At 35.6% G+C, this 72,089-nt stretch overlaps 1 protein-coding gene across 1 annotated transcript; it reads right to left on the reverse strand.

Annotated features, from left to right (window-relative positions):
- Positions 1 to 21,861: 21,861 nt before the first annotated feature.
- Positions 21,862 to 49,260, reverse strand: LOC111023811 (protein LATE ELONGATED HYPOCOTYL). Its single transcript, XM_022301291.2, has 9 exons — positions 48,916 to 49,260; positions 48,540 to 48,565; positions 48,122 to 48,349; positions 47,895 to 48,006; positions 47,398 to 47,459; positions 24,258 to 24,470; positions 23,995 to 24,177; positions 22,719 to 23,906; positions 21,862 to 22,638 (listed from the first exon to the last, which is right to left on the reverse strand). The coding sequence occupies exons 3-9, from the start codon at positions 48,158 to 48,160 to the stop codon at positions 22,228 to 22,230; spliced, it is 2,208 nt and encodes a 735-aa protein (XP_022156983.1). The 5' UTR covers positions 48,161 to 48,349; positions 48,540 to 48,565; positions 48,916 to 49,260; the 3' UTR covers positions 21,862 to 22,227.
- Between the last annotated feature and the right edge of the window lie 22,829 nt (positions 49,261 to 72,089).

The raw sequence follows: 72,089 nt of genomic DNA on the forward strand, positions 1-72,089 counted from the left end.
CCCCAGTGAGGACACTATTTCCCTTAAATTTGGGGGGGGGGGGGTGTGTCTTTTTGTTTTAGAAACAAAATACTTTTTACATTTCGAAAAAAAGTCAGAAAGAACATGTAAGCAATAAAAAAGCGTCTTATTCAAAAAAGAGCCATATGCAATAAAAAAAATGAAAAAGAGTCCAAAAGAAAAAAAAATCAAGTTCAAATAAGAGTCTTGAGAGAAAATGGGGAAAGAAAAGAAAACAAAATAAAGTGAGAGAAAGACAAGAGTGGTAAAATAACCTAAGCGGCAAGAAAACGCACTTACTTTTTCGCGAGTCTCCAGTATAGACATTCATTTATCTTTAAATGGGTGGATTTAGCATCTTGAAAGGTAGTAGCCATTAAGGTGACTTCGTGAAATCCATTGTCGATATCATTTTATGTCGGGTTTCTACCTAAAAAGTTTCTATGAGTGGATGTGGTTGGAAACTGATGTTAGTGTATGGAAAACCTCAGGGGCTAGTAGTCAGTCCACGTGTCTTCTTGATGTAAACCTTTTTGAATCAAAACGGAAGTGTGCATATTCCTTGGTTATGTAAAAAGTTTTGTGTTTTGGAAAAGAAGAGGATTTAGAATCATTTTTATTTTCAAAACAAACGAAGGTTTATGATATATTGGGTTGAGATTAAAGTTAGGAAGTTAGGCTTGTGGAATCCTTCCTGAGACAATATGATGCGATAACTTAGAATCTTTGGATGGTTGATCATTCATCTTTCTAGCATGTTGATGGTTTTCTATTTGTTGTTGTTGTTGTTGTTTTTGCCTGAGTACAAGCAAATGGCTAAGTTTTGGAATGTATTAGGATTAACTTTTTACTGCAGAAATTTGTGTCGGTAGGCCTGTTTGACCACAAATTTGAATGCTTTCCCATCATTGTTAGCTAAAAAGCCTTACATATTCTTACAGTTGAACAGTCATAGAACATTTTTGGATAATTTGCAATATATGGTACTTTATGAAAAATATGAGAGAATGTGGTCGAAGTTGGAAGAAAATAACATAATTCTGTTTGCAGGAAAAAAGCGTCCGGCGCTTTTTTGGTCAACATTTCTTCAAAATATGCATTTCACTTAATGAAAGGCAGAGGTGTCATTTCCCACATGAAACCGTGAGTCCAAGTCAAGGAAGCTTTGTTGAGAGAATCTCAACCCATCTCCACCTAAAACTGTGGGAAGTTCAACCATCTTGAGGGCCTATAAAAGGAAGCCACTCCCCCAAGCAGCAAATCATTCATTCTCAGCTTGTTTTCATCTTCCTTTCTCCCATTCTTAGCTGTAGAGTTCATTCATAAGCTTTAGATTTACATTTTAGTTGCTCGTTTCTTGTATTTTCACTCTTTTACTTATCGTAGTGCCTTTAATTCAAGTTTGTACTTTCATTCTTCGTCTACTCCATTATTTTAAAATTCTTAAGCGAGTTTACACTCCCCTCACGCTCGAAAGAGATGAGAGTCAAGCTAGAACGCCTTGTACATTGTTATTTCTCATTTAAATTGAATCGAAATTATTTCTTTTATGTTCTTATGCATTTTCTTTCCTTTATTTATGCACTAAGTTATTTATCGACCTCTCTGTAGAATGCCTTAGTCAAATGATTTGATTTTCGGACATGGTCGGGATTTGACCAGATTGCTTCTGGCGCAATCTTGGGTTGGTTTCCAAAAACTTCTCTTCTACGTCTTTTTTCCATTTGGCCACTAAGAAATTGATTTATGCACTAAAGCCCAACTCTGAGAACGGTGAATTAGGTAAAATAATAGGAAACCAATATGGGATGTGACTTAGACATAAGCGCATAAAAGACAGTTCAAGACATAGGTCCTTTGACCCATAAATGAAAATGAGCTGATAATTACTTTCTAGGATTGTAATCACACATAGAAATATGATCGTAGGTTACCCTAGCCTCTGAAAAGCAGTTCGTGAAAGAGTAGAACTCATATGCCCAAGATTTAGCCAAATAGTGGTTGATGCTGATACGCGACAACACAAGCGTATTGGACTACTCGAGCCACAAGCCACTTGAATCCAATTGTATGAATGGTTTCAACCCAAAAGGCTAAGAGTTCGAGGGATTACCTTTGCAGTCGTTACCTTGAGCAGACAGATAACTCACTATACTCAAAGCCAGAAACACTCCACGAGTTTTGTGATCAGTCAAACAAGCATGCTCCGATTGTAAAAATATGGATTCCTAAGTTCAACCACACAAAAGAAAATGATATTTGGGGGGGGGGTGAGAGTAAACACTTAATTTTCTATTCAAAATGTTCAAATATGTCGATTACAAGGAGGAGCAAGCCTATTTATAGGCTAAGGTCCTTGGCCTTTTAAGGAAAATAACAAAATTAAAAAGAAAATTAAAAATGATAAATTCCTAAAAAGTAAGCAGTTTGCCTAAAAGTGATTTAAAATTGTTAAAAACAAAAAAAAAATAACCAAAATCAAATCCCTCAAAATATCTCAAAATGAAAAACGAAAACAATTCCTAAATTGTTTTGGAGTGGGCTGCAATACAAGCTAGGGGCTGGCGCTGGAGTGGGCGCGCGTGCATGGGCGGTAGGAGACATGCACGTGGGTGTTGGCGGATGAGGGACTTGCGGCAAGGTTGGGGCGCGCTGGGCGCTGGCTGATGAGGGGTTCACGGCATTAACGGTGTGCGGCATAAGGGGCGTGCGGTGTGGGCGGTAGGGCGCGCTTGCGAGGTTACCAAGGCGTATGTGTTGGCGTGTACGGAGGTGTTCGCGGCGTAGACGTGCAGACATGGGCGACTGGCAGCGCGCATGGGCGTGTGGGGCAGGCATGGGCATGTGGACGCAGCCTAGGCGCGCTGTGAGGTTAGCGCGACAGGGGTGCACGCTGCAGGGACGTGTTGGGAGGTTAGCGTGCTCTTGGCGTCGTGGCATGCATGCAGGTGGCCTCTCGATGGGCTTGTCCTGGATGTATGGCAACTCACTTGGCTTCTCCTCCATTCTTCACTTCCTCTTGACCGTAGTAGGTTCTTCATTGGCTTTCAAAATGGTCAAAATTTGTTGGGTCCAATGGAGTTTCCTTCGTTTTGTGGGCCTTTCTTTTAGCCTATCTTCTTTGTTGGTGTAGGTGGAGTCTTGGAGCTTTGGGTCCATTATGATCACATCAGATGTATTTTTCCCAAAGCGTGTATCTCCCATGTTTTTCATCAAAACTAAGGTAGGAAGCAGAGAGGTTGTGTTTTATTAAATTACTTGTTATTTGAAACCCCAAACAACAACATTTTATCACTATTTTCTTCGTAAGCCACAATTGCATCTTTGAACCATTCACTGCTTTAAATCCGTTTTGAAAAGCACAAGTCCCTAAGAATTCGACCTTGGATTACTCCCAAGTATTACTTGTGACCGTCTACACTTGCACGTGTCTCTTATCTTTTAAAGGTAGAGAAAGTCTCAATAGATACGTCAGCCAGATTGAGCTTCGTGTCTTAAATATTCGCCAGGATTTCGGAGATTGGGACGTTTAGTTGATAATATGAAAACAATAGCCAATTGGATCTAAGAACCCTTGTGGTTATGCAAACCCCTAGATCACAAATGCTAAAACCCCCAAATCGAGATGATGTCAACCCAAGGAAGAAGTTAGAACGGATTTACCTTGATGATCAATATCAATAGTAGAGAAAACTTGTTTCTAAACTCAAGATTCGAACCACTCCACAAGATAGCTTGATCAAGGCTACTTGAATGATTCTTGCATGCAATTCTAAAACACAAAAAATGCAAAGGAAAAGCTCATGGCTCAATAAGCTTAAATATCATTATCTCAAAACTCAAATCTCAAATCTGTTTTTCCAAGGGAACAAGCTAGGCTATTTATAGCCTCCAAAACAACCCTTCAAGTAACCTAAAATAATTGTAAAGGTTGTAACTTCCTACTACATTAATACCATAACAATCACTAAATCAAATGTAACTTAAAACACATAAATGAAATGTTTAAAACTGAAAATACAATTAAACATGTTTTAAATCCGAGAATGAAACTCCTCCACCATAAAACCAAGAAGTTGTAACCCTCCAAGAGTGAATGAACTGAATTTTGAACTACTTTGAAGTCTTGTTCATTTAATGCATCTTGAGTTCAACTTAGACTTCCATTAATGCAACTTGAGTTTGTAGTAAATGAAGTTGGACTTGTTCTTGACTTCATTCAATGCAGCTTGAGGTTGCCATAAATGACACTAGAGTGCATTTAATGCAACTCCAATTTGTTGTCAACTTGGACATAGGATTCTCCAACAACTTCCTTTAAATCTTGAGGACTAATACACTTTGGTTCATATCAAGTTGAGTAAACAAACTAAACTTCTGTGGCTTGTCAGATCGTTGGTCATCTCGCCTGCTATAGTTAGATCAACGCAAGGAGTTCAATCCAGTATCTTTCTTCTCCTTCTCCTTCTCCTTAGTCTTTGGAGGAGAGCTACGTTTGAAGTACTTGTCGTCATTAGACTGCATGTTGTCCTCGGATTTGATAATCTTTGTCGCTCAATCAACACAACCTTTCAAAGTCGACTCCAGCTTATTCACAAGTGACCGGCTCAACTTTTCATGGGTCACCTTGTTAGAGAAGGTGGAGCGAGCTAACAGGTCGGTACAATTCTCCACGCTAATTTGCTCATGATGAACCTCTTAATGTAATCTCAGATTGACTCTTTCGGTTTTTGGCGGATGGAGAAGAGGTAGGTGTTCGAGTGCTTCATATCCTTATAAGCTGTGAACTGAGCCACGAAAGTCTTTCTCAATTGTTTCCAGGTTGAGATGGATTAAAAGGCGAGCAGGCAGAACCACTTTCTTGCCGGTGATTGAAAAGGCCCTGCACTTCATCGCGTCGGAGTACGTGTGAAAGTCCATGATGGACTCGTCTGTCTCAGCATGATCAATCAGGTCGGTTGTGTCGTCATATTTGTCAAAAGTCGAAGACCCTTCTATAGGATTGGTGCATCAAGGATGGATTGGATGAATGGTGGTTTTCCAGGCATGTCGTCGTCAGAGGGCGACTTACCCGCTTTCTTCAGATCACCTTTCAACTCACATATCATATCACGCTTAAGCTGGTCAAACTGCATATGTAAACTAATGTTGCCTACACATTCTTCAGGATTGTCTCCATTGAGCTACGATCACTCGGAACTCGCTACCGAGTTTGCTCATCTCCCACTTGTGAAGGCTAGGAAGAGCGTTTAGGTCGGATATCCTAGTCAGGCCTAGGTCGGTCGTTACCACCCAGGACTAGCTTCTGCACCAGTTATTGAACTAGTCGCTTCATTGGGTTCTCGTCCACCTTTTGCTTTCTTTATTGGGATCGTGAGGGATCTCTTGCTCAAGCAGGTCGGGAAGTGGGACTCTGGTGTTTAGCAATGCCTATGCCATGGCATCCATTCAATCCTGCATCAATGCGATATGTGAGTGCAGCTAGGACGACGACTCCTCCACTGGCATAGATTTAGTCTTCCGAGCATCAGTTCAGGTTATGGGCTTCTTCGATCTTGGAGGTGGGTTGACTTCCTTCTCAGTCCTACCCTTGTTCGGTAGGTATGGATCTCCATTCTCGTGATTGCTTGTAGTTTGGGAACCGTCAGCCATTGCAAAATACAAAAAGCTTTCTTTACGCCGGCCCCCACAAACGATGATGCAGTATTCCGTTGAGCACCACAGGTTGGTCACGTGCTAACCAAAACGAGCTGCTGAGGTGCCACCTTCGAGATAGTGGGACCTGCACAAGGAACAAACACTCTGATGCGCCCACTTAATGTGAGCACGAGCTGTAGCAGTCGTTCTCGGAGTAGAATAGTGTTCCTGGAATATAGGGTGGAGTGTCCCTTTTCTAGGTAGGCTAGGGAACAATGTCATTGGAGCCATTTCGACCGACAGTTACGGTTGTCAGACATGAGGTAGGATTCCTTAAGTTGGTGAAGAACTCTTATCGTTCTCAGCTCGGTGGTTGATCAGGTTAGTGAGTATAGATGGTTTAATTTTCCCTTTTCGGTAACTCTGAACTATGTAGGAGTGTCCACATGTCAATGCTTCATTTGACCTCCAATAGCTTCCATTTCAAAATTGTGGTTTGAAAGAAACCAAATCATTTTTTAAGGAAAACGAAGATCCTCCACAGACCATTGTTTCAGCATCGCCAAGTTCAAAGCTTTGCAATGTTGTGCTCTTTTCGAATTATTCTCTAATTATTCACCTAGTTTGATTTTTATGAATTGGAAGGCTTTTATAACTCCTCGCTTACTATGTTTAGTTTATGCGCTTCTGTTTTGTTGCATTATGTATGAGCATTCAAAAAATGGGTTTGTATTTGTTTAAATTATATTGAAGCTTGAAACTGGTGTGACAAAGATTTATTTTGTTTTGACTTTTGTAGAACTATCTCAGACTAGTTGGAGGCCCTGGGGAAAAACAAAAGGTTAGATATTTATAGTGAAGATTTTCAATCTAGGTATCATCATTTATTTTTAGTCTTAAAAGTTAAGTTTTTCTTTTAAATAAAGATGTTATCTTATAGTTTAGTTTCGAGGGAATTAAATGTAACAACCGAATTATATATATATATAGATTGTTTTTAGTTGTTTTCTTTTGTTCTCTCAAAAGTTAAACCTTTTCTCTTTTAAAAATTCTTTTTAGAAGATAATTTATTTTTAGAATTAAAAAAAATATATATAAAAAGAAATAGTTTTATTAAATCTTATCTTTTTAGGTTATCCTTTTTAAAAAAGGATTCATTAGGGTTTGTTATAAAAGCTCTTAAACTCTAGGTTTTATTTTCTTAAACTGTTAGACCTGTTTTCTCTCTAAGAGAAAAAGAAAAGAAAATAAGAAGAGTTGGTATTTTCTCTCAAAGATCGATAAGTTTTTCTTCCTCGTTGTCTTAGTTTTATTTTTCTTGATCTGTAGTTCTTTAATTCAGTTTATTGGGAAAAGTTTTGAGGTCTTTGTTTTTATAATAAAAAGATTTTAAGGACATTTTATCATAAAAATTTTCTAGAATTTTTAGTTTGAATTTTGTCGTTTATGAGACTGTTTTTGGGCTATTTTTTGACTCTTTTTGCATAAAAAAAAGTTTACCTATTTGTATCCCATAAACTATAGTTTATTGTTATGATTTTTACATGAAAAGTTATATGTTTTACCAAGTTTTAAAGGTTTTTCTATACAGTTTTCAGATCTGATTTTTCTATAGAAATCAATAAATTGTTAATTGTTTATGGAAAATTCTTAGAAGTTTTATTTTATAAAACATAAAATTTTTCAGATTTAAAATCCCCAAATTTTCAATTGTTTAAAAGGTTTTTAAGCTTGTTTTGTTGAGAAACTTTTCGTAAATTTGATCTGTATTGATTTATACCGATTCTTACAATTTTAGAGTTTTTTATGGTTGAATTTAGAGGCTTTTTAACCCATTTTTTCAGATCTGGTCTTGTAGCCCTAAATCCATATTTTACTAATTGTTTGGCATAAAGAAGTGTTTTGAATGGGAAAATTGGTTAGATAAGATTTGCTTAGTAATTGGTTGAATTTTAAATCCTTACGTAGGATTTAAGGATTGATTTTGGATATTGATTGTTTCTAGGGCTCTAAGTTGAGAACTACCAAGGAATAAGTTAATTAGGTTTGTAGGATGTCTGAAAGAGGTAAGTGAATTTCCATATCCCTTCGAAAAGTGTTGTGTTGTAAGTGATTTATCATATCCCTTCAAAAAGTGTTGTAAGTAATTTGTCATATCTCTTCCAAAACTAAAATGTATTTTGGATTTGATATGAAGATTTGAAATTGATATCTTGCCTATGAAATTGAAGTTTTATTATGGATTTGAAAACTAATTTGATAATTGATATTATGTTTATTTATAAAGTATTTGAAGTATTATTATATGATTTGATAAAGTTTTGTTTAGATTTATTTAAAGGTTTGAAATTGATATTTTGTTAATTTGTGAAAATTTCGAAATCATGTTTTGGATGATTGATAAAGTTTGTTTGAAATTAGTTAAATGTTTTGAATTAATTTAATATTGAAAGTAAGTATTTGTTTTGCATTTTATTTGAAAGATATTTTGATTGATTTGATAGGGCTATCTGGATATGTTTTTAGAAACGTTTTGCTTATTTGGGGTAGTAGCCTAATTTTAAATTGATGGATTTCTGTTCTGGCTTTTTTCTGAGAGGGCACTTTTGTGGTTTGGCATTCCTTGGGAATGAAGATTCATGTGTGTGTTATTCACTCACATGACCTCACACTTAAGTAAACGTTTTGTTTGTTCTGGTCAATATTATTTCGACAACTCTGTTATGGTCGATTAAATTCGACAACTCTGATAGAAGCTTCTGATTGATTGGTGTTACCGACGGGTAACCACATATGTTCTGTAGGCTACCCAAATAATGCAACTTCCCACTCTGATTTTGAAAGTATGAATGAATGTAAGATTGTTTTGAATGTTTGAATGATTTAGTTTATTCGAAAGTTTGAAAGTTGTACTAAATGTTTTACGACTTTTAGAAGTTTTGATCTGTTCGTATTTTTGTTACGAATATTTTGAAAGGAAAAATGAATTTCAATGTTTGATATGGTAATTACTTATTGAGTATTTTTTTACTCATTTTTCCGTTTTCTAAATGTTTTCAGATAAAGGTTCGAGTGATTGCTTAGATAGTGATTGAGTAATAGCGCTCTGGCACGAGGAGTTGAAATCTTTAGTATTTTCATTGTTTTTTTTAGCTTATGAGAATTTATCTAGTTCTGGTAGTTATTCTTTGGCTTTATTATAGCGTAGGTTTTTGTTTCAAAGTTTGACTTGCCTTTATCTTTTGTCATAGTATCAAATTAAATAAAGAAGTTTTCCCATTAATATAGTGATTATTTGTTTACGCTTCCGCATTTTGTCAGAATGACCATATTAGAAATTAAGAGTTGTTAGATTAATACTTAACCCTAAGAACTTGACTTTGGCTATACAGAACTTCTCATTATTGTGTGGCCTTGAAAATTTGAATCCAGAGAAATCTTATTGAATAGGCCACCAATCTTGAAAATTTCTCCTTATATTCTTATTTAAATAGAATGTTTAATTAAATATTAATTCATATGAAAATTTACACTTTTTTTCTGCAAAAGAAAATTAAAATTAAAACGATTAGCTTGTGACATTTATATTTAATATTTTTATTAATATAAATAAATAAATTGAATAACTCCATTTTTGAGGGAGCGATTGAAGTGTTTTGTTTGTAGACTAATCAGGGTATCAAATATCGAGCACCACATCGACATGTCGCTCGACATGTCGACGTGTCAAGGAGCTCGACATCAACACGAGGGGGGAAAGTCGTTTTCCCCCATGTCGAGGAAATGTCGACATGTCAACTCAAATGTCGTTTTTTTTTCATTTTCTTCCTACTACAATCTATAATTTCTCACAACCTCGATGATTGTAATCTTAATATGTTCATGTGGGGCACTCAAGTAATCCAAGAATAAGTCATTTTTCATGTGAGGTTGAATTCGACCATGGATCTCAAGTGGGTGGTGAGGGGATTGATGCTATTGGTAAACCATTTTATAGAAATCAAGATGCAAGATCTTACCTGGATTAGTATGATGACAATTCATTCATCTTGAGTATATGAAAACAATGAGTATAAGTAGCAACAGTATAGAAGAACAAAGTTATGGTCAAGGAAGTTCTTATTACTCTAGGTATAGTCAAACTGATTACTCACCCTATGGCTATGATTATCACTCTCAACCTCAACCTTGTGATTGTGTCATTCATCCAAATTATCTACCAATCAGATCCATATGTGCTTTATATGAGTCATATTCTACTCATTCGAGCAACTACCTTCAACACTTTCAGTCTAGGATGACCTAGGAGAACTATTATAATTTATATAAAAGTTATTAAAATAGTGCACTAGATCCTCCAAGGTCATCTTTTTTGTATTAATTAAGTTACGTATTCTACTTCATGTATCACCACCATTTGTATGTAATAATATTTTATTTTTTAAAATTTCTACCATTATTTCAATCTTTATACATGTCAATATTTCACATATATTGTTCACTTTCAGTCATGATTTTTCTCAAAATATCCATCGACATCGACATATCCGTAAAATCAGGATCTCGACATTTCCATCGACATCGATATTTGTAACACTGAGACTAATTATGTTTAATATTTTCCTTTTCCCTCCAGTTTTGAATTTCTTGGATCATTGGATAAGAAGTATGCTCTATAATAAACCATCTGGCTGAACTGGAATGGAACTAGCACCTATGAATTTCTGTAAGATTTTATAGGCTTCCATGGAAATATTAATTATATGGATTATATGGTGATTACATGAAAAATTTAGTGTCATTTTATTTGGCCATCCAGATTCTATTTATTATTTTCAAATTCATTTAATCTATTAGATTAAAACTGTTCTCGAATTCTATAATCTAAATAGTGAAAATTTTGAAAAACAACCTTTTAGTGTTTTTAAATATTTTATTTGAAAATTTAAGATGCATAATTATATTAAAAAAATAAATTTTTGGTAAATATATTATTTCATGTTATTTAAAATGAAAACATGTAAAATATAATATATTATAAATTATATAATATTGTAAAATAATAATTATACACAATTTATAGCAAACATGTTAATAAATTAACTAATATTAGATTGAACTAAATATTTAGTTGGTAACTATCACTGGTTTGCAAATATATTATTAAACACACCTTCAACGTCTTTTTAAATTGAGATTCAATTTTCAAATCTGCTACCAAACACATATCATGAAAACAAAAAATACGACTCTCTTTTTCATTGAACCCTCGTTTTCAGATTTCTATTTTCAAATCATTAACTAAACGCAACCTTAATTATTTTTCTTTTATTGGTTAAATTATGAGAGGAGTTACGTAGAGAAATACGAGAAAGAGTTGAGATTGCAATTTTCTCCGTTGATTAACTTTAGGTTAAAATAATATTTTGATCCATAAACTTTCAACTTTAATTTAATATGGTTCTTGTACTTTCAATTTTCATTCATTTTAGTCTTTGTATAGGTCCCCATACTTTTAAAATTGATCGTTTTCGTCCTTATTGGGTGATGTTGAAAACGCAATTTTGTTATTGTTTTGTGGCATTTTCTATGTTAGTTGGAAAATTAATATATTTTTCTCATACGAGACCAGATATTGTGTATGTTGTAGGAGTGGTAAGTCAATTTATGCATAGTCCAAAAGAAGTTCATCTCCAAGTAGTGTACCGAATACTGCACTATTTGAAGAACTCCATTGGGAGAGGATTGTTGTTTAAGAAAGGCGAGAAACTCAATCTAGAAGTTTATACAGATGCATATTATACAAGATCGATAGACGATAGAAAATCCACCTCTGGCTATTGTACTTTTTTTGGTGGAAACTTAGACACTTGGAGAAGTAAAAAACAAAATGTGTTTGCGAGATCGAGCTCATAAGCAAAATTTAAAGCAATGGCATTGGGCATCTGCGAATTACTGTGGATAAAAATTATTTTAGAAAATTTGAAGATTCCATGGGAAATGCCTATGAAGCTTTACTGTGATAATAAATCTGCCATCAGTATTGCACATAATCCAGCTCAACATGATAGAACCAAACATGTTGAGGTTGATAGAAAGAGTAGTTAGACAGCAGTCTCATATGTACTCCATTTGTACCAACAAATAATCAAATAGCAGATATCCTAACTAAAGGATTGAATAACAACAACTTTGAGCATTTTGTTAACAAGCTAGGAATGGAAAATATTCATTCACCAGCTTGAGGGGGAGTGTTAAATTATATTAGTTTCTTTAAATTTCCTATTGTGTTCAGTTAGGTTTCCTTGTTCTAATGGGTAAGTGTTTTCTTATCCTAATAGGCAAGAGTTTCTTTTCTTTTATGCTTTGTAGCTCTCATTTATAGTCTTGTATCAATTCTTTGGAAGTAAGTAAGAAATAATTATTTTTTCTTATCAATTAAGAGTTTGGGTTGGATTCCAAATTGATTTTTTATCATATTAAAGAATATTTGAATGACAGGTCCAACATCAGATTTTTGTTTCAAAAGATAAACCCATGAAACTCGAGTACAGTCACCAATGAACACGGCACATTAGAAGGGCCCCAAACATGACTATGAATAAGAGAGAGGATTTGACGCTCTTTTATTATTACTAGGAAAAGGAACTTGTTTGTGTTTAGCAAATTCACAAACATCGCATTGAATTGACTCGGGAAGAATATTTTGGAACAAATCAGGAAACTTAATTTTAAGAGTTCTAAATGAGGGATGTCCTAGTCTATAATGGTGCAACCAGAGCTTACTTGAAATATGATGAGTTTATGAGATGAGAGAGAGTGAAACACTATCCTGACCTTCCTCAAGATAATAAAGTCCAATTTTTTTCTTTAGCAAGTCCAATCATCTTTCCATTGTTCTGATCATGTAAAATACAAGAAGAATTAGAAAACATTACTCTACTTCCTAAATCTTTGATCAAATGTTTTACTGAGATCAAGTCAACAATTAAACATGGTATATGAAGCACATCCTTTAAAGTAATATTTGAATTTATCTTGATATTCCCTTGTCCAGCCACTGTTAATAAGGTACCATCTGCCGTAGAAATTTTCTTCTTGCTCGGACAAAAACTATAAGAGAATTGGTCATATGGTCAGTTGCACCAGAATCAATAATTCAGGTACCATGTTTAAGTTGAGAATTTGTGCCTGTCAAAGCTACCGAACTCATACCTTGACTAAGAGCATTATTCAGAGTTTCTAAAAGGCTCCTTAATTTTTTTATCTCATATTTGTCCAATTCTTTAGTAATTTTGGTGGATTGTGACACTGATGCTAATAAAGAGACTAACTGCCAACTTTAAATAAATGAAAACCCACAATAACGAAGGAAAGAATAAACAACAGCACTGAAACCGGTTTGAACCGAGACGGGATGCACTGAACCAAACTGAAATAAAGCTAAACCGGGCTGAACCAAGCTGAACTGGATGAATACAAGGGCGAAACAACCTGGAAAAATAAACCAAACCATAAAATGTTGAACTGAACCTGAAAAAGGTCCAAACCAAAAAAAAGCCGAACTGAAAATGGTCGAACCAAACCAGAAAACTAAATCGAATAGAGAAACCCTGAACCGGACCAAAGATGCTTCTTCTTTATTTTGAAACCCTAAAACACCCTAAAAAACACAACAGCCACACAAACTTCAGAAACCTGCAACCATGAACGGTACACCTAGAGTCTGACGACGGCGACTGATGGTGGCGGCGACGACTGACAATGGCGGCGGCGGTGATGAACGATGGTTAATCCGACGACAACTAGCAGTGTCGAATCCTTGAAACAGGACGGTTGCGACGATCTTCCACAATATTTCGAGGCGACGTGAGCTTGGCGTTGGCGGTGTAATAGCGACAGCAGCGCATTAGCAACACGGCGGCAGCAGCAGCAGTGAGCGAGATGGATCTGAATAGGCGGAGACCACGAACGGAAAAATAATCGAGGAAAAAAATAAAATCTATTGAACCCAAAAAATAGCAATAAATTGATCAACAATGATTGTCAATGAAAATTGATCGGCAATGAAGGCCAATCGAAAAAGCCACAAGGCTCTGATGCCATGTTAATTAATAAGAAAAGTAAATAATTCTTACTTATATTTTAAAGAGTTGATACAAGGATATAAATAGTAGCTAGAGCTATCAAGAAGAAGAACAAAACAAAACCCTTACCTGTTAGGATAAGAAAATACTTTCATATTTAGAACAAGGAAACCTAACCTATTAAAAATAAACACAATATGAAATTAAAAGATAACAAATATAATTTAACAGATTCCGTGGAGAATATATTCACACTCTTGAGATCCCGCAGAATTCTATCTTTTCCATTAGAGATAGCAAGCTATGAACTTTGGAATCTCGAAGATCTCTTCTAAAGCCTAAATCCCAGTCACACTACTCGACGTTCCAGAAATCTGCAATTGAAGCATCTTTCTTCCTAGATATGGAGAATAAAGTCAGAAAATTGGTTCTCCAAAGTTCAAGAGCCCAACCATTTGTCTTTCCAGATGCCTATTCTCTGCTCTTTTTTCTTTTATTCTCTGCTCATTTTTTGCTTTAAAGGTGACAGAATTGATAAAGGAAGCACTGTTCTTGGCAATGTCCACCCCAAGGTCTCCCAAAAGCTTTCCCTTTAGGGGGAAAGGGGGTCGTAGATGCTAGCAATCGTTCTTCTCCATTGAGCGTTCTCTTCTTGAGAAAACCTTCAAAGCGATATATGAAGTACGGTGTCGCTCCTTTGTTTGAAACAACCTATGCCCAAGCCGCCAAAAGGTTTAGGCAAAGAAGAAATTCCTCATTGAACTAGGTGTCTTTGAAGATGATAAACACCCATGCTACAAAAGAAGTTTCTCACAATTTTTTTCGATCTCTTTTATCACCTTTGTACAGGCCTTGAAGATTAAAAAGGCACAAATAGGAAGACTGTTAAAGACTGAAAAGGCTAAGGTCAGCCTCCCACTACGGACAGTAGCAAATTTTTCCATCTATCAAGCTTCTCCCTAAATTTGTCAACAATCGGGTCCCAAAAAGAGGCCTGACCGTGATTACCTCCCAACGGGACTCCTAAATATTAACGGGAAGTTCTTCAATTCTACAACCAGTGAACATGTTGATGCCCCACCAAGGAGGTTTTGTCATATTTAGAAAGAGGCCCGAGTCTAACATGAACAACTTGAGTAACACCCACCATCTATAGAGATTACCTTTCGAACTGGGCTAGAAAATGATGGTATCATCAGCAAATTAGAGGTAGGATATACCAATCTCATGGTTACCAACTAAAGCATTTCTGATGAACCTGTTTTCATATCAATAGTGAAGGGTTCGGCTAAGGGAATTGTTGGTTTTATGGTGTTTCTAGTAAATAGTTACTGTAAATACTTATTTATTATTTTTCTTTTATTATTTGTAATTAGTATATATTGTGATAGATTTTATTTTGACTTGTTTCTCACCTCTACATAAGGTGAGTTAGGGTTTTATTATTAAAGATATATGAGAAATAATTATTTTTTCTCTCCCAAATTTGAAATGGTATCAGAGCCAAGAGGTTGAAACCCTAACCCTAACCCTAAATCCCGCTGCCACCCACTTTCGCCGTCGCCGACCGCTACCACCCACTTTCGCCGTCGCCGACCGCTGCATACACATTGCCGCCGACACTATTGTCAGCTCGTTGTCGTCGTGGGTTGGAAAGTGCATTTTTTCAGATCGTCGTCTTCGTGGGTTACGGATCACAGACGCGGGTTGTGTTTGCCGCTGGGTTACAGGTCTCAGCCGCAGGTCTTCGTGGGATTGCATCACCGCCGCTACCTCCCTCGGTTTCGCAGCAAGTCTTCGTCGCCGTCGCTCCCTTCTAGGGTTTCGACGCTGCTGTTTGTTCGCCGATACTGCCGAAGGGTTCGTCGTTGCCGCCTGTCGTCGCCACCTAGGGTTACGCTGCCGCCGGTCGCCGCTGCCGCCGCCTCTTTTTTTATTATTTGTTGCTGTTTTTTCTGCCATTGTGGTTTGTTGGTGAGAATCAGTAGCCATGGTTGATGTATCTTCAAAGAAAACAGATCAGCCGTATAACTCTAAGATTTCTGAAACCTGGTTCAGCCCCAGTGGTCATCTTGTCCAAATAACTAACATCCGGCTTAATGGAGACAATTTCCTTCGTTGGTCTCAAAGTGTTTGGATGTATCTTCGTGGGCAAGGCAAAATTGGCTACATTACTGGAGATAAAAAAGCACCGGCTGCAGAAGATCCTTTATTTACTACGTGGGACACTGAAAATTCCATGGTAATGACTTGGTTAGTTAATTCCATGCATGAGGAGATCAGTGCCAATTATATGTGTTATTCCACTGCAAAGGAATTATGGGACAATGTGAAAGAGATGTATTCTGATGTAGAGAATCAGTCTCAAGTCTTTGACCTGACTCTAAAGTTGAGTGAGATTCAACATGGAACAGATACGGTTACAAAGTATTTTAATTCTTTGAAAAGAATTTGGCAAGATTTAGATTCATTTGATACTCATGAGTGGAAATGTTCAGATGATTCTAAACTTTATTTGAAAATCGTAGAAGAAAGTCGAATTTTCAAATTCCTTGTTGGCCTAAATGTGGAATTTGATGAGGTCAGAGGCAGAATTATTGGTAAGCAGCCACTTCCAACAATTGGTGAAGCCTTTTCTGATGTTCGCCGTGAAGAAAGTCGTCGGAATGTTATGCTTGATAAGAAAAGTACAAGCAACACTGTTGAGGACTCTGCATTGGTGACGGAAGCATTTGCAAATAAAGCATCCAATCATCAAAGTAAGGGAAATGAGAAACCTCGTGTATGGTGTGATTATTGTAATAAATCTCGACACACCCGTGAAACTTGCTGGAAGCTTCATGGAAAACCAGCTAACTGGAAGAGCAACAAAACGGGTGAGAGGAGTGGTGGCAGTCAGTTGTCTCATATTGCAAATACTGTTAACTCTTACCAGTTCAGTAAAGAGCAAGTTGATCAACTCCTGAAGCTGCTAAAGACTAATCCATCATCTGGTAATCCTAGTGTTTCCTTGGCACAATCAGGTAATTATCCTCATGCTTTATCATGCCTTAATTCATCTCCGTGGATTATCGATTCCGGAGCTTCCGACCATATGACTAGTTCCTCTAAACTCTTTCAGTCTTACTCTCTTACTTATTGCAATGAAAAAATTCGAATAGCAGATGTTAGTTTCTCTTCTATTGCAGGAAAAGGAACTATTCGATTGACTGAAGCTATTACCTTAAAATATGTTCTCCATGTTCCTAAACTAGCATGTAATCTTTTATCTGTCAGTAAAATCTCTCAAGATTCTAATTGTCGTGTCACTTTCTTTGAAACTCATTGTGTCTTTTAGGATCAGGATTCGAAGAGGATGATTGGACGTGCTAGGATGCTCGATGGTCTCTACTTCTTTGATGAATTTCCAACTAGTAATAAAAAAGCTCAAGGCTTGAGTAGTGTCAGTTCTCCTTCTGTTAGTGAAAAAATAATGCTTTGGCATCGTAGGCTAGGTCATCCTAGTTTTTTCTATTTAAAATTCTTGTTCCCAACCTTATTTAAAGGTGTTGACTGTTCAATTTTTCAATGTGAGAGTTGCATTTTGGATAAACATCATCGTTCGACATATTCTCTTCAACCTTATAAGGCTTCCAAACCTTTTTATTTAATTCATAGTGATGTGTGGGGGCCTTCAAAAATTTCAGCTCATAGTGGAAAACGTTGGTTTGTAACTTTCATTGATGATCACACACGTTTATCTTGGGTTTATCTAATGACAAAAAAATCTGAGGTGAAAAACCTGTTTATTCATTTTTATCATATGATTGAAACTCAATTTCAAACAAAAATAAGTATTTTCCACTCTGATAATGGGACGGAATATTTTAATGACTCTTTGGGAAATTTTTTGAAAGATAAAGGTATTTTCCATCAATCTACTTGTCGTGACACTCCCCAACAAAATGGTATTGCAGAACGAAAAAATAGACACTTACTTGAAGTCTCTCGTGCCATTATGTTTTCAATGCATGTTCCACAATATTTGTGGGGAGAAGCAATTCTCACGGCTGCAAATCTAGTAAATCGAATGCCTTCTAAAATTTTGAAATTTAAAACTCCCTTGAATTGTCTAATAGAATGTTTTCCCACTGTTCGTATTTTCTCTAATTTACCGAAAAAAGTTTTTGGGTGCACTACTTATGTTCACATCCCTAGTTTTTTTCGGTCCAAACTTGATCATCGGGCAGTCAAATGCATTTTTGTGGGCTATGTCTCCACACAGAAGGGTTACAAGTGTTTTGATCCGACAACAAAAAAAGTTTATGTCAGTATGGATGTGTCTTTTTTCGAAAATCAGCCATTTTTTCCCCAAAATTCTCTTCAGGTGGAGGAATCCAGTTATGAAGGTAATTTTTGGGATCTTTCTACCCCTATTCCTAATATCATTTGTCCTGATGGTCCTGATGTCCCTAGTTCCTCAATGCCAATTGTAGAAAATTCTTATTCAGGGGGAGAAACATTACAAAATGACCCTAGTGATCAAAATCTTGAGCTTCAGGTTTATACTAGAAGGCGACCAAATCAAAGGAATGAAGATCAGAGAGCTGACTTGTCACTAAACCAGTCTAATACTCCGAGGAATGATATTGAAAATGCTGGTAACGCATCTCCTATTCCTACTTCATCTCCCATTCAAAACAACTTACCTAATGTGTCTGATCTTGATGTTCCCATTGCTCTTAGAAAAGGTGTTCGTAGGTGCACTAAATATCCTATTGCTAATTATCTTTCATATGAAAACCTTTCAGATAGTCATAAAGCTTTCACTTCTAGGATAAATAACATGGTTATTCCAAGGAACATTCAGGAGGCCCTAAATGATTCGAGTTGGAAATTAGCAGTTATGGAGGAGATGAACGCTCTAAAACTGAATTGCACATGGGACATTGTAGATTTACCAAGAGAGAAGAAAACTGTAGGATGCAAATGGGTTTTCACTATAAAATGCAATGCTGACGGTAGCATTGAGAGATGCAAAGCAAGGTTGGTAGCTAAAGGCTTTACTCAAACCTATGGGATTGATTATCAGGAAACATTTGCCCCCGTTGCTAAGATTAACTCCATTAGAGTTCTTCTATCTGTTGTTGTTAACTTAGATTGGCCTCTTTACCAATTGGATGTCAAAAATGTTTTTCTCAACGGATATCTTGAAGAAGAGGTATTTATGGATTTACCTCTGGTTTTGAAATGGATATTGGAAAGAATAAAGTGTGCAAATTAAAGAAATCTCTCTATGGTCTAAAACAGTCTCCTCGAGCATGGTTTGAACGTTTTGAGAAAGTAGTCACTAGCTATGGATTCCTTCAAAGTCAAGCAGATCACACTATCTTTTATAAGCATAGTGGAAATGACAAAATGATTGTGTTGATTGTATATGTTGATGATATTATTCTCACAGGCAATGATGTAGATGGATTGGCCTCTCTAAAGAAAAGACTCGCTAGTGAATTTCAAATTAAAGATTTGGGAAATTTGAAATATTTCCTAGGGATGGAATTTGCTAGATCGAAAAAGGGATCTTTGTTAATCAAAGAAAATACATTATTGACTTACTTGAAGAAACAGGTTTACTTGGGTGCAGGGTAGCTGAAACTCCTGTGGAATTGAATTTGAAGTTGCAAGCTGCGAAAGACGAAGAAGTTAAAGATACGGACAAATATCAAAGACTTGTGGGTAGACACATTTATTTGTCTCACACTCGTCCCGATATTACCTTTGCTGTAAATGTGGTAAGTCAATTCATGCACGCCCCTAGTACAGTTCACTTTGAAGCTGTTCATAGGATCTTAAGATACCTGAAAGGAACTCCAGGTAAAGGTATACTATTTAGAAAGCACGACCATTTACAGGTTGAAGTTTATACTGATGCCGATTGGGCTAGTAGTACTGTTGACAGACGATCCACATATAGCTACTGTTCCTTTGTTGGAGGTAACTTAGTTACGTGGCGTAGCAAAAAACAGAATGTAGTGGCAAGAAGTAGTGCTGAAGCAGAGTTTAGGGCGTTGGCTCATGGTATCTGTGAGGGTATATGGATAAAAAGGCTACTAGAAGAATTGAAGTTTTCTCAGAAGGCACCTATTCGTGTTTATTGTGACAACAAGGCCGCCATGTCCATAGCTCACAATCCAATCCTACATGATCGGACAAAACATATTGAGGTTGACAAACACTTCATTAAGGAGAAGATCACTGCAGGGGTCATATGTACTTCTTATCTGCCAACAACAGAGCAAATTGCTGATGTGTTGACTAAAGGTCTTCCAAAAATGCAATTCGATAAGTTAATTAACAAGCTGGCAATGGAAGATATCTTTAAACCAGCTTGAGGGAGAGTGTTGGTTTTATGGTGTTTTTAGTAAATAGTTACTGTAAATACTTATTTATTATTTTTCTTTTATTATTTGTAATTAGTATATATTGTGATAGATTTTATTTTGACTTGTTTCTCACCTCTACTTAAGGTGAGTTAGGGTTTTATTATTAAAGATATATGAGAAATAATTATTTTTTCTCTCCCAAATTTGAGAGGAATCTTCCGTTAGAGCAAACAGGAAGGGAGAGAGCGGGTCATCTTACCTATTGTTGGCGACAATTTTACCTCTAAGTTTACCATTGATGAGAATAGAAAAGTTAGCTGTGGAGAGGCATTCTTTCATCCATAATCTCTTATAATCCATAATGCCATCTAAGATATCCCAATCCACACTCTATCATAGGCTTTTTCAAAGTCTAGTTTAAGGAGAAAACCTCCTTGTTTTTAGCCCTCCAGTCCTTACGACTTCTAAAGCGAGTAAAATGGCATTGAAGATCTGTCTACCTTGCACAAACGCAGCTTGGGATTCATCAATAATTTCAGGGAGAACCTTTTTGAGTCTTTTGGCTAAGACTTTGGCATTGATTTTGTACAAGGAAGTCACCAAACTAATCGGTCCGTAGTGCTCAAAGCTATTTGCATTCTTTGCATTCTTCTTCTTTGGAATTGGACAAATATAGGTCTCATTGGTTCAAGAACACTAACATTTTTCATAGATGGACTTCGGCCAAAAGGTGCAAAAACTTAATTTCTTCCCTAGAAGACAGTAGAGGCAACTTCTTACTCATGAGATCGAGATTGAAAAGGAGATCTTAATCTTTAATAAGTTTTACGAGAAATCAGAAGGTCAGAGACTGATAATTTATTTTGGTTCCCGTTCCCCTTTCCAACCAGTGGAAATATTGGCTGTAAGAACCGTTCAAGGAGGAAGAAATCCATAAAGCGATTGTGGGTTTAGGAAACTTAAAGTCTTCAGATCCAAATGGGACGACCAATGATTTAAAAAAAAAACATTTGGATCACTTTGGAATCCATCTTGTTCCAAGATTTTTTTTGAGAAGTTACCCAACAAGGTTCTATTTTCATTTATTAAAAAAGAAGAAACGATAAACAAAAATTAAAAACAGAAGCAAGAAAAAAGAAATAGAACGTTACCCGACAAATCCTAAGAATCTATCTCCTGTTTGAATTTAGTAAATTGAGTCCTAAAAAACAAGACGAAAGTAATAAGAAACATTAAATTTAACTTTGACGTTAAGTTGAAACTTCTTTTAAAAATTTTCAAAGTCATGCCTCAACAGTTAATTATTATTTGCCTCCTGACTTATGTAGAGAGAAACTAGTATCTCAATCTTGTAAAAGAATCAAGAACCGGCTCAACCACCACAATATTGAAAAAAGAACAAAGAACTCAACAAGCAAATAAATCGAAATTTAAAGGCTCAACTAAACAAGCATAAACCTCCCGAAAATAGGACTCGGGTTCATCTTCTTCAACATCCATTTCTCTCCTGTTAGCCACTGACAATGACAAAACAGTCAAAGATCAAGTTATGCTTGAGAGGATGATAACAACTTACAGCCAGTCATGTTCTTCCAAACAGAGATGGGAATCTGTTCAAATTGTCAACTGTGACTCAAATCACATAATAATCCTCAACAGTTCTGTTTCTGTAACTGGAAAACATAAAAGTCAGTAAATCAGCAATCAAATAAGATCATAAACTAAGAGCCATAGCATCAAATGCATTGCAAGATCAAGATATTGCTACCCACACCAGAAGGAATGTCTCCGTTGTTTCGATTAGTTTTACACGATTAACAAATTTGGTTTCTGGTTCCTACATAGTGGGACAGGCAGAAGAAAAACATGCTAAATATATACCGTCTCATGAAGAAACTACAGTCTTGGAAGAGATGGCCTGATAATGGCTACTGGTACTGAACAATTCTTACAAAAAGAAGGCAAATTTAGGTAAATGTTCAGTTTCAGTAGTATAAGTTCGAATGTACCAATCATATAATGTAGGCATTTTATAGTACACACGCGAAGAATTAAAGTAGGAAAGATAGATTGACGAGGAAGGTTAGATATACATGCAGAAGACAAAGGTTTCCTTTGCTTGTTTGCATGCCAATCAACTGTCAATTTGAGGCTTTCTGCTCCAGGCGTAGTCTTTTTTGACCTCCCTCTTCACAGTGGCTGCTGGAAGTTGTCATTCTCTTTTCCTTTGCCTCCACTGAACATCGTTTGTAAGGTTTAAATCCAGTTCGACAACTCTTGGGCGTCCCAGTTCCAAGTCCGATTGTGAGAAATTCGCCCACTCCGTTGTTGACACCTGTTGGTGATGTATCTCTCTCCATACCTTGATGATTAGAAGATCCACAAGTCTTGTTGTTAAGATCCAAAACCGCTGCACCACTATCTTTATCTACAACATGACTATCTTTTTTAACATTTTCATTCTCCTTATTCTCGTTTTCTACATCATGAGGAGGTGAAAAGCTTTGTGGCAATACGTCACGAGTGAAGAGTGCTTGAAAGGCCAGCCGCCCCTATCGAATACAAATTACATGAAAACGTAAGCATTATGTGAAGAAAAATGCAACAAAGACTATAAAATAAAACAACATACCCTTTTTACCTCATCAGAAACCTCCTTCCAAGATTCACTTGTGTTACTGATGCTTCTACTGCGACGATTACTGGACTCAGCGGCTGGACGGTTCATTTCAAGCTCCGTTTCCTCCTCCTTTTCTTTATCGTTCTTTTCTGATGCATCTATCTCCCGATCACTTCCAGAAGGTGTATTGGAACCACAGGAGGAACGATCCACTTGTTTTCCCCTCTTAACCTTGTTTGAATCGTGAAACTCGGCTACAGCAGGTGTCTTTTCGTTATGGGCAGGTTTCACCATAGCATTTGCATTTGCACCTCCACTACCCTCAGAGTCAGATGATGAATGAGTAGGTGACTTGGAACCTGAATGTTGAGCTGTCAAAGCTTCTGATTGTTCTGCATCCAGGTGCTGATCTTGCAAAGCAGCATTTTGTAGGGGACTTTCTGCTTTGTCCTTGGACGCAGGATTTGGACAGATATCTGATGATTGTACTACAGGAGCTGATATAGCAGCATTGGTAAAGGTAGAATGAAAAGGGGCACATAAAGGTAGCAGTCCATGGGCCGCCCACCATGCAGTTGCAGCTGCCACAGTTGCTGCAGCAACGGCTTCCATACTTGGAGTGGGGTTCATTTGCTTGGTCCTAAGACCTTCTTTATCAGATAAAGGAGAATCTTCAGAAGTTTCAGAATTCACATAGGGCCAACATGTTGCTGTCAAACTTGCTATTGCATGGGCTGCAGGGTTTTGTTGAAGGGTAGACACAATAAGATCCGAAAATGAGGAAGACATGTGATGAAGTGACTTGCAATTTTCTTGGTCAGGGTGAAGTAAGGTGAATGGAGTAGGATGAATGGGTGGATATGATTGATAAATACACCTAGGTGTATTATTTTGATGTTCAAAGGAAACAGAATCAGATGGATTTCTAAGTATACCACGCTCTCCTGGAACCTCCGTTACTGGATGAAAAGTGGAATCCAGCAGCGGGGTATCTGTTAAAGAACCTTGAGCATTTGCTCCCAAGCTTCCATCTACCACATGCACAGGCACATGCCTCGGATAATTATGAGCGGCCTGCATCTCATCTCTAGACAGTACGCAACTTAAAGCTTCTTTCTTTTCAGCAGACACCAATTTTTCATGTGAAGCACTTGAAATCTCCAATTCTGAAACTTTGCTAGTGACTTTCTCATGAAGTAGCTGTTTGGCATCAAGGTAATTAGATATTCTCATTCAATTTAAGTTAAAAGAACATATTGGATTCATTCCTTTTATACTGCACAATTACCTCTTTAACTGAAGGCAGAAACTCCCTGAAACCACACGAGTGTTTCAATTTCACTTGCACTGGTACAGAACTTTTGTTTTTCGAGGAAAAAGAGTAAGCTTCCCGTGATAGGGTAAGTACTTCTGAGCAATTATCATCATGAGCATCCTTTTCATTAGTTGCTTGTTCTTCTCCACTAGTACCCTAATATATAAGTAACAAAAGCGAAATATTATAGTAAATGAACATCAGTACATTGGAGGAAGATAAAAAATGCCACACACCTCATTCAGTGGCTCTTTCTCCAAATCTAAGATTTGTTTGCTCTGCGAAGAAAACACTAAAGTCAAGAGCTTCCCGTCATTTGATCCCAGCTTTGATATGGGAGTCTTCCTTGGATAAGGATTACTTGGTTTCCTCTTAGGACGAGGTGGTGGAATATCTATGTCAAGAGCTTGTCCTACAGGTATCCCCTTAACAAGTGCTTCTTTTTCCAACTGAGAGAAAAATGTAAAATCTCAGAATCTTGGGGAACATAAAACATATCTTCTTACAATAATGACGTAGCAAAAACATATCTTCTAAGAATATCCATGTAGTGAGTGGAACAATTACTGAAGAATTAACTGGCAACTTTGTACAGGGAACAGGAAAGAACAGGAAACTGCTGGTTTCCATGATATGGTATGTTCATACAAAAGTTCAGACTCCAGAAGGAACATGAAACTGGTGGTTTCGGTGAACAGTCCTTTCAAGGATAAGGGACCTTGTAAGTGTAACTGTAGAGATCGTCTCATACTTTAAAGAGTGCAAGCTTTTGCCTGAAGTTGGCAGACATTATTATTACAAGAAGTTAACTACAAAACTAAAATGAGGCTATCAAAAACTCAATACACTTTATAAACAGTTCACTTCATTTTAGCTGACCAAATAAAACATGTTGTGTAGTCAAGAATCCAAATTAATAGTGATAGTGTACAAATTTGTAGAGACTAAGGTTGGAGAGAATCAAATGTTATGTATTCCCATTATTAAAGTCTATATATATAGACAAATATACAAGGTTGACCTAATCCTATAAGGAGAAGGTAAAGGACAAATTAATATTAATACAAAGAATATAAAATATACTAATATCTATACTCTAACACTCCCCCTCAAGTTGGTGCATATATATTAATCATGCCCAACTTGTTAGACAAACAATCTATTCAACTTGTGTTCTGTGATTTTTGATATCATTGGGATCACCTCAAAAGTTACGATTGATTTCTTCTCAACCATAATAAACAAACGAACTTATTTGAACAAAACGGCAAAACCAGACCAAACCACCCGAACCAAACAAAACAGATGAATCAAACTACTGGAACCAAACCGGATTAGATGTTTTCTGAAACTAGAAACCCTAACTGCTGCCCCACGACAACTAGAGGGGCGAAGGCGACGGGTGGCAACTGGCGGCGACGAAAGCACACGGTGACGGCAATGGCGATTGGCGGCGAGACGAAACCCACGAACAGCAGCGCTGGCGAATCAGCAAACGGCAGCGGCGACGACGATAGTAGTGAGTTCAGTTGGATAGCAATGAACAAAACTCTAAGGAACAAAACCCTAATGGACAAGAAACCTAGAGCCCTGATACCATGTAGAGACTAAGGTTGGAGAGAATCCAATGTTATGTATTCTCATTATTAAAGTCTATATATATAGACAAATATACAAGATTGACCTAATCCTATAAGGAGAAGGTAAAGGACAAATTAATATTAATACAAGAATATAAAATATACTAATATCTATACTCTAACAGAATTAAACTATTAATGTTAACAAAAATGTTAAGTTTCAATTTACAGGATCATGGATGACAAAGCGAACTTTATGAAACAATGTAAATTTCATATGAACCATTAAAAAAATTTTAAATAAGAATTCAATCATCCATGCATCATATTAAGCAAACATAAACTTGCTGACATATACAAATATCCATCAAACTATTGTCAACAGTCAAAATCTACAGTGACGTCCAGTGAGCTGTAAAATAAGAGAAGATTACTTAAGAGTGTGAAACCTAGCATGGTGCTTGCCAGAGGAGCTCCAGTGTTCGAGTTAGAATACTTTAGTTGAATAAAGAACAAGTATTCAAAATACTAGAAGATTCCCCACTATAAAATCTACCATTCAACCCAAAAACTTATTAATATCTTCAATATATTCTTCACACAATCTCACTCGCTGATGTCAAAATTAGCATGAAATTCAGCAAGTGTACTATCAATATTAATTTGAGAGAAACTGACATTCTATCGTTTGGATACAAGATCTGTTGCTCTGATATCATATTAAATTACCACTCAACCCTGAAGTTTAAGTGAATAAGTTTTTTGAACAAGAAACAAGCTTTTCTTTAAGAGATGAAAAGGAAAAATGTTCAAGGACACAAACTCCTGAAGGAGTGAAAAGAAAAAAAAGTAACAAAGAAATTTAATAACAATAGCAATGGGGAGTTATAAAAGTCATTTCAATCCATACAAATCATACTCGAAAAATAATTGGAGAATAAACCAGAAAGAGCACACCGTTGTGAGGCTTTATACTTGGCGTAGAGAAACAATCATAAGCACCAAGGTTGCTCGGGTTTACAAAGCTAGAGGTCCTCTACGATCCTTGCAAACATTCACCAAAGTGACTAACTTACCGAATGATTCCAACCAAGAGTAAGGTTAAAAGATGAATAACTCTAAAGATCAAACCTAGAATCTATGATGGTCACTCCTAGATCCTAAGACGACACTCCAAAATTAGCTTGATCGAGACTAATCGACCGAATCGGTTTAACATCAAACCTAAAGCAAGATTTGAAAGAGACAACACCAAATGTGTTAAAGAACAAAAGTTCTTGATTTCAATATCTCAAATCTGCCATAACAAGGTGAATACAAGCCTTTAAATAGGCCAAAGGGTCGTTCAACAAAGGAATACCAAAAGTCTTTCAAAATCCTACTTCATGCAAACGGAAGAAAATAAGACATGCAAATTAAAACTTGATTGCACATCAATCTAGACAACTAAATATGGATCAGAAAACGTAGAATAGCTTTAAATTGTCTTGGAAATCACATATAGGAGACGCTTCACATTTGGATGAGGTTTGACAAGCTTTGACTTCACAAACTCCCAAGAGGTGCAATCTGTCAAGGCACCTGTTCATAATTCTACACACTTTTCTTGTCCTCCGTGCCATCTCTCAAAATAGACAACTTTTTCCGTGTCATCTTTGCTCCATTCTCTTCTTGACTCATTGAAGTAACATTATAAATAATTTTGGCTTCAAAAATCTTCGTCTCCTTGTGTGCATTAGCTAGCCTTTGAAGATGTAATATGAAAGCCTCTTGAATCTTCTTTGCTTTGCTTCTTGTAATTGCTCCCTCGGGTACATTCAATGGATCCATGGTGGGATTTGCATCAAACAATCCTTCTAGAATCTTTGTTTGCCCTAAAAACCCTTTGATTACTTTCATACCATATTTTTGAGATTATGGCTTTAAACCCATTAAGCCGAAGAAGATTTGCTTTATTATGGAAGCGGGCACCACAATAAAGCTGTAAAATATTATTGGAAACCTCCAAATTCCAAACCCAAAAGACGTTGAACAAAGAGAAGAAAAGAGCCCAACATTCAGCTGCATAAGGACATGAAAAAATGATACGCTGTTGAGTCTCACCACTAGCAACACATAGGAAGCAAACCGTAGGCTGTAGCTTCATAAAGGGCAACTTCTTTTGGAGAAACTCTAAAGAATTGACTTTGCCCGTAAGGAGAATCCAAGACAAAAGGTTGACCCTTTTAGGAATATTCAAGTTCTAAAGGGAAGAGTATACATCTGTAGGAAAAAGAGAAGTTGGAGCCCCAATCTTCCCTAAAGAACGGACCGTAAAAGCCCTTGAGTTCTCTAAACTCCAAATCCGAACGTCCTCTGTGTCATGAAGTGAAATTGAAGAGAGTATGGTCAAAAGGTTTCTAGTTCCACAACCTCCTCCTCTTTCAGTGAATGTCGATTGAGGACTCGCCAACAAGACATACTCCTATCCCATGCATCTTCGACAGAGATAGAAGGGGTCGAGGATATTCTAAAAATGGCTGGGAATCTATCTTTCAACATAGTATCTCCTACCCATATACGATGCCAAAAAAGGACTCTTTTACCATTACCAACTTTGAAATGAGCATAAGAAGCTACCTGCTGCCATGATTTATAAATGTTGGTCCAAGGGCTCCTACCGGAACCATTTTGTTAATAATAAGAAAAGAAAATAATTCTTTCTTGATTACTCCAAATGATTGATACAAGGCTATATAACAGTCACAAAGAAGAAACTAAAAAGAAATTATTGCCTATTAGGATAAGGAAATACTTACCTATTAGAACAATAAAACCCTAACCTAAATAAAATAGGAAACCTTTAAAATAAAATAAACTATAATTTAACACTCCCCTCAAGTTGGTGAATGAATATTTTACATTCCCAGCTTATTAACCAAATGCTCAAAGTTGTTGGTGTTCAATCTTTTTGTAAGAATATCTACTATTTGATTGTTTGTTGGTACAAATGGAGTACATATGAGGCCGCTATCTAACTTCTCTTTTATGAAGTGTCTATCAACTTCAACATGCTTGGTTTTGTCATGTTGAACTGGATTATGTGCAATACTGATGGCAGACTTATTATCACAATAAAGTTTCATAGGCCCTTCCCATGGAATCTTCAAATCTTCTAAAATAATTTTTATCCACAGTAATTCACAGATGCCCAATGCCATTGCTCTAAATTCCGCTTCTGAACTTGATCTTGCAACTACATTTTGTTTTTACTTCTCCATGTCACTAAGTTCCCACCAAAGAAAGTACAATAGCCAGAAGTGGATTTTCTATCGTCTATCGATCCTGCATAATCTGCATCTGTATAAACTTCTATATTGAGTTTCTCGCCTTTCTTAAACAACAATCCTCTCCCAATGGAGTTCTTTAAATAGTGGAGTATTCGGTACACAGTTTGAAGATGAATTTCTTTTGGACTATGCATAAATTGGCTTACCACTCCTACAGCATACGCAATATCTGGTCTCGTATGAGAAAGATATATTAATTTTCCAACTAACCTCTGGTAAGTTTCCTTATTTACTGGAGGACTCTCTTCAGATGCACATAATCTATGGTTTTGATCAATCGGCGTTCCTATTGGTCTGCTGCCAAGCTTTCCTGTTTCAGAAAGTAAATCAATCACATATTTCTGTTCTGATAAGAATATGCCTTGTTTAGAATAGGCTACTTCTATCCCAAGAAAATATTTCAGTCTTCCCAATTCTTTAACTTCAAACTCTTAGATTAAACACTTTCTCAGTTTCTCTTGTTCATTATTATCATTGCCAGTGACGATAATATCGTCCACATAAACAATCAATGTTGTTACTTCCCCTGTAGCAGAATGTTTTATAAACAATGTATGATCTCCTTGACTTTGTTTATAGTCTATCTTCCTCATGACTTGAGAAAATCTACCAAACCATGTCCTAGGAGATTACTTTAATCCATACAACGCCTTTTTTAATTTACAAACTTTATTTCCTGCTTGCTGATATCCAGGTGGAATCTCCATATAAATTTCTTCTTCAAGATCACCATGTAGAAAAGCATTTTTTACATCATATTGTAACATGTCCCATCCATGATTTATAGCAAGAGATAGAAGTATTCGTACTGTGTTCATCTTGGCAACAGACGCAAAGGTTTCAAGGTAATCAACCCCATATGTTTGAGTATATCCCTTAGCAACCAACCGTGCTTTGTACCTCTCGAGTGTTCCATCTGCTTTATACTTTACAGTATATATCCATCGACATCCTAGAGCTTTCTTATCTTTAGGCATAGTAACCAACTCCCATGTTTTATTTTTTTCTAAAGCTTGCATTTCAAGATTCATTGCTTGCCTCCATTCTTCATGTTGTATTGCCTTCATATATGTTTTTGGAATATTTATCTGAGTAAGGTTAACCATAAAACTTCTGTACTGACTTGAGAGTTTGTCATATGATACAAAGTGAGACAATGGATACTGAGTACAAGTCCGTTTTCCCTTTCTTAAAGCAATCGGCAAATCCAGGTCTGACTCATCATTAGCAGATATTGTAATGTCTGACTCATCATTAGTAGATACTATAATGTCTAATTCATCATTGATTATTTTCTCATCAATTTCAGTTACAGGGATATGTTCAGACTCTTGGACGTGCTTATCATTTTCAGTGTTCCTTCTTGAATAAACCTGTAATGGTGTAGTAGTAGAAGGGTTAGATGCTCCTGGTAAGGTGTCTAAGGGTGGTGGTAAAGGATTTGATATAGGAAATGTGAGGTTGGGAATGGGCAAATCCTTATCTTCCAATAATAGTTCCTCCCCCTGAAGATGAGGTGAGGTAAAGAAGCTGGTGTCTTCATAAAAGGTAACATCAGTAGAGATGAAGAACCTTTTTGAAGGAGGATGATAGCATTTATATCCCTTTTGAGTGTTCGAGTATCCGACAAAAATACACTTGAGTGCTCGTGGATCAAGTTTACCTGGCTGATGACTGTGAACATGAACAAAGGCTACACAACCAAATACTCGAGGAGTCAAGTTATTTGTTGTTCGAAAATCAGGATAATATTTTGATAGGATATTCATAGGAGTTCTATGGTCTAGAGTAGCAGATGGTAACCGATTGATTAAATAAGTGGATGTTACCACAGCTTTCCCCCAGAAGGATTTAGGAACATTTCCTTGAAAAAGAATGGCACGTGTCACAGAAAAGATGTGACTAATTTTTCTTTCGGCCACTCCATTCTGTTGAGGAGTGTCCACACAAGACGACTCATGGATGACTCCATGTTTTTGAAAGAAGGATGTTAAGTTTTGATTGAAGTAATCTCGAGCATTGTCAGAATGGAATCGTTTGGGTTTGATTCCGAATTGGTTTTCTATCATATGAAAGAATGTTTGAATGGTAGAACCAACATCAGATTTTTGTTTTAAAAGATAAACCCATGAGACTCGAGTACAGTCATCAATGAACACAATAAACCAACGAAATTTGGAAACATTTGGAACATTGGAGGGACCCCACACATCAGTATGAATAAGAGAGAAGGGAACTGATATTCGTTTATTATTACTAGGGAAGGGTACACGCTTGTGTTTAGCGAATTCACAAACTTCACAGTGAATTGACTCAGGATTAAGATTTTGGAATCGATCGGGAAACAATATTTTAAGAGTTCGAAATGAAGGATGTCCTAGTCTATAATGATTCAACAAAAGTTTACTTGAAGGATGATGAGTTTGTGAGGTGAAGGAGACTGGAACACTAGTCTAACCGACAAGTTCATTTAGATAATAAAGTCCATCTTTTTCATTAGCAAGTCCAATAATCTTCTCATTACCCTGGTCCTGTAAAATACAAGAAGAATCAGAAAAAGTTACTCTGCAACCTAAATCTTTGATCAAATTCTTTACCGATATCATATTAACAGTTAAACGTGGTATATGAAGCACATTCTTTAAAGTAATGTTTGAATTTATCTTGATGTCTCCTTGACCAGCTACTGTTACCAAGGTACCATCTGCTGTAGAAATTTTCTTATTGCTCGGACAAATACTATAAGAGATAAAATGACAGCTACTATTCGTCATATGGTCTGTTGCACCAGAATCAATAATCCAGGTACAAAGTTTAGGCTGGGAAGTTGTACTCGTCAAAGTTACCGAACCTGTACCTTGACTAGGAGCATTATCCAAAGTTTTTAAAAAGCTCCTTAATTGTTTGATCTCATTTATGTCCAAGTTTTTTGTAATTTTGGACGACTGTGACATTGATACCAAGACTAAACTGCAACTCAAAAATGGAGATCCAAAACTGAAAAATCAGTACTGTACCGAACCGAAAGAGGGTTGAACCGAATCAAAAACAGTTGAATCGAACCAAAATATTCCAAACCGAACCAAATCTGACTGAAACGAACTGAAACCTGTCGAAACGATCCGACAATGAACTGAACCGGACTGAAAAAACGCTGAACCAGTCCAACAACGATTTTGAACCGAGCCTAAAGGAGCCGAACTGGCTGGACCGAACCAAGTGAACCGAACCAGTTAAACCAGACTATCTGAACCGAACTGGACGAACCAGGTTAACTGGACCGGACGTAACAGCAAAGGATGACAGCGGCAACGGTGGCGGCGACGAATAACAGCGGTGACGGTGACCGTTGTCCGTGACGAAGGGCGGCAAGACGAAACCCACGAACAGTACTCGAAAAACAGCAGCGCTGACGAATCAGCAAACGGCGCCGACGCCGTCGCCGGCGATGGTCGACGGTGGCCGGCGGTGGTCATGTGTTGAGCGGCGACAGTAATGAACAAAATCTTAATGGACAAAAAACCTAATGGGCACAAAACCCTAATGGGCACAAAAACTAAGTTAAAAAAAATTTTAGAATAAACCTAGAGCTCTGATACCATGTTAATAATAAGAAAAGAAAATAATTCTTTCTTGATTACTCCAAATGATTGATACAAGACTATATAAATAACAGTCACAAAGAAGAAACTAAAAAGAAATTCTTGCCTATTAGGATAAGGAAATACTTACCTATTAGAACAATAAAACCCTAACCTAAATTGAAGTTATATGAGAAAGTTTTTCTTATTATTCTCAATACAATAGAGGGCAATATATACAAGAGTATATTCAATCAAGTGACTAGAAATTAGGTATAGTCTAATTCTACAAGGAATATATTACATGGTATACAAGGAAAGTAATCCCTAATATTAAGCTTGATTTTCTACACTCCCCCTCAAGCTGGATGATATATGCTCGTCATTCCAAGTTTCGAAATCAATCTACTGAGGCTGGTTGGATGCAATGCCTTAGTTAATATATCAGCTGCCTGTTGTTGAGAAGACATATGTCTTAGATTAATAGACTGTGTCTCAATCTTTTCACTGATGAAGTGACGATCTATTTCAACATGTTTCATCCGGTCATGATGTATTGGATTTCTTGCAATGGCTATGGCAGATTGATTATCACATAGTACCTCTATACCTTCAGTCTTGATCTTGAGCTCAGTGAGAAGGCGTTTTAACCAAATTCCTTCACAAATCCCATGGGCTAATGATCGAAATTCAGCTTCAACACTGCTTCGAGCTACAACCTGTTGTTTCTTACTGCACCACGTCACTAAGTTCCCCCATACATAGGAACAATATCCTGATGTTGACTTCCGATCAATTAGAGATCCGGCCCAATTTGCATCAATGTAAACTTCAAGTGCTCGGTTTGTGGTCTTTCTGAACATGAGTCCCTTCCTAGGATCGTGCTTGAGATATCTCAATATTCTATACATAGCTTCCATATGTTCCTTTGAAGGTTTGTTCAAAATTGACTTACCACACTAACCGCAAAGCTAATGTCTGGTCGTGTATGAGTTAAGTATATAAGTTTCCCAACTAGACGTTGATATCTGCCTCGATCAACTGGTTCATCTTCGGGATTAACTCCAAGTTTTGAGTTTGCATCCATAGGTGTATCTGTTGGTTTGCAGCCACTCATCCCGATTTCCCTTAGGAGATCTAGGGTGTACTTTCGTTGAGTAACAGAAATCCTTTTACTAGATCTTGCGACTTCCATTCCTAGGAAATACCATAGGTGTCCCAAGTCTTTGATCTCAAATTTCTTTGAGAGAAGTTGCTTCAGTCGAATAATTTCCTCGGAAACATTTCCTGTGAGAATTATATCATCAACATATACTATTAAAACAGTGATCTTACTTGGTGAGAAATGCTTGATGAAGAGGGTATGGTCGGATTGACACTGAGTATAGCCATCTTGTTTCAACACAGTTGTAAATTTTCCAAACCAAGCCCGAGGTGACTGTTTTAGTCCATAGAGAGACTTCTTAAGTCTACATACCTTTCCTCTAGTATACCTGTTCTCAAATCCAGGAGGTATGTCCATGTATACTTCCTCTACTAAATCGCCATTTAAAAATGCATTCTTTACATCTAGTTGACACAAGGGCCAATCTAGATTTGTTGCAATAGAGAGAAGTACCCGAATAGTATTCAGCTTGGCAACTGGAGCAAACGTTTCCTGATAGTCAATCCCATAAGCTTGTGTGAATCCTTTAGCCACAAGGCGAGCTTTGAATCGCTCTATACTACCATCTGGTTTGTGTTTGGTCTAAAAAATTCATTTACATCCAACTGTGCGTTTACCTGGGGGCAAGTCAGTAAGTATCCAAGTCCCATTTTTCTCTAGAGCCTGTAGTTCTTCTAGAGTGGTAGCCTTCCACTTCAAACTCTTGGATTAAACAATTTCTTAGTTTATCTTGCTCATTATTATCATTGTCTGTGATGATAATATCGTCCACATAAACAATCAATGCTATTACTCCCCCTGTAGCAGAATGTTTTATAAACAATGTATGATCTCCTTGACTTTGTTTATAGTCCATCTTCCTCATAACTTGAGAAAATCTACCAAATCATGCCCTAGGAGATTGCTTTAATCCATACAACGCATTTTTTAATTTACAAACTTTATTTCCTGGTTGCTGATACCCAGGTGGAATCTCCATATAAATTTCTTCTTCAAGATCACCATGTAGAAAAGCATTTTTTACATCATATTGTAACATGTCCCATCCATCATTTACAGCAAGAGATAGAAACATTCGTACTGTGTTCATCTTGGCAACATGCGCAAAGGTCTCAAGGTAATCAACTCCATATGTTTGAGCATATCCCTTAGCAACCAACCATGCTTTGTACCTCTCGAGTGTTCCATCCGCTTTATACTTTACAGTATATATCCAACGACATCCTACAGCTTTCTTATCTTTAGGCATAGTAATCAACTCCCATGTTTTATTTTTTTCTAAAGCCTGCATTTCAAGGTTCATTGCTTGCCTCCAATCTTCATGTTGTATTGCCTCCATATATGTTTTTGGAATATTTATCTAAGTAAGGTTAACCATAAAACTTCTATACTGACTTGAGAGTTTGTCATATGATACAAAGTGAGACAATGGATACTGAGTACAAGTCCGGTTAATTCTTATCTTCCAATAATATTTCCCCTCCCAAAGTGAGACAAGGGTTTGGTATAGGTGATTAGTTAAGGGCTTGAAGGAAAAGTGAGATTAGGAATAGGTAAATTCTTATCTTCCAACAATATTTCCCCCTCCCTGAAGATAAGGTGAAGTAAAGAAGCTAGCATCTTCATAAAAGGTAACATCGACAGAGATGAAATACCTTTTAGAAGAAGGATGGTAGCATTTATATCCCTTTTGAGTGTTCGAGTATCCAACAATAATACATTTGAGTGCTCGTGGATCAAGTTTACTTCGTTGATGACTATGAACGTGAACAAAAACTACACAACCAAATACTCAAGGAATCAAGTTATTTTTTGTGCAGAAGTCAGGGTAAAATTTTGATAAGATATTCATAGGAGTTTTTTGATCTGTAGTAGCAGATGGTAACCGATTGATTAAGTAAGTGGCTGTCAATACAGCTTCCCCCAGAATGATTTAGGAACATTTCTTTGAAAAAGAAGGGCACGGGTCACAGAAGATGTGACCAATTTTTCTTTCAGTCACCCCATTTTGTTGAGGAGTTTCCACACAAGATAATTCATGAATAACTCCATGTTTTTTAAAGAATGATGTTAAGGTTTGGTTGAAGTAACCTCGAGCATTGTCAGAACGAAATCGTTTGGGTTGGATTCCAAATTGATTTTTGATCTTATGGAAGAATATTTGAATGGTAGAACCAACATCAGATTTTTGTTTTAAAAGATAAACCCATGAAACCCTAGTACAGTCATCGATGAATACAATAAACCAACAAAATTTGGAAGTATTTGGCACGTTGGAGGGGCCCCAAACATCACTATGAATAAGAGAGAAAGGAACTGAAATTCGTTTATTATTGCTAGGAAATGGAACACGCTTGTGTTTATCAAATTCACAAATGTCACACTGAATTGAATCAAAATTAAAATTCTGGAACAAATCTGGAAATAAAATCTTAAGAGATCTAAATGAGGGATGTCCTAACCTATAATGATACAACCAAAAATTATTTAAAGAAGGATGAGTTTGTGAGGAAACTAAGACTTGAACATCTTTCCCAACACTATCTAGACCAATAGGTTCATCAAGATAATAAAGTCCATCTTTTTCTTTAGCAAGTCCAATCGTCTTCCCATTGCCCTGGTCTTGAAAAATACAAGAAGAAGAGAAAAAGGTTACTCGACATCCCAAATCTTTGATCAAATTTCTTATTGATATCAAATCAACAGTTAAACGAGGTATATGAAGCACATTTTTTAAGATAATGTTTGAATTTATCTGGATGTCACCTTGACCAGCCACTGATAATAGAGTACCATCTGTGGTAGATATTTTTTTATTGCTCGGACAAGGACTTAGGAGATTAAATGACAGCTACTCTTTGTCATATGATCAGTTGCACCAGAGTCAATAATCCAAGTAGAGAGTTTAGAGTGTGAAGTTGTACCCGAAAAGTCTACCGAACATGTACCTTAATTAGGACTCTTTTTTAAGGTTTCCAAAAAACTTCTTAGCTTTTCAATCTCATCTGTGTTTAGTTCTCCTTTTCCAAAACTCTCTTCTGTCACAACGCCTTTCTGACTTGATGAAATATGAGCTTGGCTATGTCCTTTATTTGCACTACCTTTATTCGTCCAATTCTTGGAATTTGAATTCTGATAGTTTGCAGGTTTGCCATGTGCTTCCAACATTTATCATTGGTGTGCCCAAGTTTCTTGCAATAAATGCATACTACATGGTCTCTATTTCCTGATTTTCCTCCATCTCAATTGTTAACTCCTGTACGTGTACTATTTTCTACCTCAATCATTTTAGTACCTCCTATTTTCATGACCGATCCTTCTGTTTGTGGTTTCAGCATAATACTACGACGAGATTCTTCACTTCTAAAAACGCCAATAACCTCATTTAGGGATGAGGGATCTTTGCGCAAAATTTGTATTCGAACAGCATCAAATTCAACATTGGGACCTGCAAGAAAAGTATAAATTCGGTCTTTTTCGACAAACTTTTTTAGAGTAGCAGCATCCTCAGTACATTTCATGTCAATACATTGATAGTGATCCAGTTTTTGCCATAAGTTTTGAGGACTTGTAGAATATTATGTCACTGTTCGATTACTTTGTTTTGTTCTAAAGATACGAGTTTTGATATCAAATATTTGTGCATCGTCTTTTACTTTGGAATAAGTTTGTTTCATTGTTTCTCATATGTCTTTTGCAGTCTTAAGAAACATACATGTATCACTAACAGTCGGAGTCATCGAATTCCATAACCAAGACATGATCATTGAATCTTCTTCATCCCACATATCGAACTTTGGATCTTCTAGTTTGGGTCCTTTCCCAATAATGTGGTTCAATTTTCCTTTTCCTTTTAAGAACGTTTGAACAAGTTGATACCATTTTAAATAATTTTTTCCATCCAACCTATAACTAGGGTGGATGTATTGTAGGTCTCCCGTGGAAGATTTATAATTTTCTTCCATAATAGTTTCTTGTTAGACTTTGATTTTAGAAAAAACAAAGCAAAACGGGACCAAACCAAGTAGAATCAGACCAGAAAAGGCTGAACCGGACCATAACTAGATCAAACCGGGCTAAAACTAGAGTTGTTTGAATACTGAAATGGGGTTAAGGCAGAGATCTTGAGCAGGGTCAGAAAATCAAGGAAACATACAAGAGAGCTCTCTCCTCTCTCCTCTCCTCTCTCCCTTCTCCCCTCAACCATTTCGTCCATCTTCATCTCAACACCATCCTTTCCATGACATGGCTTCACTAACCTCACCGTCGACACTGTCTTTGGCTCCGATATGGCAAATCGGCGTCTGAATGTGAGGATAGAGAACAAATCCTTTTCATGCTCCTTCGACGAACGATCTAAAGGTCGAGTGATCTTGATAGAAGAGTTCCACCTGCAACGAAGATTTTTTGTGTCTTTAGAAGAAGTTGTTGTGGTGTGGCTTTCAGACTCGATAGATGACCTTCTTCTCTCCCCTCAAGCTCAGAAGTTTTTTAGGAAGACACAGTGTATCAATGGTTTTGTTTTTATCCTGAAAACTACCAATAAACGAGGCAGTTTCATTGAAATCACTAAAGTGCAGAATTCAGGTGGAAAAACAAACATTGTGGTTCCTGCAGGAGAAGACTTCAGAGGCTGGGGTGATTTTAAGCAGCTTCTTCTTGATTTTCTTAATGGTTTTGAAACCCAAAGCAAAGAGAAAAGTATTAAACACACAAAACAACCAAACCAGAAAATCTCCTTTGTGGATGCGGTGACCAAATCCCCTAACCTGACTGAACAGAAGAAGTGTCATCCTCAAAAGAAAGAAATAAGACCCATAAATTGGAACCAAGTGCTAGTTCTTACCCGAAGAGATTTCCACGACAACTGGGGGAAAATTTTAGAAACTTTAGAGAGTCAACTCCAAGTCTTATTCTTAATGCTTTCCACCCTGACAAAGCCATTCTTCAGTGCCCCAATGAAGATCTGGCTCATTTGTTGAGTATGAATAAAGGCTGGGTTACTTTTGGTGATTTAACTCTTAGAGTGGAAAAATGGACCAAGGAAAAACACGGGTATAGCACTGTGGTCCCATCCTATGGTGGATGGATAAAGTTTAGAAATATCCCCCTGCATCTTTGGAGTGAAGACTTGTTTCAGAAGATAGGGAACTGTTTTGGAGGTTTTATTGATTATGCTGATGAAAATGCTGCTAGACTTGAATGTATGGACGTTGCAATTAAAGTTAAAGGCAATTATTGTGGTTTTGTTCCAGCTGGTCTCACCATTAAAGAAAATGAAGATGTTTTCCCCCAAACTTTAATTACATTAAAGAAAATGCAATTAAAGTTTGGGGGTTTATAGCTTCTTTGCTAGATTTCTCTCTCTGTATTCCTAGAAGAATTGAAGATTTCATTGCTGAAGGTTATGGAGGAAGGTAGCTCAAGGGCAAAGCTTGGGTTCTTTGGAATTGTGCGGCCCAGGCTCTTTTATGGTCGATATGGAAGGAACGGAATTGTCGGCTTTTTGAAGATAAGTTGATTTTGTTAGATTCTTTTTGTGTGAATATTAAGCATCTAGCTTCTTGGTGGGCTATACTACACAAGAAAGTTTTTTGTAACTACAATCTTCTTTTGCTTACACAAGATTGGAAAGCGGTGATTGTATAGAGCTTTGGGGAGGGTTAGCTCTACCCTCCGCCTTTTGTTTGTATCCCCTTTAGGGGCCTTCTTGTTTTGAATACACATAATTTGTTTCTTATCAAAAAAAACCGAGCTGAAACTATATCAATACAAATCGGATCAAGCAAAACCGAGCCGAACCGAAAACCGTGAACCAAACCAAGCAATATTTAGTCTTCTTTTGAAACCCTAGCCGCCACTCTTTGAGAGATAAATACCTAGCAGCCACGAACAGTTCAATCGACGGCCACACCGAAAAATAACGAACACAAAAAATCCGACGACCACGAACAACACACCCAGAACCCGACGACGGCGCTTCTGACAACGACTCCGACTACTAAACAACCGGCGGCGAACAAGACCTCGACGGAAAAACGGCGATCAAACAGCTGCGGCGATGCAGAATTGAAACGGTGGTGACGGCGGCGTATGAATAGCGACAGCGACGACGGCTGAATGATGGAAGAAACCCACACAGGTCCAAAAAATAGTAACGGAAGAAACCCACGAACAAGAAAATAGTCGAGATGAAGGCCAATCAACAAAAAAGCCTTATGGCTCTGATACCATGTTAATTTGATAAGGGAAAAATAATTCTCACTTGATTACTACAAATGATTGAAAATAATTCTCACTTGATTACTACAAATGATTGATACAAGGCTATATAAATAGTAGTCACAAAGAAGAAACTAAAAAGAAATTCTTGCCTATTAGTATAAGGGAAACACTTACGTATTAGAACAAGAAAACCCTAACCTAAATACAATAGGAAACCTTTAAAATAAAATAAACTATAATTTAACAACTTCAAATACAAATATTCCTTCAAAGTCTCACTTACTCCAAAGAAAGGTTTACATCTTGTCCAGCCACCTGGTATCAGTCAAAATCTAGATGAGGGATAAAGTCCACTATTTCTTAAAACTAAAGCTTCCTGTTTATGATGAGAAGAAAAGATACCACTGTAGCCACGAAAAAGGAAATAGAAGAAATATATTTTATATTTGACAACTCCAAGTTTGGTTTTTGTTGGTTTCTTCCAAGAGTGGCTGATCTCTGCTTGGTTCTCTTTGCAGTATTTGTTTTAGGGAAGTAATTATTTTATCCCTCAAGCATTCTTCAAGTCAGGCCTTTAAGACGTGTTCGGCATCTTCTTTTGAAATTCTTATGGTTCTCCATGCTTAGTTGTATGCAGTTCGCATAGTTCCTTCAGCATTGTCCCTTGATTCTAAATGTTATTTATCTATTATTGTTTGTATTGCTCTTGTTGAGCTTTTTCTAAAGAGTTTTCTTTCTTTACTTCTCTCACCCCTTGGGGGTTCGTATCTTGAACATTTTTCCTTTTCATATATCACTTAAAAGTTTTTTCTTGTTAGGGAGAGAGAGAGAAAAAAAAATTACTCCAATACTCCAGGCTGAAGACCTATCTCCACATACTCATCCCATGCCTATGGATAATATTCTTGAAGTCCATAGCGTTCTCCTTTCTCCTTTAAATGGAGGAATGAGAATTCAAATTCTCCTTACCTTAAATAACAACTCAAATTGAAGACATTAACCAAAAATAATTCAGATGAATTCCCATAATATTCTTAAAAGAAACTTGGCTAATAATCGCATCTCTTTCAATTTAACAACTTTCTCATAAATCTTATAATTTCATCCCTCAAATCTTCACTCTAAGATTAAACCATCTATTTCCATGTTATCATGGGTCACAGGGTGATCCACAAGACTCGCTAGATGAATTTCTAGAGGGAACTCGCAGACTCTTGATTAAAGATGAGGGCAATATTTGTTGTTTCGTATAAATATCATTTAAAAGACCACCATAAAAGAAGTTCTCAATGTTGAGGTTGTTATTGCCTGGACTAGACTTGACTCTTGAGTAATATGTGGGCAAGAAGGACTAGATGATGGAGAAAATGGATCAAAAAAAGACACCTCCTGACAAGGAGAAATAATTGTATAGAATAGGAAGACAAGTAATGAGAATGAGAACAAACTTTTGATGACCCAAAGGACAAAAGGATGCCACTCAAAAGCATGCTATGGCCTTTGAACTTGATGGTTAAATTGTATAAGTCGGATCCCCTTGATTCATGTCCTCTAATAATAATCATCTTAGACATAATAAAATCCTAAGATTAGGAATAACCTAGAGGCTGGAAAGAATGAGACAACAATTAAGGTCACAAGTCTGTTCGCAAACAAATCAAATTAAAAGAAAACTAGGGTAAGTTTAGAACAAAGGCTAATTAAAAGTGATGGAGTGAGATTAATTCTGCTAGATCCAAGTATAAAGGATAGTGATTGTGAAGCTAGTCAAAGATATAGGTGAAAGATAGGGGACTATCATCCAATTAGCCTCATCTCTTGTATGTGATAATTGCTAGGGTCCTCCCCGAAAGACTCAAAGTTTTACTGCCCTACACCATTAAAGAAGAGCATCGTTGCAGGCCGACAAATCCTTGATGCATCCCTCGTAACCAACAAACTCATAGAAGAGTGAAAAAGGAAGAAGAAAAAAAGTGTGGTCATCAAGCTTGACATTGAAAAAGCCTTTGACAAAGTTGATTGGGATTTTTCTTGATAAAGTTCTTGTGTCAAAGGGCATTGGTATATTATAGAGATGATGGATTAGGGGTTGTATTTCTTCACAAAACTTCACAAAAACTCTCGTCGGTGGGGTCTTTGTTTTCAAAAAGCCTCCTATTCCTTTCCTTCCAAGTCAACCGAAGTGTCGCTCTAACCGCACAATTCCATAGAACATATGCTTTACCTTTGAGCAAACCTCCCCCAAAATTCTCAAGAAACAGATCATCTATCCTCCTAGGAAGGCAAAACTGTAAATCCAGCTCCTTCCGAACGAAATCCCATGCCTTCGTAGCAAAAGGGCAATGAAGGAAGAGGTGATCTATTGTCTCCGTTGCACAGTTACAAAGCCCACATACCGAAGGAGACAAAGCCCAAAACGGAAATCGTCTTTGGAGCCTCTCAGCCGTATTTAGGCCTTTGTAGAAGACTGTCCACAAAAAGAATTTAACTTTCTTTGGCACCTTGAAATTCCAAATGTAGGAGACGACGGGTGCTTTCAGCTTTGGTGAAGCCTTAGACAGAAGGGAGAACACTATTTTTGCCAAAAAAATCCCACTGCTATCCCCTTTCCATCGAAGTTTATCTTTCCCATTTCCTGGCTACCAAAAATCGATCTTTTCTAATAGCTTGCCCATCGAGTAAGTTCTCTGTCAAAAAAATTCCTTCTCAGCCCCAAATCCCAAGTATGGGAGGAAGTCACCCAACAATCTGCCACAGAGCAATCTTTTTTGGTTGAAATCTTGTACAGATCTGGGAAGGATGCTGAAAGAGGCGAGGAATCTGCTCAGCCATCTTCCCAGAATCTCACTTGGTCTCCTTTTGAAACTTTAAAAGTGCTCCACTTCTCAAAGCTGCCTCTATTTCTAGCAATTTCTATCCAAGGGCGACCTTTCGAGGAGCCATTCGTGGGGATAGAAAACCAGCCATGGTTCTCTACCCCGTAAATCGCTCCAACGACCCATCTCCACAATGCTTTCTCCTCGTGAGCAAATCTCCAAAGTCATTTGAATAGAAGAGATTGGTTCCTCTGTTTTAAAGAACCAATCCTGAGACCACCCTATTTTTGAGGAAGGTCTCCTTTTGAAACTTTAAAAGTGCTCCACTTCTCAAAGCTGCCTCTATTTCTAGCAATATCTATCCAAGGGCGACCTTTCGAGGAGCCATTCGTGGGGATAGAAAACCAGCCATGGTTCTGTACCCCGTAAATCGCTCCAACAACCCGTCTCCACAATGCTTTCTCCTCGTGAGCAAATCTCCAAAGTCATTTGAATAGAAGAGATTGGTTCCTCTGTTTTAAAGAACCAATCCCGAGACCACCCTATTTTTTAGGGAAGGAAGTTGTTTCCCAATAACAAGGTGACTCCCCTTTTTATCAGCTCCCCCTTTCCGCAAGAAGAAGTACACCATAATGCTATTCAACACAAGTTGTGCTAGAGTAAGTCTCCCACCTTTGGATAGAAGCAAATTCCTCCACTTGTCAAGTCTAAGACCGGCTCCCACAAGATCTTTGCCCTTTGATTACCTCCCAAAGGGAAACCTAAATAGGTACAAGGCAGGCTTTCCAATCTGCAACCCAACATACTGCTCCGGTGCGAAACCACATCTTCCTCACAATTTATCCCAATCAACGAAGTCTTCCCCCACATTTAGGGACAAGCCTGAGGCAATCAAAAAGATGTTGAGAACTCCCCACCATGCTTTCTCCTCGTGAGCAAATCTCCAAAGTCATTTGAATAGAAGAGATTGGGATTCCTCTGTTTTAAAGAACCAATCCCGAGACCGCCCTATTTTTGAGGAAGGGAAGTTGTTTCCCAATAGCAAGGTGACTCCCCTTTTTATCAGCTCCACCTTTCCGCAAGAAGAAGTACACCAGAATGCTATTCAACACAGATTGTGCTAGAGTAAGTCTCCCACCTTTGGATAGACGCAAATTGCTCCACTTGTCAAGTCTAGCTTTCATCTTATCAACTACTGGCTCCCACAAGATCTTTGCCCTTGTCTGAGACCACGCTTAGCAAAAATCTTACCTATGGGTTTGCCATTAATGAGAACCGAGACATTCGTAGAGGACAAGCAGCCTTCGATCCCCAAACCCCTCTCTTCACTCACTCAGTCAGTCTCTGTTCTCTCATTACTCTCAATTATTGTTCTCTCCTCCCTCTCAAATCTCAATGGAACAATGCTACTCACTTTATCTCTCTCTCTCTTCTTATTCTTCCTTTTTCATTCACTGTACATCATTGATGGCCTGCATGTTTGACACAATAAACCAACCTGCATTCAACCCTTGTCTTTATTCCATTCCAATCTTCTCTGTCACTGTCAATGTCAGTTTGACATGCTTACCCTCTATACTACGTGGCATTCTCTCACTGTCTGACGTCTGTCACAAAATGTTAACAACCCAACCCAAACTTTTAAAGGTTAGGTGTTGATCGATTCCTTCGGTTGTGTGACCCAACCACCCAAATTTTCAGGTTGCTCCACAAAATGTCCCTAAAGCAACTCAACCCAACCCGCGAATGCCCTACTTAGCACATGAAACACATCAATGACAAAGCAAGCCAAGAGTAGGAATCATCTGCAAGGCCAAGAACGTGGGTTTTAAGGGAGCGAGTGGCTCCTTGTCACTTTCTATATTTGTGGGTGGTAGAGTGAATTTACCTTCAAATGTAATAGGGACATGGTGTTCCACTCCCCACCACCCTCGGCGAAAGTTGACCACACTACCCTTGGGCCAAAGTTGAGCCACTAGTTGGCCTACCACCCCTCGACCAATAAAAATATCGTAATTCAACGAAAGAGGATGATGCATCAGCAAACTCAAAGTGGGATCATGTGGTTGAGAATGTAGGTCCAATGAAGTCAAAGAGTCATTTGCCACTATCTATGTACATTACTGCATACATTAGCGCCAACGTTGATTTACCTTAGAATGTATTGTTAGAATGTATTGTTGGCCAGCAAACACAGTGTTAACTCTCCACTATACTAGGCCAAGGTGGGCCAATATGAGGCATCCCATGGTATATAACACATCATAGCATGAGCAAGCATTACAGACAAGTGGGCTTCAAGAGTCGTCCAAGAGGACCGTGAATATATGGCCAATATTATGTGGGATAGGTGTATCAGCATTGTTCTCCTTCTCACTAGGTGGAGGTTTGCATTATAGAACATAGCCCCAGGATGGGTATCTAATATCAAGTCGATATTACCATGAGTGATACATCACGAAAGGGTCCGGATGGATGGATATTCAGACAAGTCATTATCATCAAGCAAGGATGGTTGGCCAGTTAGTGGTAATTGTCTTCAGCAAATGGACAGTGCTTAAAGACGCCCTTAAAGAAAGAAACTGAATCACGTACCATTATCTCCCCATGCAAGAATCTGAGGTGATTCTGATAGAGAGATTGTTTTATGACAACAGAGAAAAATCATTCTGGAAGCAGAAAGTACCATGTACGTCAGGTAACTTACATGAAAATAAGTCACATCAAGGACACTGAATTAGGTATGTAACATGCAAATATTATAATTAAAAACTAAACAGCACGTCCTTTGACCACAAATTCTATTGGCTGAGCTCAGGTTTCATGCACCAAAAAACTATTTTATTTCATGCCGTATTTAAAAAATAAAAAATAAATAAATAAACACAATTAGTCGCAAATAGCCCCAGATTTCTTTAACAAATCATTTTTATTTGAAAGAATAAAATTATAAAAGGAATCATCGCTAAAAGTTTAGATAAAATGTTATCAACATGGAAACAAATTTTGAATAAACAAGAAATAGCTGGAAAGCCTGAAAATTACAACAAGAGCAGGGCCATAAACAAGTTAGGAATATATATTTAATCTCATCACTAATGTGGAGTTGCTGAAATTGTCCTTCTTTAATTTATGACCATATATATGTTACAAGATTGGAAGCAGACAAATTTATATAGAATAGATAACAAAATCTTGCACATATAAATAGCCTAACAGAGGTTTGAGAGAAAAGCATTCAATCATATTTCATACACTTCATATATCCAAAAATAATAGATCAGGCAGTTATTCACGAGAATAGTCGAAGTGCATGTAAACTGGCCTGAACACTCACAGATACAAAAAAAGACCAACAACAACTAGTGGACGCATGTTACTAAGTTTTCTACAGCTCTATATACTATAACACTCTCCCTCAAACTAGAGCCTATTACAAAGAGACTCTCGTTGAGCTCCATTTAATGTCTTTGTGAAGGTATCAAGTCCATTTTAGTCATACCTTCAAAGATGAGAGCAAGAAATTGTGCCCTTCATTTAGTAGGCTACCTTTTCCCCTCATCCTGATTGAACTTGGCCAGCTCAAAGTCATCTTCTTAATTGTGGGCATAGATTTCTAGGTATGTTCCCAAACTAGCCTATGTTCAAGGGGCAAGGTTGAGATCTCTATAGAACAGTGCTCAATTAGCTTATTAATTACCTTAATTCCTAAGCTAATATTTCCTTTCTTGGGTATATATGATTAAATAAACTCTTTTGGTCTTTCTCCATCTCATTTCTAGACTTCTATTTTTCTTTCTTTATACCTTCTCAAGGTCTACCAAGGCATAGAGAACTGAACATCTCAAGGTCTACCAAGACATAGAGAACTGAACAACACATCAGCTTTCTTCTTTAACTACATGCTCACATAAAAAAATGATGTTTTAATCCAAGTTGAGACCGACCTGAAACAAGACATCAGTCCGTTTGTGAAATTATTAATTCAATGCTGTCACCAGTACCTCCTTTGTGCCACTAAAAGCTGTGCTCACGTTATTTAAACTATTTGAACTGTGCATTCTTCCCTGTTAGCTTGGAACTTTCAGTAAACGTTTGATAGTACCCTACAATCCAAAAAACTCAGAACTCTATCATTCTGAACCCAAGGATTTAGTAGTAAGCAAAACCTTCAAGCCTAGGAAAGAAAAGTCATACAATAACTTTAGGTTTGAATGTCTGGGTGATTTAGTACTAAGCATAGCCTTCTCGTTCAAACATTTTTGTTTACCTCAAAGATCAAATTTCAAAACCTCAAAGCAACATAAATCATTTGGATCAGGATCATCGATGTTGTGAAACTAACATCAGTCTAGTATCCATACTAGAGATAAAGCAACATCTATATTCAGCATACATAAAAACAAGCGTACAGGATAAAGGCACCTAGGCCATAATGCCAAATGGAACTACCTGTTATCCTAAAACAAATGGAACCACCTGTAAGAAACACTCAAACGTTCTACTGATGAGTAAGAAAGATTGTGAACAAAACAACTGGACCAAAAAAGAATACAAAAGGAAAGAAGTTTGCTAGAAGGCAATATTCATAAAATAAAACCATCAAAATCATGGACTACAAACAAAGAAGAAGCAAAGCAGAAAAAATAAGAATAAGTAGAGAAGGGTGCCCATTTTGACCTTTGAAAAGAACTTCTGTGCATGACTTCGTATCTGGACTGCAGTTTTTGTTCCAATATGTTCTGGATATAAAAGCATGCAATGGAAAATCAGGTAACCTTTAAGGAGAATCTTTTTCTTTCTTCTTTTTATCAGAAACAATTTCATACACCAATGAAATTACAAAAGAGGGGAAAAGTTAGCCTCAATCCAATAGAGTTGGGAGAAACTCCTCCAAGTGGACAAAAGTCAGCCATAACTATAAGACTGAAAAAGCAGTGATAAAATAAACTTAAGTAGCACTCATTTCTTTATCCAGATTAACTTAGCTCAACAGCAACCATAAATTTGGATCATAGATAACAAAATATTTCATTAAAGCATATTCTGATTAATTAACTGGATGCTAATTGTATTTGCATCACATATCACAAAGTATATAATTCATCCAAACAATGTTATATGCTAAGAAATAAACAAAAGTCAAGAGGGACAATGAAATTTGAGCAAAATATTACCTTCAATTCTCTGCCATGCTCGGCCATAGAGCTTCAACGCCTCTAAAAATCTATTGTGCTCCTCCTCTGTCCAGCGCTCTCGTTGCTTTGTAATTGTATATGGTTTCCTGGTCTACCATATGCATAAAATACACGACTTTAAACCTCAGTAATAAATAGTTTTCGTCTTTTATTCTCTTCTCTTCATTTCTTTGTTCTTTCTTTGATAAGGGGGGAGGGATTATCACCTTAAAAACCAAGTCTTCTCCTGAGGAGTTGGGATCCATCAACGGACCTGAGCAGCTGCCGCTGCTTCAAATCCTCTCTAACGAGCAACGGGTAAAACGAAAACCTCCTTTCATTGTTTGGGATATAAAAAATTCTAAATGATGAAGCCGTTGTTGGTTTTGTCACCTCGCTTCTTGATGCTACTGCAAAACAGAAAAAAAGCGACAGAAATCGGTAGCGATCCGCCTCTTTTTCATGAAAACAAAATTAAGAATTCCATATTTAACTGTATCAGGGGACATGTGTGAAAATTTTTACTCTTGTAACAAATAGTTGAAATAGAACTTCAAAAATTATTTTCAGAAGCCACCGCAACAAGATAGAGATGCTTCGCCGAAAAAGAACTTAAAATGAAAATTCCTTATTCAGAATCCTCACCAAAACGAACCGGAAGACGCCAAAACCTTAGAATGTAGAAAAGAGAGAAATTCTAATCAGTAATCAGCAAACTACTATCTCCACCTCACAGTAATGCATCGTTACAATACTGATCTGGTAGCGTTAAGTAAACTTTCCATTTAGCTGCCGAGAAAACATTAGAAACGGAAGAAAATATGTGTGTGTGTGTGTGTGTGTGTGTTAAACACCAAACAATTAACTTAAGCAGCGCTAAGTAATTCAATCTTGAATATCACAAAACAAATACAGAAACTCTAAACATTAAAAAAACTCCATAATTTCTAAAAAATTTCTCGGCAACCAAACTGAGAGTAAGAATTAAGAAAAGCCCTAAGCAGAGGTAAAACAACAGTACCTTGGGGGACAGCCATGGATGGAGGTAACTCTGAAGGGAACAGTGGCTGCTCCGATCATGCATGAGAGTGGAATCACCAGAAACTCGGCAGAAAACACATAGTTTCTTGCAATTAAGGAGGTGAATTGAAGGAGAAGAAAGATGAAAGAAAACTGAAGAGGAACCAAATTTTTGCAGTGAAGAAGAGTTGCTTCTTGTGTACTTCCTTTTTTTTCTTTTTTCTATTTTTCGTTGGAAGTGAGAAACCTAACGCACCGGAAATTACAGTTTGGGGGCGTCGGAGCAATCTCAGCCACTATAATTTCCTCTGGATGTTCTTCGGATTTTAAAAAAGAGAAAAATTAAACGGCCCAGTTTATTTTTTGAGGCTGCAAACAATTGAAGGAGGCAATAGAGAAAGGTCACTGCGTACGATTCTGACAAGTGGCGGAAAATTAGTGGCTGTGGATGGGAAAGCCCACCGATGCGCTTTTTCCTAATTTTTTTTCTTTCGTGTTTTTTTTTTGTTTTTAATTCATCAAATCTCGTCCACAAGTTCTAAGCTGAGGCTGAGTGCGTAAAAGCGTCTCCTCCAGCTGTATCCGGGGGGGCCCTTTTACACGTGGCGGTGATCGTTACCGGTAGTTGCCGGTCACGTGCGTGCTCCCTCTGGGGAGCAGGGCTTTTTGGCTTACGTGGCTTTTTTCTAGAAAAGGCTGAGGCGTTGGATGGAATAGCGTTCCATTCAACCCCACCGTGTGAGCTTCTACTTTGAAATTCAGGCTTTAGGCGTAAGGTAGTAATACGACTTCTTTCCACCAAAATTTAGTTGTTTCGATAATGGAACCAAATAAAATTACAGATTTAGTACCTTTTTAAATCTCGTGTGGATTTTTGTAAAAAAAAAAATCTCGTGTGATTTTAACCTTTATCGGGTGTTTGGTCCTCAGCCCACCTTTGTAGATGTTTGGTCCTTAGGTTTGAGGAGTTTTGTTAAACCTGAATTTATTAAGTATAAGTTGTTAAGTCTTATTTGATTTTGACAAAAATTAGGTTTGTTAAACCTGTTTTTCGTTGGTAGAAAATAGTCCTTGTTTAAATACTATTTTGTTAAACTTAAGTTTATTAACAAGGATATTAACAAGGACGGATACATGTTGGACCCAGAGGAAGCTCAAGCCCCCTCAATTTCAGAAAGTATTCAATTAATATATATGTTGTGTCAAATTTGTTGAAAAATCGTCTACTGCTCTAGTGGTCATTAGCACTCAAGCCCTCATGTTCAAGATTTGAATCTCCCACCCTCGTGTACTATTTTTATAACATTTATAAGCTTATTTTCTGAACTTCACAGACTAAAAATGTCTATTTTAAAATCTTAGTGACCAAAATGTCTATTTTAAAATCTTGGTGACCAAATAGACGCCCAGCTCAAAAATGTATTTGTTCCTCATTTTTTATAAATAACGATTATTTAGTTATGAGAAAAAATCTGTAATAATATTATACATAAAATAATATATATGTTATAAAGTTAGTATTCTTTTTCTTTAATTTTTACTATTTTTCTTTAACAACCATTCTTTAATTATCAAAAGAATCTCAAGTGATATTATGCTTATAAACTTTTTAGTTCTTTAAAAAATTGATATTTTTTTAGTGTTAAATACCAGTGAAAATGAATAAAAAATTATTTTTAATTTCAATAAACTATTTTTAATAATTTATTGATTAAAATTTCTATAACTCTTATAAAAAGAGAAATTTTGATTTATTATTGCAAGTTCATTATTTATCTTCTATATTTACCTAGAAAATTTTATTATATGTCTCATCGAACAAAATTAATTGAATAAATAATAAGTTTAGTTCATAAACGTTGACAGTTGTGTTTAATAGGTTCCTAAACTTTAAAAAATTATCAAATGAGACACGTAACTTTCATTTTTGCATCTAATAGATCATCAAACTTTCAATTTTATATTGATGGTAAGGATATAACAAAAACACGAGCAACTATTTATTAGTTGCAATACCTTTCTCTTTTTTTATTCTTCCTCCACTCACCTCCACATGTTTGCCTCTTATTGGTTCAAATGACCTTCTGAACAAGATTGTTCTAGGTTGTATTATTGTGTCTATCAGTTCAACAATCTATTAGTACATATTCACTCAAAAAAAATAAAAATCTATTGGTTCAAAAACCTTATTAGACGCAAAATTGAAAGTTTAATTTATTAGAATTTTTTTAATTAAGGAAAAGAAATTAGGAAAAGAAATTTAAAATTAACCAATTTACTATCAAAATATATAACCTAAATGCATATCAATGTGTTGGAATTATTTTTACACAATCTCCCAAACATAAAGTTCTAGATCCACAATTTATAATTATTTTGTTCGAGACCAAGTTTGTTAAGCATGTTTAGTGAATTTTATATTAAACCCTCAAGGAAAATTATGGATCCGCTGTTTATTAAAACCATGTTTATTGGTAGATTTTGAATTTCTATCAAATAATAGATAGTTCATATTATTAAATATTTTGATTGAAATAATTAAAATTTTTATTTTTTAGAAAGTATATTTTTCAATATCAATAAAAAATTAATACATTTGTTTGCTTCAATAATTATTTTATACAAATTTATCCAAGTAATTTATCACAGAATAAGTGTTATCAATAGTTTATTTAATTTTACTCATTTCTTGTAATTTATTTACTCATTACAATCAAAATTTCCATTAAACTGAACTTCCTTTTTTCTGTTTTACATAGCCAATACATCTGATTAAAATGTTCACACATTTCAAATAATAATTATTTATAAGTTATTAACTTCAACACAAACTAATCAAAATAGTTAAATTCATTCATGGTATAAAATATATTTCTCTAATTAACTAGCTAATTTAACTTTTACATTGCACTAGTAAAAGAGTTTGATAAAATTGTAGATTTAGAGAAATCAACTTGTTAGATGTAGGATGTTTGTTGAGTTTTGAATTTAAAATAAAACAGTTTAGATTATTTATATATATGTGATTAAAAATGTAATAATATTTATTTAGCCATTAATATTTTGACTATGAATAATTTATTTTTAATAGAATTATTAGCTAAATTCTTTTTAATAATTATTGTAACATTTAATTAGTTTCGTTATTTATTTTTTTAAAATATTTTTCGAAGTGTAATAACTAAAGTGTGTACATATATTATGGTATATATTACAAAAAAAATTATTGTATATTATTATGATTTCTCTAGAACATGATGTTTATAATAGATATAAATGAAATGGTTAGGTTGGTTTTTGTCAAAGTTGACATATAAGATTAAGGATATTGAACTAAGTTATCGTTATGGTTCCAATCGATCGAATTAACTCGATTTGACTAATTTCTTCATTTTTCAATTTTAGCCTTCACTCATAAAGTTTACGATTAAAATTTTTGTTGTCAATATATGAATTAATAATTTATTACTTGCAATTTTAATTAAATTCATTTACTTATTTATTATTAAAATTATAATTAATTAATTTTCTTATTTGGCTAATATATTTTTATGAAAAAATATTGCATCTTAGAAGGGAGATGAAAGATAAAATATACAATGTAGCCATTCAAAAGAGTAATGATAAAATATTGTAGCAACTTGGGGAAGTAGTGATAAATTACTATAGCGAACTAGGGGTAGGGTAGTATTTACTATCTAGAAACTTGTGGTATAGTATTTACTGTATCAAACTTGAGTTTATAAAACTGTAAAACAAACATTAGTTTGTCTTAACAAACCCTACACCCTATTTTGAAAATAGCCAACCAAACACCCCCTTAAAATTTAACAAGATTCAATTAAACTGGGAGATTCGAAATGTTGATGTCAATAGAAATATCAATGTCAATAGAAATGTCGATATCTCAAGTTTAGGAAATTGTTGATGGAAGCTTCGAAAAACAATGATATAAATTGTTTATACATAAATTACTAATTTTGGTATGAATAATGTTCGAAAAGCATTACTCTTCTAAGGATTCGACCGAACCTGTGTAAAAATAAAAAGATTATATATTGGAGTGGTGCTAGCCACACCGATGTTTAGATTAGAATTTATCATTTTGGTATAAAGCATAGTGAGAGTTAGGATTTTGTAGTGTACCTTGATTATGAGATCTTTTTCTATATATATATAAGGAAAAACCTTACGTTTCCGGTTATCTTTCTCTTTCGAATTTCTTATATCTCATGATTTCAAGGAACCATCGAGCTCAAGGACGTTCTAGGGTGCTCGACCCTGGGCCGACCAACGTTGTTTGTCCCGTCTATAGCATGATTTTACCCTATATCCAGCACAGTTTCTCCAATCTCCAACAAGGTAATCACTTTTTTTTTTTTAGTTTCACGTCTTTAATTGAGTTTCTTTGATGATTCTGCTTCATTTTCTTATTTTGTGAAGATAAATTTATTGGTTAATTGCTATTTTGTTTTGAGAAATTGATTTTTTTTTCCATTGTTTGTGCTCTACTTTTGTTTGTTTATTATTATTAATATTTTTTTTTTGTTGAATAGGAGAAAACTCCATAAAAGACAAACAGAGTTCAAAACACATTGATTTGCCGAACAACACCAACCAACAAGGGATAAAAGAATCCCAAATAGTCGATTGTTGGTCTTCAGAAGCCCAACATGTGATAGAATGAGTGTAGAATTCGCGATCTATCAACCTTCTTGAATGAAATCACACCCAAAGCTTGTTGTATGCGCCAGATTTCTTTACCCAAAGCTTGTTGTAGGCGTCAGATTCTGTGGAGCCAAAGCGAACCATAACACATTGTTGGAAAAAAATATATAGATAAATCGATCCAGTTCTTCATAGGAACTATTTGATTTTCCTGTTCGACAGGCTAAAAGCATATAAGTAACTAACAATAACAAATGAATAAGAGATAGAGATAGAAAAGCTTAACACTACAGGGATTATACTGGTTCGCCTTATCTTGGGACTACGTCCAGTCTTCAAAACCTTATGGTTAGAAGTATATGTCAATTACCACTAAGATATGCTCACTTTTGCAGATGTAAAATATAATTAAATTATATAATATTGTAAAATAATTATTTTACAAAATTTATAACATTTATATTAATAAATTAATTAATAACATTTTAAATTTAACTAAATGTTAGTTGGTAACCACCAATAGTTTACAAATATATTATTAAACACCTTTAGCAACTTTTTAAATTGAGATTCAATTTTCAAATCTGCTACCAAATACGTATATGAAAATACTAAAAACATAACAAAACTCTGTTGTTATTGAATCTCTTGTTTTTATATTTGTGTTTTTAAATCACCGACAAAATGCACCTTACCTTTAAGAACTGGAAAAAAATTAGACACATTTAAGCTAGTTTCATTCATAAAATTCTAGTTTTGAAATTGCGCTCCTTTTAGGCACATTTAATTCTTTAAAGTCCCAAACACCCTTGAATAAAGTTTTAGCTAGTTCGAAGCACAAAGTGCTAATTTAGAAGAATTTAGGAGTAGGCTAGGTACGTTTAATTCCCTTTAGCCAAATTTTAAAATGTTCGGCACACATTTTAGCTTGCTTGAAATATTTAAGAGTACTAGAACAATCTTATTGCATTTACTTTTATTCAGTGGAAGGACATAAATAACAATAAATATTTAAAATATGAAATTTTTAGACAAAGAAAATAAATTTTGTAAAGAGAAATTTAGGAACACAAGAATTTAGAGTGAGAAAGAAATTTGTTAGAGATGAATATGAAAAAGAAAAAAAAAAGTTGAGTATTAGAAGAAAAAACCAAAAATAGAAATAAGTTTTTGAAAATTAGTTTTTTCTTTTTGAAATTTACATTTAATTTCATAATCGTTTTTGAAAAACCAAAAACAGAAAATTGAATTGGTTACCAAACAACACTGTTTTTAAATGCTAAAAATAAAAAACCAAAAGTAGAAAACGAAATGGTTATCAAATGAGCCCTAAAATTTTTATTTTTAAATATTTATTATTATTTTTCTCTCTCCAAAATTTTCATCTTATTGTATTTTTTTTCTTTTTATTCCAACATATCACCCTCATTTCCCTCTCGAACCTCTCTCTCTCTAGAATTTTGTTTTTTAAAACTTTTTAAAAAAGTTTTCTTTCTCTTCTTAATCTATTTTCCTTTAAAAATTATATATTGTTTTTCGTTCAATTATCTTTTACTCTAACTTTTATTTCTCTTTTTATTTATTTATTTTCTCTAAAAATTATATTTTATCTTTTTTATCTTTAAATTTTTTTTCACTATAATTTTTTTCTTTCTAATTTCTTTTTTTCTTTAACGTATGTTTTCTTCTCAACTTTACTTTTTTTCTCTAAAATTTGTCTCCTTTTGTCTTTAAATTTTCTTTTTCTAAACTTGTTTTTTTTATCTCTTCAAAATCCTCCTTCAGGAGTTTATTTCCATCGGTCTAAACTTGTATTTTTGTGTTTCTATATTAGGGATGACAAAAATTAATATAGGGTCGAGTCTCCGAGAATAAGAAATCCATGTCCCAAATCCGTCCCCGATTCCATTTTTTAATAATTAATATATATTTTATTAACATATTTACTAAATTGTTAATAAAATATTAAGTATGAAAAGGAGGTGATCCAGTCGCACCTTCCAGTACGGCTACCTTGTTACGACTTCACCAGTCACTAGCTCTTCTTTCGGCATCCCCTTCCATGCGGTTAAGGTAACGACTTTGGGCATGGCCAGCTCCCATAGTGTGACGGGCGGTGTATACAAGGCCTGGGAACGAGATTCACCGCCGTATGGCTGACCGACGATTACTAACGATTCCGACTTCAAGCAGGCGAGTTGCAGCCTACAATCCGAACTGAGGATTGGAGTTAGCTCACCCTCGCGGGATCACAACCCTTTGTCCCGGCCATTGTAGCACGTGTGTCGCCTGGGGCATAAGGGGCATGATGACTTTAAACTAATTATTATAATAGTAAATAATAATTCAAAAACTAATTAATATATATTTATTACACTTTTTTAATTCTAAAAATAATTAAAATTAATTACAAAATCGGTAAGTTTTCCCATGAATATCCCCATCCCCAAATAAGAATTCTTTAACATGGTTCTCGATCCCTAAAACGAAGAGCGATGTGAAGATGGTGGACTAAAGATTTTCAGGAGCTCGAGAATGGAAGAGTGCATCTTAACTCCCGCCCCACACTATTGTCATCTCTACTCTAGATAAAATTTTCTCTTTTAATATATATTTCCAATTTTCTAACATTTTAAAAATAGAAAACAGAAAAACCAAAAACCCAAAACAAAAATTGTTGTCAAACAGACCCTAAATTTGTTATCAAATAACCATGTTTTTAAAAAACTAAAAAAAAAACAGTAAATGAAAGGGTTATCAAACAGGCCTTTAAAAATCATTTTATTTTCATTTAATACACTATTTTTCCTCAAGTTACAAGCATAAACTTTATGACCATGTCTTACACATGCATTGCAAATAATAGTAGACATGGAGATTTATTTGACAAAGTAGTTTAAATTTATTTATATATTTTTTATAAGGTTGTAACCTAAACCACTTTTATAAAAAATAGCTTGTTGTTTTCTCATCATCGTATCTAAGTTATTTTGACCATCCGTAAACTTGTAAAAAGGAGATAATATATTTTTATTTTTTATTTCTAATATTTTACACTCTCCTTTTAAAACATGTAACGTTTGATTTAGACATAACAAGACCTTTTATAGACATCTCATTTTCTTCATTTAACCTATCATACTCTACTAATAAACTCGTTTTCATGAGTGAGTTTAATATTATTCCTTCTAAGAGTTAAATATTTACTTCCTATTCAAATTCATTTTAATTTTAGGATAAGCATTCATAAGCTCATCAAAAGTAAGATTTTTGAAACATACCTTGTCGTTGTCATCTTCATTTAAAAAAGGAATGAAAAAAGGTTTGTTTCTTCCTCTTCGCTTTCAGAGCCACTTCCTTCGTCACTTTGAATGACAAATACAGACGTTGGCTGACATCAAAGGTATGCTAAGGACAAGGGTTCGGGCCTCAACTTGACCACGCCGAGGATGAAATGGAAGGGCCGACGTGTCTAGAACCAGAGCTCAGTTAGGCTCTGGTTGGAGAAAGATTCTAGTTGGCAAAAAATTTGCTGACAGTTGGCGAAATATCAATTCTACTAGCAGCGGAGCTTCTAATTATCGTCGAAAATCTATTGAATGACAAATACAGACGCTGGCTGACGTTAAAGGTATGAAATCTCCTAAGGCTCTTCCTTCGAAAGCTGGAGTCCCACATTCTCAATGGTACGCAATCTCTAGGCAAAGTTTCTATTTGCCTGTTGTCCCACCTTCGACTCCACGTAAAATTGCTGCTTGTGTGTCACCTTATCGAAATCTCGTATCAACATATTATATCTAAATTATTTTTTAATTTCAATAAGTTCTTGTTGCTAATACCATTATTTAAATATTGATATTAATTTTATGAGAAAACTAATGATTTTGTATAATGTTGCGATAAGAAAAACGAGTAAGGTTGAGTAGAGTCTAGTTTGAGATTGATTTGATGAATTTAAAAATGATTATTAATTTTAGGGTAAAATATACTTTTAGTCCTTGAGTTTGAGGATAGGTTTCTATTTGGTGCCTATGTTTCAAAAAGCGACAGTTTGGTCCCCGACATTTAGAAATAGTTCTAAATGGTCCATAAACAAAGTTGACTATTAGTTGACTAACGGAAAAGTGACATGAAATTGTTAAGTTAGTAACTTTTAAATGATGTGTCAATAATTATTAATTATTTATATTTTTTAACTTATGTGACTTTTGTTTTTCCTTTTTTCTCTCTTTCGCTCCTCTTCTCCTCCTCCTCCGGTGCTTGTTGTCCGAATCTATCTTTGTTCCCTCAAATCTGGCCACTTTTCCGACATCTTCATAAAAAATTCTCTACTCCATCCTTATATTCCTTCTGCTTCTCGAATCTTTGCATCTATGACACTACATCTCTCTTAGGCATTTTAACAAATAGGCTCTACTGCACTCCCCATAAAGACCCACATTTGACATAAAAATCTAGAAGGGCATTGTCAAAAATAAGGGGTTCCCATCCGAACTCCGCAATCTCAGCCCATGTATATAGCTTTCACAAAACTTTAGATATCAAATACTAGAACAACCAGATAAAGCAGTGACATATGTAGCATAATTAGGCCTCACATCCATGGAAAATAAGGGTCTGTTTGGTTGGAAACTCGAATTCTATTTTTGTTTTCAGATTCATTGAATCAAATGGATTTAGTGAATATTGGTTTGACAGAATTTGAGAGATTCGTTTTTTTTAAACTATTTTCGAATTCTATGATCCAAACAGTAGAAATTCTGAAAACGACTTTTTTATGTTTCCAGTGTTTTCAGATTCAGAATTTGAAATTTTTAAGATGTAAAATTATATTAAAAATGATAAAAACTTTGATAAATATATTACTTCATATTATAAATTCATTTTATGTTTGTTAAAATTAAAACATGTAAAGTATAATGCATTCTAAATTATATAATCTTGTAAAATAATAATTAATACAAAATTCATAAAAAAATGTCAATAAATTAATTAATATAACTTTAGATTAAACGAAATATTTAGTTTTAACTACTTCTAGTTTACAAATATATTACTAAACACACATTGAACAATTTTTTAAATTGAGATTCAATTACCAAATCTACTACCAAACACATATCTGAAAACAGTGAAAAGAAAGAATACAACTCTGGTTTTCATTGAATCCTTTGTTTTCAAATTTTTGTTTTTTGATTACCAACCAAATGCACCCTAACTTACCCGAGAACTTACTTCTCAAATCCCAACTTGGAAAGCCTCCAAATGATTGAAGTCCATGAAACCACATTTGGGTCACACATGGACGCAAAGAATCAAGAAGTAGAAGGAAGATTGACAATATAAAAATGGAGCAGTAATTTTGGATGAAGATGTAGGAAAAGTAGTCAGATTTGAGGGAACAAAGATAGATTCGGACCACAAGCACCAAAGGAGAAGAAGAGAAGGGAGAGAGAGAAAAAGTAAAAAAAGAAATGACATATAAGTTAAAAAAATATAAATAATCAATAATTATTGATGAATCATTTAAAAGTTACCGACTTAACAATGTCATGTCACTTTTCAGTTAGTCAACTAACGGACAACTTTGTTCAGGATCATTTAAAACTATTTTCTAAAGGTCAGAGACCAAATAGAAACCTATCCTCAAAATTAGGGACTAAAAGTGTATTTTACCCTTAATTTTAATTGCTTTAATAAAATAAATAGAAGCACTTGTTCAATTAGAGTGTAGTGTGTTTGCTATCAAACTTTTAAAAATTTTATTTTTGTCCTTGCATGTTTATTTCCTATATCGTTCCATATCTACAATAAACTTTCAAATAGATATGATCTCGTTAGTTTTTTTTTTTTAAAATTTAATTTGTTACGTTTAGTCTCTAATTTAATTCAATATATTCTATTTTCACTTACATTTTTTATTTAAACCGAAATAATATTTTGTTAAACCTAAATTTCTATAACATTTTATTCATTTTATAACAATTATTATTTAAATATTTTATCAAATAATTTAAAATAATAAAACGTGTTTTATAATTTAATTATATTTTAAATATTTATCTTATAAATAATTGAAATTAAATATGAATACTGTTTGCATGAAATTTCGAAGATGTGAAACTTGATGTAACAAACTTGATTTTGTATTAATGTATAAATGTTATGATCTTCCGTGTATGATTCTCTGATGCCTTCTTTTAAATGCAAATTTCAGGTTGATGAGATTGTGTGTCTTCAGCCTCAAAACTTATTGAACAATCTTCGAAGTCCTTGGCTTTTAGTTTTTTGAAGGATCTGCGAGTCCTCACTTCGCCTTCTAGCTTATTGAAAAGTCAAAGATGCATCATGCATCTAGGTTGTTGAAAGATCTTTGAGATCTTCGACTTAAACTTGTTGGAAGACAATATTATGAGTTTTTTGTGCTTCAGAATCTTCTCTACTTTTCTCAATTGTAAAAAGTGAAATCCTGAAGAGGGGCTACATATAAAATAACGTAATGAAAAATGGCCAAATGTTTCATAAATTGTACTTGATAACCGAATTTGAATTCCTGAAAATTAGGGGAGGGCTAGAATTCTATATTTACCCTCCCACACACATTTCATACCCAGATTTCACGTTCATTTTTTTATTTTACCCCTCCACATTTTCAACCCTCAGGTTGCAGAAATCACATGAATCCCTAAAATCTCTACATACCCAAATCACTAAAATCTATACATAATCAAGTCGTCGAATCTACCTATTTTGAATTTCCTTCTAACTAATTATTATTCCTAATTAATTTGTCTCTAACATAATGTAATTAAAATGTATAACAAACCTAACCAAATCGTTTATAAATTCCACAACAATCACCAATTTTGGTCTCTTAAATATTCTTACGTGAGTTATATCAATCCTCATTTTTGTTACATTGTTTGACAATTTAATTCAAGCAACGCGAAAATACTATGCAATCGCTCGTAACCACGTTTTACATGATGGAAGCTGGGAGGAGCAGGACAATTATCAAGGATTCAGTACTGGACACGTTTTAATTCCATTTGATTGCACTATACAACAACTCATTGCATGCATCTCTATAGATCTTCATTTTCCAGAAGAAAAGAAAATTAGCACCTTTCATTGTTCATAAATGGTGTGAGTAAGTCAATCATTATGAGGCTATCAGTAGACAGGGATATGGTATGGGCCATATCCCTTTTGTCGAATGTTATGTGCAGCAACTGTATGTTGTTGTGGATACTGACTCAGCATATAACACCATCTATGGGTATAGCGGAAGTGCGGACGTCACTCAGAACGTATTTTACCTCAGGGGGAAGAAATTTATCTTCATGGACCCTATTGATTTTGACTGACCCAGACCGATCAAGAAAAATCCAGGTACCGTATGTATCTCTACTTACTCTGTCTTTATTCCGTCTATACACGTATTTACCCTATTATTTAAGCGTCATTTATTTAAAGGAACGTTCAAGGAACTACATAGCAACATATTGTATGATCGAAACAAATTTTGGGTGAATCGCAGACTTGCAGTGGAAAAAATTAAAGGAAGAACAAAGGAAAAACTTTTGAAACAAGTGCCGGCATGGAGTACATACCCTTGTAAACTATGAAATTGGAGAAGAAGGTGACATTTCGATTAGCTACCAACCTCCATAATCGATATTCCCACGGTATTAATTACCATGTCTCTCAATGTAGCTACCCCTCATAATTTTAAAAACAATATTTGATTTTTCAATTCTTTTTTTATAGTCATTTTTTACTATTCTTGTATTTGACTTTATGGTTGTTAGGTATTTGATTTACTATTTTGCATTTTATTAGGCATCTTAATCTTGTTTGATTTCAAAGTTTTCACCTAACAAATTTTATTTTTGATTTCAAACTTTGAAACTTCTAAATCTAGATTTTATTTTTGAAATTTTAAACTTTAAAATTTTGATTCACTATTTGATTTCCTAAGATTAAGTTGCAGCAAATATTTCTTTCAATGGTATTTTTGCCACAAAATTTTAGGTGTAATTGTAGGATAATTTTAGCTATTTTGATGGGAGGGTATATTTGTCCATATTTAATTCTAGCATTGAACTCTAATTGTCAGTTAGCTATTTTTATGATATTGGATTCTTTTGACCTTTTTTCAAGTCACACTATTTAATATAGCAACTCCTCTAGTTGCCCATTGTAAAAAGGGATTAGTACATTAATAGATCATTTAGAGATGATAATTATACAAAGGGATTTATTCTACAAAATTTATATTTTTGTCTTAAAATACACCCCTTTAAAATGGAACCCATATGCATTTTACCATTATACCCTTTTTATATATATGTAATTATTATTAAGATATGGAAATTCAAAATGGAAAAATGGTTGGTTTGGACAGTTTATATTTTAAATCCCAAAATTTATGCACCTCTTCACTTTCCTAAAAAGAACTTCCCAAATTCTTAGTTATCTCTTCCTCTTCTTCGTTCATCTTCTTTTCTCTCACTTTTTACTATTATTTCCGGCAAGCCGTCTCCTCGTTTGCTTAGTGTTCTCTGTTTTCTGTCGTTACTGTCTCCAGCAGCCCGTTTTTGATTCGCTCGCTTTTCACCCTTATTTCCAATAGCCCGTTTTCCGTCGTTTACGTTTCAAAATTTCTAGGTTTGTTTTTTATTTTTGATTTTGGGTGTTCGATTTTGGGGTATTTAAAAAGTATTCGATGGTAATGTCGTATATGTTTGATTCTGTAGGTTATTTGCTTTGTTTCTTAATTGATTTTGAGGTATTTAAAAAGTATTCGATGGTAATGTCGTATATGTTTGATTATGTAGGTTATTTGCTTTGTTTGTTAATTGTAGAGGGATATAGCCGTATATACTTTATAGTTCATATACAAGTTATAGTTTATAGCCGGATGTAGTTTATATCTCCATATAAGTGTATGTTATAATGACTATAGTTTATAATTGAATATAGTTGATATCTTCATATAAATGACAATGTAAGCGATAAACAATATATGAATATGTGTATATATATATAACGAAAATGATCGAAGCTGCCTACTCCATTATCGTCTTACCTCATCATACCGGCAAGTTTACTCTCCTAAAATATAGTGCTCTCCGGTGAATATTAATGAGCCAAAAATTAAGTCAAAAATTACATTTGAAATGCACTAAAATTGAACAAAAAATTGGAATGAAATGAAAAAATATTTTGTAATAAATTTTATTCTTTGGTAAAATATCTTAAGGAGTAAATTAGGGATTATGAGAATAATTGATTTCGGTCCCACAATAATTTAATGTTAACAAAATCAAATTTGGAACATTAAATCTTTAACATTTAAATAAAAAAACTAATTATAATAAATATAAATGTCATAAATAAGGGAAAATTTGACATTTAGAAAAATTTTTAAATCTAGAAATCTAAAACTGTAAAATTTGTAAACATTAGACATTTGTGAAAATAATTTTTCATATAAATGACAATGTAGGCGATAAACAATATATGTATATACGTGTGTGTGTGTATATATATATATATATATATATATATATATAACGAAAAGGATCGAAGCCGCACTACTCCATTGTCGTCTTACCTCATCATACCGGCAAGTTTACTCTCCTAAAAGATAGTGCTCTCCGACGAATATTAATGAGCCAAAAATTAAGCCAAAAATTGCATTTGAAATTGAACCAAAAATTGGAATGAAATGAAAAAATATTTTGTAATAAATTTTATTCTTTGGTAGAATATCTTAAGGAGTAAATTAGGGGATTATGAGAATAATTGATTTGGGTCCCACAATAATTTAATGTGAACAAAATCAAATTTGGAACATTAAATCTTTAACATTTAAATAAAAAAAACTAATTATAATAAATATAAATATCATAAATAACGGCAAATTTGACATTTGGAAAAAAATTTAAATCAAGAAATCTAAAACTGTAAAATTTGTAAACATTAGACATTTGTGAAAATAATTTTTCAAAACAATCCGTCCAAGACATTATCTTTCTTGTAGAAATGAGAGGTGATATTCTCTACTTACATTTCGTGGGCCTTATATGAATTTGATGGGAAATCCTTAGGAATGGTTACGTACAGGTTACTGTTAAGAAAAATGACCAAAGTTTTTATAAATTGCATGTCATGGCCAAATTTGATTTTCTAAAATTTGGAGAGGTATATAATTCCTTAATTATCCCTCCACACATGTCATGCCCATATTGCCTTTACAGCCTTTCTCAAATTTACCCATCGACGTTTTAGGCCTCCCATATTCGATAGATCACATGTTCAAATGAAATCCCTAAAATCTCTCCCTACCACCTTAAATACAAAATCTACATAATTCCTAAAATCTTTCCACAAAATTTAAACCACCAAATGTACCTATATCATTCAAATTAGTTTGAAATATTATTAATTTCTTGTTAACAAACATAAGTAATTGGTTTGAAGATTCCACTACAATCAACAACCTTAAATATGGTTTCTCTTTAATATTCTTACATAAGGTGCCCTTTATCCCCACCAATTTTCTTGTTACATTTTTTTCATAAATTAAACCAATCAATGCGGGAATACTATGCGATCATTCTTAGGCATGGTTTTATATGATGAAAGTTGGGAGGAGCACGACAATTATCAAAGGTTCAGTACCGGGCACGTTTCAATTCCATTTGATTCCACCCTATAACAACTCAGTGAATGTATCTCTAAAGATCTTCATTTTCCAGAAGGAAAAAAGATTACACGACTTTCACTTTTCAGAAATGGTGCTGGCAAGTCGATAATTATGAGGTTGTTAGTAGATAGGGATGTGGCGTGGGCTATATCCCTGTTGTCGGATGTCATGTGCAGCGACTACTGCATAGTTGTAGATACTGACCTTGTACATAATACCATATATGGGGTTGGTGAAAGTTCAGACGCTGCCCAGAATACAATTTACCTTAGGGGGGAAGAAATTTACTTTCATGGACTTTATTGTTCTTGATTGTACTCCATCTGATTTCACGTTGGAAGAATTCTCTCTTTCATAATAAAGAAGAGTTGAAGAAGGTGTTTTATGCTATTGCATTAAAAGTGAGCTTTCAGTTTAAAACCGTCAAATCCAACCAAAAAACAACTGGTTGTGAGGTGCATCGAAGAAACATGCAAGTGGTATTGTCGCTCCTCTCAATATGGCGACGATAGGTATGAGTGGCACGAAGGCCATTAGAAAAATTTTGACACCTCGAGAATATTTGAATGTTTCAATTCCCGTCATTGGAGTTTTTGAAATAATTATTTAGCAAAAAAAAAAAAAATTTTAATTTTATGGAACGTTAAAACCTGAATTTGCGACATGAGTGTTGACACTCAAACATCACACCAATGTGCCAACACTTTGAGATATAAGCTATGATCCCTTTTAAAATACAAATTTTGTATTTTTGAATTTTGTTTAAAAAAAAAACTCTAAACGAAATATTTTATTTAAAATAATTATTTAGTAAAAACAAATGACAAAAATCAGACATTCAAAGATTAAACTTAGGTCTATACATTAAGAACCAAACAACTTACTACTATGCCAACATCCTAAGATGTAAACATAATATTCTTTGAAAAAACAAAGTTTTTAATTTATTTTTTAAAACTAAAAAAACGAATTTTGTTAAATTAAAACAAAAAAAAAATAAAAACAAAAATTTATTTAATTTGAAATTAAAGAGATTTTTGAAAGAAAACTTTATTTCTTAATTAACAAAATGTTTTATTTAGAAGTGATTTTATTTGTTGAGATTCTCCCAAAGAATAATTAACAAACTTGTTTAAAAAGATTTCAATCATGTATTTTTTAAAACTAAAATATTATGTTCAAATCTTTTTACTTCCTCCTCTTAAATCTCTGCAAAAGATAATTCTTTTTAAAATTAAAAGAAACTCAATGTCAAGCTTTGGAGAAAAATAATAATAATAATAATAATAATTTACTTTTGTGTTAAAAAAAAGTAATAATAATAACTTAACTTCAAACAAAGTTTTATCTTTCAAAATTGTCTTTATTTACCTAAAAAATATTGATTTTAAAACAAAATCTATTTATCAAAATCTTTTATTAATTGTTTTAAGAGAAACTTATTTAAAAACAAACAAGTACTTTTATTTTAAAATTAAACTTTTTATTCATTCAATATTTTATTTAAAACAAATTTTATTGTAAAAATTTCTAAAACTTATTTGAAATCTTCATTTAGAAAGTTCTGCTTTTAATTTGAAACGTTTTATTTCTTCACAACAAGCCTCTTTTTTTTACAAAATAATAATAAATAAATAAAATCTTTTATTTAAAAGAAGTATCCTGGATTTCACTGTACCATTCGGTTTTGCCACCGGAAGCAAGCCTATCGTCTCTGCTCGCGCCGATCAAGCACACTACCTCCTTTAGGAAAGAAAGGAATGACCGAGATCGATCGGCCGACCAAATGCGGAGACGTTATGTAGCTATCCCCCATATAGAATTTTCCATGATCAAACTTTGACAATGGAATAGGCTGCAAAATTCTCAATTCGCCAATTCCGATGATGATAATGAAATTGGGGCGTGGAGGAGGAGTAGGTTAGAATACAATAATTAGCTAAGAAGAAGGTAGTGGCACCTGGGCCAGTTGATACAATTGAACTGGACTTGTCTGAGGGAGAGGAGGTCGAGACGAAATGGAACGCGGCAAATTTAGCCACTCGAACTTCATTAATGAAATCCCGTAAGATTATGACAGAATTGGGATTCGATCTCACTCTAGGAGATGTGCCTGATGATTGGAGGGATACCGCTAGAGACAAAGAATGGAGACCACTCATTCAGCCCATACAATGTGAGGCTGTGGAGTTAGTCAGAGAGTTCTATGCTGCTGTCCATCCCTAGTCACATATAGCCATAGTGCGCGGGAAGGAAATACGGTTTGATGCCACTCAGATCAACTACACCTTTAACATTAAGAATATCAGAGATGCTGTGGGCAATAAGATGTTAGTGACTCCGACTCTGGAACAGCTTGATGAGGCTCTAGAATGTGTTGGGAAGCCCTCTGCCACTTGGGATTTGACTACTCATGGCAAGGTACGACTAAAACCCGAGGATGTTTCCCTAGCTGCTGCAGGATGGTTATACATAGTCAAAAACAGAATTCTGCCAACGGAGCGTGATGAGCATGTCACTCAGGACAGGGCACTGCTGGTTTATGCCATGCTAAAGGGCATAGATGTGAATTATGGAGAATTGATCAATACCAGTATCCATGAGTGTGCCCACCGGACACGTGGTAAGCTTTATCACCCACGTTTGGTCACTTCTTTATGCTTGCGACAAGGTGTACAGCTCCCTGAGGATCAAATTAAGAGAGATGCCCCAATTGTGGAAGAGAAGAATATTCGGCGTATTATCGCCCATGCGTTACAAAGAAGGGAAGGTACTGGGATGTCTCCTACATCGGAGATCCGTCGTCTTCGAGAGGAGAACCAACAGCTGCGAGATCAGGTTCGAGAAGTCGTGCAACATATCTACAACTTGAGGGCTTCATTGGATTTTGCGGTTTTACCTTCATGGCCTCCAGCGCTAGCTGCTATCCTTGGTCATCCATCTTCCAGTACCGACAATGATCCTAGTCCACAACCTCCGACTTCATGAAGGGGAGGTTCCTTCTTTGCTATTTTTTGTGTTTTATTCTTTTGGTTAATGACGTAGTTTGCATATTCTAGCATTACTACGCATTTTTTTGTATTGATTATGTTTTGAGCTCAGTTGAAGCATGAATAAATTAGTATCGTTTATCTTCTGATCACTTAAAGTATGCCTTCACTTAACCTTAGTTTAGCTTTTCACATGCCTATTTTGAAGCATCTGTGCTGTGCATGTGATTTCATGTCGATGATGATTATAAGAGATTGTTGAGTTTTCTGTTCTATGCCTGACTAAGCTTTGAGCTATTTCCTTTGTTTATGTGATAAACTCATTTTCTTTTATGTCTTTTTGATCTTTACAAACTTTAAGCTTTTTCTTTGCCCCTATATAGGAAGTCCTTGTCCTTTTTACTGTTAAGCCTTTTTCATCCAATGCAAAAGTCTTTTCCCAGTGAGGACACTGTCTCTCTTAAGTTTGGGGGGGACAGTCGTTGTGTCAGTCATTGTTTCAGAAAGATAAAGTGTTATTTATATTTGAAAAATCATGCTATTTTCTTTTGAAAAAGAGTCAGTTGGAAAGAAAGAAAATGTTGAAAAGCACTTAGCTAAAAAAATAAAAACGAAAGAAAGAAAGAAAAAAAAAGTTGCAAAAGAGTAAAAAAGAGTCTTTGTCAGAGAAAATAAGAGTGGGGAAAAGACTTGTGTTGAAAGAAAAGAGTGGTAAAAACAATGAGAGTTAAAGAAAATGTATTTATGATTTCCGAGTCCTACTGTAGACACCCATTTAGTTTTAGGTTGGGTGTTGACTTTGAAAATAGCAGTAAAGATGGTGATAAGTGACTTCGTGTTTCTCATTGTCGTCGTTTTATGACCTAGCTGTTAGTTCAAAGTCTTTCTACGAGTAGCTGTGGTTGAAACCGATGTTAGTGTGTGGAAACCTCAGGGGCTAGTAGCCGGTCTTTTAGATGTAAAAGTCTTAATGTAAGGAGGGAGTGTGCAGATTCCTTAGGGGTATTTGAAAACGTTTTCTGTTTTTGAAAGGCAAAAGGATTTCGAAAGAGAAAGTTTTTATCATTTCAAACTTGGTTTATAGTGACTAAGCTTACAAAGGCAATAGAATGGTAGGCTTTGACATCTTTTCCTTGAGACAATTTATGATTGAACATCTCGGTTGCTTTTGCTTTTCCTTGTCCATGTGTTAGAAAGCTGATTAAAGTTGCTAAGTTTTGCTTGAGGACAAGCAAAAAGTTAAGTTTGGGGGTGTGATTACGCTTGTTTACATGCGTAAAAAGAAGGTTTTAGATGCTGTTTTTACTATGTTTTAGCTTTGTTTCGGATTTTTCTCGGTCTTTTGAGTTCCAATTCATGCAAAATTCATATATTATGGTTTGTGGTTGGCTTATATTGTATTTATGATATTTTAGGATCATTTGGGAGTGGAAATTAATCAAAAGAAGCAAAAAGACGAAAAAACCTACATGGGAGGCGCCAGGCGCCTGCGTGCCTGCAGAAAAACTTGTTTTCTTCCAACTTTGCCCTTAATGAAACGCGTCTTCCAATGCGTTTTGGTGGTTCCAACCGATGCATACGTGTAGAAGAAGTGTTCCACTATCAGTTTGAGCACGATTTGGTCAGTCAAAAGAGTTGGAAATGGGTGATTCACCATCGTTTTAGGAACTACCTAACCAAGTCTGCACAGCTATAAATTCCAGCAACTTCTCCACCAAATGCATCAAGCCTTGCTTCCTTCTCTTGATCATTTTTAGTGTTTCTTTGTTGCTTTCTAAGTACTTTTGAGTTGCTTTCATTAGTTGCTTTTGGTTTTTATATCCCGAGCACTTTACATTCCTTTATTGAGCTTTGTTTTGTTTTCGTTTGTACTTAGTTATTTTCTACTTATTCAAATATATAAAAATCCAGCACTTTGCTTTTCTTCTCTTTGCCTTTACTTTATTTTTAGTTAAGAGAGTTGTGTTTTTGGAGGAAGGAGCACGTGACACTCCCCCTTGCTTGAAAGAGAAGGGCGAAGCTCTCAATCCCGATAAAAACTCTCCGTTAGTTAACTTTTGTTTTTCACACATGCATTTCAATTTCAACCACTTTACTTGCTGTATTTTCTTCAATATGTCTTTCTAAATTCCTGTCTCTAGCCCGGTTATGGATAGTTAGCCTTTTATTTCTAAAAAGGGTTGCTAAGAAGTAGTGTTTTTGCTTTCCATTCATTGCTCAACATGTTTTCCCAAAAGTTAGGATTTAGAGAAGGCCACTGTAAGTCTTAACAAGTCAATACAGAAAAGGTTGCTTATTTGCATTGTTGAGTGGTTAAACCGAGGAGAGGAGCGCCTTAGACATAAGGGTTCCGCTTAAGTAGCCTAGACATAGGACCTTAACCCGAGGTTGCGACTATTTCCATCCTAAAACTAAGATATCTCTCATAATAGACATATTAGAGAATGTCTTAGGACTTTGAATTTGCTTAGACATAAGTCAAGTGAAAAGCGTAGTCGTTGGTTCCTAAAGTAAAATGCATATCGTCCTTAGCATATCCTTGATTCTTTGTTGGCTAACTTGAAGTAATTCGGGCTAGGTTTTATCATTATAAGTCCAAATCCCAAATCCAAAACCATTATTTGTGACCACTTCCCATTTTACAAGAATCACTCATTTCAACATTCACTATTCTTTAAAACTTTAGAGTTTGGAAATTATTTAGAAGTCCTTGAGGATCGATACTTGGATACTCCATCCATTTTATATTACTCTGACAGGTGTGCGCTTGCATCTATATAATTGCTACCACGCTTAGTGCGTGCGTTCAGCAAATCGCCAGTCAATATGGTTTGTGTTTGCGACCTTTGCTTTCCCTTTCCTGGTAATATGAATTGGCTCTGGTGATTTGTACCCAAGCCCTGCTCTGAAAGTAGATGTAACGCCCCGAGTCTCTCAGGTTAGTTGGTCTCGAAAAAGGAGATTTTTCATTTAATATTAAATTGATTGTTAATTAAATTTATCTATATTTATCGGGCTCTAAAAATCCAATTAAATTAATATTTACCGAACTTTGTATGTTGGGTCTTGTTTTAAGGGAATGGACTCCTTCTTCTTTGGGCTTGGATGATTGGGCTTTCATTGAGGGAAAATTTGTTTTAAAACAAAACAAAAGGAAAGAATAAAAAAAAATTATATAAACAAAATAGAGAAAACCTATTTTTTTTTCTTCTTCTTTCTTCAACCCAGCCGCCCCCCCCCCTCCAGCCACCTCCACCTTTCTCCCTCTTGTTCTCCGGCGAGAAACCGAACAGCCACACCTTTCTCGACCAGATCTGCAGCAGCAAACGGCGGTGCAGCATCGTCACGGCGGCGAGGTCGTTTCTGCACCATCCTGCGGCGCTCCTCGCGGCGGTGTGCCACGAACGGCGTTCCTCCATGGCGGCGCAAGACGCACAGGTCAGCTTCACGGCGGCCCCGACGACCTGCTGCTACAGCCTCAACCCCAGCAACGTGCGCAACTCCCGACGGCTGTCTCCGGCGAACAGCAGCTCCGACGACTCGTTCTTTTTGCAATCACGACACGAACAGTAGCAGATTCGAGACGATATCTTCGTTCTGATACATTTTGGCATTGACCGATACCCACACGGACCTTGATTTGCGTTACCCATCGCTTTTAGACATCAGGACGGCAAGCCTAAGGTCTTTTGAACTCAGATTGGGAGCCCGAACCCCCTCGACGTCGACCCATTCCTAACCCAAGTTGTTTTAGTGTGAGTTAGTAGGTAACGACTCTACCTAAACTCGGTTTCGTTTATAACTAAATGCTTCTGATGGGCTACTAACCTCGAGATCGTGCTCTTTTTGTAGTAGGAAGGGTTGAACAAGCTTAGGAGCTTTAGGACATTTGTTTGTAAGTAGCACGGGGGCGAGTGTGTGCGTTGATGTGTGTTAATAGAAATTGTTCTTGCTGATTTTACATTATAAACATGTTTCTCTTATTATTTTAATTGTTGGACAGGTTTGTGAGGTCGATGCTGTTATTGTAACTTGCGGTTATTTTATATATTGGATATGTATATGACTGGTGTTCATGTTTGTTGTGTGCAACTTTAGGAACTTACTGATATTGTATGGTTGGTTGGAAGTGATTAGGATTTGTTATGTTGTGAAAAGCATGTTATGTGAAGAATGTCATAGGGTTGTTTGTTGAAGCTTTGTGTGCGCTATGCTGTGAGCAGGTTGGTTGTTGTCAAACTTTGTGTCATTGAGACCCGTGATGCATTGAAATCTTACTAGTGGTTGTGTTGTTGTTGGGCTTTGTGGTGGTTGGTGTTATTAGGGAAGTAGTACTGAAATCCTGGTTGGAGGCTAGAAATGATATGTGGAGTTATGAAAGTTACGAAGTGAATGGGTTAGTGTCAGGGTCTCGGGTATAAATGGTCGAGGGCTGATACGTCACTAATTGGGTATCGAGGCCTCGGGTATAAATGGTCGGGGGTCGATACGCCAATATTGGATAAAGATGAACGTCGAGGTCTCGGGTATAAATGGTCAGGGGTCGATGCGAGGAGTCTTTCGAAAGGAGAACTATTGGGGCCTTGGGTATAAATGGTCAAGGGCCAATAGATTGTAAGACATCGAGGCCTCGGGTATAAATGGTCGAGGGTCGATGCAGAGTTCAAGGCCTCGGGTATAAATGGTCGAGGGCTGATGCTGCAGGGTCGGGGCTCTGGGTATAAATGGTCAGGGGCCGACTCTATTTGAAGGAGATAGCTGTGGAAGGGTATGATAACTGAGATAAGCTTAGAGGTACTGGTA

Source organism: Momordica charantia (assembly GCF_013281855.1).
Source record: "Momordica charantia cultivar OHB3-1 chromosome 7 unlocalized genomic scaffold, Mcharantia_2.0 BLBB01000007.1, whole genome shotgun sequence".
Classification (NCBI taxonomy): Eukaryota; Viridiplantae; Streptophyta; class Magnoliopsida; order Cucurbitales; family Cucurbitaceae; genus Momordica; species Momordica charantia.

What these genes read in the sequence shown, in the direction of transcription:
- LOC111023811 (XM_022301291.2), bottom strand. Translation starts at nt 48,160, where the DNA reads ATGGATCCCAACTCCTCAGGAGAAGACTTGGTTTTTAAG. An exon ending in GAGAAGACTTGGTTTTTAAG is followed by an intron (nt 48,007 to 48,121) that starts GTGATAATCCCT and finishes TGCATATGGTAG; the next exon opens with ACCAGGAAACCATATACAAT. An exon ending in CACAGAAGTTCTTTTCAAAG is followed by an intron (nt 24,471 to 47,397) that starts GTCAAAATGGGC and finishes TTTTTCTCTCAG; the next exon opens with TTGGAAAAAGAAGCACTTGT.